Source organism: Miscanthus floridulus, chromosome 18, assembly GCF_019320115.1.
Source record: "Miscanthus floridulus cultivar M001 chromosome 18, ASM1932011v1, whole genome shotgun sequence".
NCBI lineage: Eukaryota > Viridiplantae > Streptophyta > Magnoliopsida > Poales > Poaceae > Miscanthus > Miscanthus floridulus.
Genome location: NC_089597.1, coordinates 110,915,752 through 110,987,840, shown reverse-complemented (window position 1 = coordinate 110,987,840; position 72,089 = coordinate 110,915,752). Strand labels below are relative to the sequence as shown.

Below are 72,089 nucleotides of genomic sequence, written 5' to 3'. Positions count from 1 at the left end.
GCGATGTCCGAGCACCGAGGAGCGAGGAGTCCCCAGCGTCATTGGAGATGACCGAGCACTAAGGAGCGAGGAGTCCACGGCGTCGCTGGCGATGACCGAGCACCGAGGAACGAGGAGTCCCTGGTGTCGCTGGCAATGTCGGAGCACCGAGGAGTGAGGAGTCCCCAGCGTCGCTGGCGATGACCGAGCACCGAGGAGCGAGGAGTCCACGGCATCGCTGGCGATGACCGAGCACCGAGGAGCGAGGAGTCCTCGGCGTCGCTGGCGATGTCCGAGCATCGAGGAGCGAGGAGTCCCCGGCGTCGCCGGCGATGACCGAGCACCGAGGAGTCCTCGGCGTCGCTGGCGATTTCCGAGCACCGAGGAGCGAGGAGTCCCCGGTGTAGGCAGCGATGTCCGAGCACCGAGGAGCAAGGAGTCCCCAGCATAGGCGGCGATGTCCGAGCACCGAAGAGCGAGGAGTCCCCGACGTTGCTGGCGATGACCGAGCACCGAGGAGCGAGGAGTCCCCGACATAGGTGGCAACGTCCGAGCACCAAGGAGTCCCCGGCGTAGGCGGCGATGTTCGAGCACCGAGGAGTCCCCAGCATAGGCGGCGATGTTCGAGCACCGACGAGCGAGGAGCGAGGAGTCCCTGGCGTCGCTGGCGATGACCGAGCACCGAGGAGCGAGGAGTCCCCGGCGTCGCTGGCGATGACCGAGCACCGAGGAGTCCCTACCGTAGGCGGTGATGTCTGAGCACCGAGGAGTCCCTGGCGTAGGTGGCGAGGTCCGAGCACCGACGTAGCTAACGACGTCCGTGCGGTGAAGTGTGCCCACTTAGTCCTCGAGCATTAAGAATCCGAGCACTGAGGAGTAACCGGCGTAGCTGGCGATGAAGCACGAGCGGCGAACAGTCCGATCAACTAGTCGGCGACGAAGTGAGCATTGAGTAGAAACAACCGGCGAACAGTCCGATCAACTGGTCAGCGATGGAGTCCATGAACCAAGTGGTCTGACCAGTTGATTGGTGGGGAAGCCCAAGCACCAGGTGATTCGATCACCTGGACGATGATCCTACAATGCAAACATGTAGAACGGGCAGTACAAGACGCACAAATAAATAAACTCTGGAGAAAAATCAGCAATGGTGATGAAATGGCATATGTAATTCGACGATCAGTTGGCGTGAAAATATATTTATGTTTAATATAAACTGCCTGAACAGTTAGTGTGTAGCTGAGTCTCCAGCCCTAGCTAGCCCGTTAACCATAACGCGGAGCGCGGAGCTCGTGCACGTGTAGGAGGAACATGCGTGACTAAGGAGCCACTGCCGACCACCCATAACGCAGAGCGTGGAGCCCGTAGCACGTGTTGGGAGGAGCCGGAGACAGGGCCGTCTCTGGAGGCATCCAAGCATCAACATTACTGTTCGAGGGTTCAGAAAATTGTTTGGAGAGCAAATATGGAGAAAACAGTTCGGAGAAACATTATGGCGATATACAGAGATTGGAGAATATTTAGAAGAATATTAAAGCGTGACTTAGCTTTAGACGGAGCGGCTGGTCGACGACGTATGGCGTTATCTGGTCGGTGTTGACGGCGAGCACCTGGCGGGCGGTGAGTTGTCGGTGAAGACGACCTTGGAGGTGGTTCCGAGATTGGATCTGCTATCGCGAGGGCTGGTGTAGCCAGCGATGAATCGTCGTCGTGGTCTGGCATGGATCTCCACGAGATTGATGATGAGAACGCACTGTTGATTTAAGGTTCATCTGACTCGCCATGGATCAAGCGCACACCCCTACCTGGTGCGCCAACTGTCGATAGAATATGCTCGGCAGTCCACCGAGGGGTATCCCACGATGGTAGATTTGTCGGTGGGGGTGCGCGTGATCAGGAACCGGATGGTGACACAAGGCGCAGAGACAGCGATTTAGATAGGTTTGGGCTGTCTGATCGACGTAATACCCTACATCCTGTGTCTTTGGTGTATTGTATTGATCTGTATGTAGATCCGATCTGATAGATCCTATCCGCTAGGGGACCCCTACCTCTCCTTATATACTCTGGAGGAGGTAGGGTTACAAGTAAAGTAGCCTATTTGGTACTATACAATGTCTTGCGGTGCATGCCGAGCAGCGTCGTGCATGCCTTAACCTTGTGGGCCGGGCCACCCCTAGAGGCACAGCCCATGTCTTGGGGGCCATACCCCCACAGGCATCTTGACCTTTTCAATTGGTATCAGAGCCTCGTGCTCATGTATTTAGGCTTAACCGCCTTGAGCAAGATGTCTCACGGGGATGGACCTCCTCCTATTTTTGAGGGAGATGACTTTCCTTATTGGAAAATTCGCATGGAGGCGTATCTAGAGGCTCTAGATGTTGGTATACTTAGAGCCTCCTCATAAGGCTTCCTAAAACCTCGGGATGCTACTAACCTATAAGGCGATGCGGTGAATTACGAGAAGTGGAATGCAAAGGCTCGAAACACCATCTTTAGAGGCCTTTGCAAAGATGTGTTCAATCGGGTGAGGAACCACAAAGAGGCCCATGCACTGTGGTCAGACGTGTGTGCGCTCCATGAGGGAACTAAGAGTGAGCGTGAGGAACACTATCATCTTGTCATGAAAAAGCTCAACTCTTTTGAAATGCTTCCTAAGGAATGTGCTAATGAAATGTATTCACGTTTGAATGTTCTTGTAGAGGAAGTCAATGGGCTTAGACTCACTCAAATGCAACCATCCGATGTTGTAAGGAAGATCTTGAGTGTCCTCCCTATTCATAAATATGGGCATATTGTGACCGTGCTACATCAAGGTGATCTTTCCACCGCTACACCGACACAAATCTTGAGAAAGATCAATGCTCATGAGATGTACATGCACATCACGCCACAAGATGGCTCATCCTCTACCAAGAATAAAGACAAGGACTTAGCATTCAAAGCTAGTCAAGAGAAGGGCAAGGCAAGACTTGAGTATGAGAGCTCAAGTGATGATGAAGTTGATGATGAAAGTCTTGCTCTCATGGTGAAGAAGACCGCCAAGATGCTAAAGAAGCTCAATAAGAGTGGCATCAAGTTTGATGGCAAGAAGAAGAAGTTCTTCACAAGCTCTAGAAGGAAGCCAATCTCCGAGATGGATTGCTACAATTGTGAAGAACTTGGTCATCTAGCTCATCAATGCACAAAGCCCAAGAAAGACAAGTTCAAGAACAAGAACAAGGGCAAGAAAGATGACTCAAGCAATGAAGATGAAGATGAGAAGAAAAAGAACAAGCCATACAAGAAGAAAGATGGCAAGAAGGACTTCCACAAGAAGAAGAGTGGAAAGGCTTACATCGTCGATGATTGGCTCACGGACATTGATTCATCTATTGGATCATCCGATGATGATAGTGATAACGAGAAGGTGGCTACCATTGCTATTGACTCATCACCTTCACCGCCACCACCGCCATCATCCTCTACACACCTATGCCTTATGGCTAAAGGTGAACAAAAGGTATCACATGATGATGATAGTAGTGGTGATGATCATGCTCATAATGATGATAGTGATAGTGATAGCGATGATGATGAATATGAGTCACCTACTTATGATGATCTTGCTAAATTGCTAAAGAAATACACTAAGATCATTATAAAGACTAGAGCTAAAAATGAAAAGCTTGAGATTAAGAATGATTCTCTTTTAGCTAAATGTGAAATAGCCGAAAAGGCTAGTGTTGAGCTTAGAGAAGCAAATGATGCTATGTCATCCAAACTCAAGGAGCTCAAATCTTCTAAGAAAGAGCTTAAAGATAAACATGATAAACTTGAGTGGGTGCACAAAGAGCTCATCACTAGCCATAACAAGCTAAAAGATGAATATACTACTCTCAAGATTAATCATGACAATCTTGTTATTGCCCAAGAATTTTTACCCAATGAGCCACATGATGCTACTAACGATGTTGTTAAGATTGATATAGCTACATCATGTGATGATTTAATTGATGAGAGCATTGAGCAAGGATCTAGTGGCAAAGGCAAGCAAGTGGTTGAGTGCAATGACTATAATGAGTATGTCAAGCTCAAGCATGACAATGAAAAGCTAAAGAAAGAGTTTGAAGAGTTCAAAATCCACAACACCATTGTGCTAGAAACTCTTGATCATGATGGTGACTTGGCTCTTGAGAATGAGAAGCTAAAAGAAGAAAACAAGAAACTCAAGAAAGAGAGAAACAATGTTGCACTCAAGGAAGATAAAAGTAGTGATGCTCTCAAGGAAGAAAACAAGAAGCTCAAGTTGGAAAAAGAGCATCTCAAGATTGGTTGAGCAAGTTCACTAGAGGCAAGTACCTTCAAAGTGAGCTTCTAATGAACACCGTCATGAAGATGGATAGAAGTGGCATTGGGTATATGACAAACAAAGAGAAGAAGGCTCAAGCTCAACAACAACAATCAAAGCCAAAGCCAAAGCCAAAGAGATGCTTTGAGTGTGGACAAGAAGGCCACTTTGCTCATGAGTGCCAAACTCCACCACTACAACCCTTGCCCAAGCATGCTAGATCCTTTGCCTTTAATGCTCACTACATCCTTAGAAAGGGTTCTAGTAGAAAGATGAAAGTGATGTTCTTAGGACCTCCAAATAAGAATAGGCCTAAGAAATTTTAGGTTGCAAAGTCACTTGTTGAGAAGGTGAAGGGCCCTCAACAAGTTTGGGTTCCTAAAGCTTGATCTCTTGTGTGTAGGTGAAATACAAGACCGGTGGAAGTCATTGGGTTATTGATAGTGGTTGCACACAACATATGACCGGTGATCCTCGTATGTTCACCTCACTAGATGAAGAAGTAGATGGACAATAAAGAATCACATTTGGAGATAATTCAAAGGGCAAAGTCAAAGGATTGGGCAAAGTGGCAATATCAAATGATCACTCCATCTCCAATGTGCTATATGTTAATTCAAAGGGACGACGAGGCGCCAGGGGAGCCGCGGCGTGGACGACATCGGGGAAGCCGGCAACCGGTGCGGGGGGAGCTGTCCCTGCCCCACGGCGAGTGATGCGAACGGGCTGTGGATCCGGTGAGGGCGAAGCGAGAGCCGAGAAGAGTGGCGGGAGTCGCGCCTGGCAGTTGACTGACCCTGGGCTTCCGGTGACAGTGACATGTTATGTGGGCCCCAGAGATCGTGGCCCATTACAGAATACAGAGTGGTGCAAGCCTGCAATTGTGTCGGTGTCGACGAGCCAAGCTGTGGCCTGTGAAGTCGTTTGGGCCGTCCAGTTTGGAGTCGGTCTAAAACAAGGGAACTTTTTAGACCCAATTTGAGGATTTCTAAATACCTCCAAGGCTCCAAACGATTATTGACCATGTTCTCCTAAAAAAAGATTATTGACCATGTTTTTATTCCCAAATCCAAATTAGAGAACATTCGCCATAATAAAAAACAGCAAACTAAGACAACCCCGTGACTTTCTTTTGTTTGGAAAAAATGTTTTCATAATTTTTCATTTTTAGAAAGTTACAAAGTTATAATATTCAAAATTGTTACACGTAATATTTTGTGGGGCATAACTTATCACAGCAACTTCTAATCATAATTATTTTCAATATTTTTTTATAAAAATTTGTAGACAACTTATCTTAATAATTTTCCTACATGACATTTCAAACCTAACTTTCTTACAACGATTTCGCAATCATGACGTGATATCCGATGCTACGCCCTATTATCTCACTCTCTTTTCTTCTTCTTAATATTAACCTATCTATTTTTCTTTTATATACTATGAACAAATTTTTTGGTTGAGAAAAGTTTGTCCATAACAAACTGTGTAAAAATGTGAAGTTGTATCTTTTTTTTGAAATATGCTGAACAACAAAAGCTTATGTGTATAAGTTACGTCATTTGTAATATTTATATTTATTATATGAAAGTATACCTACAAAATTGATGTTTAGAAATTGTTATAAGTTTGTCGGATTGTAGATGTCATGTTGAAAAGTTGTCTACGAGCCCTTTGAAATACAAAAAAAACGAATTATATATGAATTTCAAATGAAAATACGGAATTTATGAAAAAAATTACGTGTTCAAAAGACGATGTACATGTACTACATGATACATTGGCACATGGCCATCTTCTTTGTGATCCCGGGGTGAGCAGGAACAGAAAAATCATACTCCGCCGCCTATGAACTTGGGAAGCCGACGCCGTCTCCTGACATCCGGTCGTCGTCGCAGCTTCCTCGTGGCTCGTGCCGTGCGAATACGAGTTTGCTGTACTTTGTACCCAAGCATCAGATTGAGGCGCCATTGCTCGTCACTTTCCGTGCTGACGAGATCACGGCCTCATGAAAGTCACGACGCGTTGACGCTCCTCCGCCGCCTGTCGACGTCTATCTCCCAGCACGAGCACCGCCACCGTGCACCGGCCAAGCCACTCCCGCGCACCGGGATGAACCCGTGCTGTCTCCGCGAAGCAAGCACACTGGCCACACCCACACGACGCCGCGCGAAGAAAAAAAAAAACAGCAGGAGGAGAGCAATATCAAACGATCCGTCGGTTCAGACTTCAGACGTCGGTCCGGCTCACCACGCCGCACCGGCATCGCACCATCAGGCCCAGCCAGGTGCGCAGCTGAACGGAACCCGCCCCGGTACGCCGGGGCCCAGGCCTCCAGCCCCACCGCGCCCGTGCCGCCACCGCCAGGGTGGCGCTGGCGCCGCGCGCGCTGCGTACGACCGGGCGGCACCGGGAATTGGACTTTGTCTGCTCTCCATTTCTCCCCTTTCGCCTCCCAGACTTGTTTTTGAGTTGCCGGTTGCCGGTGGGCGCCTGGGCGGTGACCGACCTCTATGAATGGCTACGTGGACTATCCTAATCCTCGTCACCTTTCGGCGCAATCACATTTTTTCCCTGTAGGACTACATGGATTATGGATGGACCGATGGCTTCGAGCCGCCAGACAGCTCAACAGAAGTGCCAAAAGAGCAGCAGCTCACTCGACCTTTGTTTGCTTGCTTGGTACTTTTACTTTTGGTAAGAACATCTGTGTGGGCAGGCCGGCCAGCTAGCATGCGATCGAGTAAAAACTTTCTCTAATAATCTGATTGTAATTCTTCCTGGAATGAAACAACTAATGGTGTTCAGACGAGGGTAAATTAGGAACTGATGAAGATTCTCTTAGCAAGGTGGTGGGGTCGTACGAAATGCAATTTAAGTATGATTAATATTCAAATCCTGCTAATGAATGCATAGGTTTTGCACTTGTGTGACAGTCACCTCTTTGCCATTGCAAGCTGCTACCAATGTTGGTATCGTACATATGCCATGTTTGGAACGGCGACCGACCAAATTCGTGACCACGATAAGCCGAACGCGGCTCAAATCTTATGATTTGTGATTTCGGCCTACGTAGTTCATTTTCTTCGGCGTCTCGGGTATAAGCGCTGCAAACACAGAAACAACACGTGGCCATAGCATATTAGGGCGCGTTCGCTGGTCTGGATGGTCCAGACCAGTCGGCTGACTCCCCTCATAAACATTGTTCATCAACCAGCCGCTACAGTATTTCTTTCTCACAAAATCAGCCAGTTTCAGTCAAGTTTCAGACCAGCGAACGGGGCCTTAGCATCCTTGTCGCGTCGCAATTCCAAAGTATGCGGTATGCCCAAGTATGCTTCCATTAACCAATGCACGCGACGAGTATCCAATAGCCACCTAGTGTGCGTGTAATTTTGCTCAGTTTTAGTTTTTTTTTTCTTTCATACGTAGAGTCACAGCTAAACTTCCTTGTAAATTTGTATTTTTCCTAATAACCATTACTCTAACGATCAAAATAATTCAAACCACTTCACGGTGATTTTTTTTTTGTTTACAGTTCCTCTATTGTCAGTCCAACTCAGTTCTTTCGAGGTGTTTATAGGGGTAGGGTGTCCATGCATACGTTCATAGAGGTGAGTGCGCGCTCATGTTTGTGAGTGTCTGGGTTTGTAAAAAAAGAAGTGGAGTCCAAGCTTCCTCATAATTTTGTATTTTTCTCCACAACTCTGCTCCAGTACTTAGACTAACTCATATATATACCCGCTAATCTTTACGTACTCTATCTAAGTTGGCATTAAAACGCATAAGTTGAACCATTCTTGTGCCAAAGTTCAAATATGGCATCAATTTCAAACGGTGTGTGAATTTTCATTTCCATGAAGGCGACATTATCTATCATTTCCTGTTTTGTTTATCATATCAAGCAGGCTGCTGGAACCTTCAAAGTTTGACGAACATTTTGCTCCTGTCCTTTTCAACAACCTTTCAGTCTCTCGCTTTATCGAGCTCCCTTTCTCTCTCTTTCTTTTCCTCCCTGATTATGCAGATCTAGCTGTACCATGTCGTCCTCTACGCCGTTAGCATCATGCTAGTATATCCGCCTGTAGCTGTCGACGGCCGTTTCCCCAGCTCGGCAGCTCGGCAGAACGAGGAGCCACGACAGAATAACGGCGCAGTGAAGAATTTCATCCAAAATATAAATAGCGCAAACTCCCGAACACCTGCTTCACCTCCCGATTTTTTTTACATTTTAGCCTCTTTTTTTTTTAAGTTTCTCACACATAGACATCTGGCGAAAAGAATTCAGAAAATAGATCCTTAGCTCGGCGCCATTGATGCTGCCGCCGAGCTAACACGTCTCGGCGCCAGCGTCTCTGGCGCCGAGCTCCTGGGCACGGTAGATGACATGGCAGTGGTCTCGGCGCCAGTCACTCTGGCGTCGAGCTCGGCGCTAGAGTGACTGGCGCCGAGCCTTTAATACGTATGGGCCCCGAGCCTCTCTTCCTCTCTCTCGCCCTAGCAGAGCCGAGCTCCGCCGCCGCCGCCCACGCCCTTGCCTCCACCAGTCTCCCTCGCCCGTGCCGCGCTCGCGCCCCGAGCCCCGCGGCCGCCCCGAGGCCGCCCCGCGCCGCGCCCCAGCGGCCCTCCTCCGCCCTCCACCGCCGCCCTTGCCGCCCTCCACCGCTGTCCTCGGCCACGGTCACCCGTGCCTCTCGCGCCCGTCGAGCCGGACTCACCGCGCGGAGCCCCGGGCATCCCGCGCCCGCCGCGCGCCACCGCTGTCGTCGGCCGCGCCACCGCCGACCCCGCCACCTGCAGCGGGCAGCCGTGCCACCGCCGGCCCCGATCGTCGGCCTGACCCACGCCCATCGTCCGCTGTGACTCCGTCGACGTCCGCGGATCAATTGTTGGAAAGGTAAAAATTATGAATATGCAATGTACCTACTTAGTTGGCATTTGTTATTTACTAGTTAATGTGATGACTCAGGTAGTTGATATATATGTCGATCTAGTGAGATATATATGCCGATAGATAGAAACATAAATACATAGGTACATAGATATAGTTAGATAGCTACTTAGATATGTAGTTACATATTTAGTTAACTATATATGATCAAGCTATTTAGTGAGTACACTGTATATATATAGGTAGTTATTATCTTATTTACTTAGTTTGTAGTTAGAAAGTACTTGTTAGGTACTATCTATCGTCTAATTTGGACTAAATGATATGTGTGTTCGTTACGTGTTTGAATTAGATGGACAACCTAGTCACCATATATCATGGAGGCACCATTGAAAGCGATCGCTATGGATATGTTGAGTTTGTTGACATGCAAAACGTGCCTGTGCTATTTAATGATATGCCTTTATTTAGTGAGATGTGTATGAGCAGCTGCCAATTCTTTTCAATGCAATCAAAGCGGTGAATTCAGGCATGCATTATGAGTACATCTCAAAACCTAATGCATAGAAGGATGGGAGGCAGATATTCTTCCATGCCTTCTGGTGCTTCCCTCAGTGTGTCGATGCCTTTAGGCACTGTCGTTCTGTTTTCTCCATTGATGGTACGTTCTTGATTGGTAAATACCAGGGCACACTTCTTATAGCCATATCCTGTGACGCGAACAACAAGTTGGTTCTTTTGGCATTTGCTTTGGTTGAGAAGGAGAACAATAACAGTTGAGGATGGTTCTTGAGGCTAGTCCGGATACACGTGGTTGGGCCTGGCAGGGAGGTTGGCATCATATCTGATAGGCACCAGGGCATACTTAATATCGTGCGAGAGCAGATAGAGGGTATGCACATTTGCACCATCGTTGGTGTACTCGGCACCTTGCCAAGAATCTACTCCGGAAGGATGGTGTGAAGGGTAACTTTGATTTGTTTCAGAAGGCTGCTCGACAGCTTAAGGACAAGTACTTTCAGGAAAAATTAGAGCAGGTCAGAACCGCATCAACTGCAGAAGGTAGACAATGGATCACAGGTTTGTGAGAGATTTGGAGAAATGGATGAGAGCCTACCGCTTGAAGTGCTCACGTGGATGTCTCCCTCTAAACCAATCGTCGAAAAGAAGGTACCTAGGATCAAACTTGTCTGCACCGTCGATTCACTGAAAGAAAAAGCACATCTCATGGTCCTACACAACGAGATTCCAATAAAATATTAGTAGCATACTTACACAAATAAAAAAAGGATAGTGAAAATAATTTTTTACATTAAAACGACTGCATGTGTAGAAGCAACGCGTCACTATGTCCGGATGTTTCGACTGAAAAACATGGGCCAGAAAACCACAGTCACAGTTAGGGACAGGGAGGTCAGGAGGGACGGGGGCATATTTGCTAGACGCGTCGGGGTATAATTCTCGAGGACGACTCCGTTTTCACCAAAATTCCTCCTGAAATATTTCTTGCATCTAACAAAACGGACGTAATTTAACAAACATAAATCAAAACATCACAAATAAATGTCAATGAGAACCATAACTACAATACAACCAATTTCGTTATAAGAACCCAAAGCAGTTAACATTAAACTATAAACCTAGGGTTTCCCATTTGATGCACAACAATGAACCCATAACATAACTACATGCGCCTAGGTTTGCTAGCTTTTTTACGCCTTGGCATCATTCTACGGTTGTATAATACATATATTGATGGATACAATGAAACCCTAAGTGATGACGATTATTACGTTAAAAAATCCGACTAATACATACTAAATCGATGCAAAAAAAACTAGGAGGAGAGCGAGGATACCTTGCTCTCGAAGATCTACGGATCAAATCAAAGTTTCCAAGGTCCAATATGCCAATTCGTGAGGTAGGGTGAAGTGGGGAGAGAAAAAATCCGAGAGGAAAGGAGAAAGAAGAGCAAGAACGCTAGGGCAGGAACATTGGCTGGGGTTAAATGGCAGGGAGCTCGGCGCCAGTCACTCTGGCGCCGAGCTCGGTGCCAACATCTATGACATCGAACTCGGCGCCAAGATCTACGGCGCCGAGCTCACTGCCATGTTATTTACCGTGTCCAGACCAATGACGCCGAGCTAAGGGTCCATTTTCTGAATTCTTTCTGTCAAGGATTTATCTATGAGAAACTTTCAAAATAAAAAGGGTTAAAATGTAAAAAAATCGGCTCCACCTCCCCCTCGCCTGTCCTGTCTTCTGCCTCTCCATCCTCCTCGTCGTCCTCCTCCGCCATAGTGGCGAGCACGCCACCCGCCACGCCCACGCCTCGCCTCCAATCATTCGCCTCCCAAACCCAACCTCTCTCCGCTCCGTCCCGTTTAGCCGGGGATTAACGGATTATTAGTTAATTCGGAGGCTTCACCTCGTTTTCGCGGCCCTGTTCGTTCGCCCCGCAAAAGGCTAACGCCAGCCCGGGCGCGCGCTAACGGCAGCAGCGACAGCAACCCGCTGGCTAGCTAAGTCCTCCCCACGATTCGACTCCGCCACCGCCCCCCGGCCCAGGTGCGTGGCGACCGAATCCTCCATTTCAGCAATTTTTTTTAGGGAATGATGTGGGGAGGGAAGGGCCGGGGATTTGTTTAATGGTGCCCGCGGCGGGGGTGGTTAAGTTGGTCCTTTGATCGGGGCTTCGGCTTCTGGCGATCTGAGGTCTGACCATGGCCGCGCCGGGGTCAGCGATCAAGGTACGCGGGGGTCTCTGCTTGGCTGCCCGGCTTGGGTGCGTCGGATCTGGGCTGTGGGAATTCTGTGAGTTTTTGGGATTTGTTAGTGGGTCGTGGATGAATGATGGGGTTTAGCATGTTGTAGTGGTGGGGAAATTTTGCTCGGTTGATTTCTGGATGGCGGATTGGGATCTGGCCGTTTGGCATTTGGAATGGGAATGCCCATTTTGTACGATTTAGATTAGACGTTGGATCACTGTAATGGTTTAAGCCGCTGTCTGGAGACTAGTCTTATGAGAGGAGCGATTTTGTTTTTCTTTTTGGGCGTGAGGTGGATCTGGGTGGCCGGAATTTGGTCCGATTTATGCTTGTTCATCTGCCACTTGATGGCTCTGTTTGCTTATCCTGATGCTGATTCGTGCTCCAGAAGTCATTGGATTTGGCTGCCCAGTTGGATTGTTTTGGAAGCAAGGTTCGGTTAGTTTTGTGTGTTGGAGCATGAGTCATGCAAGTTCCCACACATCATTTTGTTTTGGATTGAGTGAGCTGGATATGGATGTTTTGTTGGACCTAGGATGTCATGTCTTCTCAATTGGACTTTGGCCGGGAGTTGCACAAAGAAACATCGCATTTCGTGGGTTAGCTTTCAACCTTCTGTTAAATGGGCTGATCAAATTCGGCAGCTGGTACTTCATTGGAATGGAAGGTGGGAGTTCACTGGAGCAGTTCCATAACATCCTGGAAACGTGTCAAGCACCTGTCTATTCTGTGGGTATAGGAGTTTGAGTCTGCAAATGATGTGATGTTCTATCTGGAATTTAGTGAATTAGCTGGTCTTTGCAAATCTTATGCTCAGTACTTTCTGCACCATAGTTGGATACAAGCAATTTCTGTCACATTGTTGAAGCCGGATGATACTGTGATCAGGATGTTAGTTTGCTCTATATCATGCCAACTCCTTAGTTTGTGGATGTTTCTCGGGTGTTGTTCGAGTTCCTAGCATTATACTGGAGCAGACAAGAGGTCTTGGGAACTGCTAGACATTCTAATGACATAGAAGGAAGTCCTCAGCCCTTATGAACGGCAAACTCACAAGCGGCATTGTGTTTCTATCAGTAGGCGTTTTGAATAGGAAACTTTTGCATGCAGTGTTGTCAAAAAATTCGCATGTATTTCATCTCATTTTGGATTTTCACTATCCACGTCTAAATATTATAAAGGATCTGTGTTTATGTTCTTGTTTAAGAATGCTTTTATACAGGCTTTGCTTTGAGGATTCATCTTTCCCCCCCCTGTTTCAGCACACCTTTTCTTCTCTCCTGAAGCAAAAACCACCAAAGACTAGTCCGACAAAATCTAGGGGTCCTATGGCTGTTTCAATGAGGGAGGTGGATCCTGTCTTTCAAGGTGCAGGTCAAAAAGAGTATCCTTCAGTTTCTAGTTTGCTACTGGTCACAATATCTATACTTATCCCTGCCTGTCGTTTCGTTCCAAGAATGTCACGTGCCATCATTTTTCTCATTACAGTTTTATTATTATTTCGAATTAGTCCCTGCTGCCATAGTATCCAGTAGAAAATCCTTAAAAAACTTGTAGGTCGACCACAAATTATATTTCATGAACCACGAGTCCACGGTAAACCTTTGTGATAATAACTGGGGACATTAGGTTAGCATGGTGCTGCAGTACTAACATTCAATTCTGTTTGTCTATGATTCTTATTAATTCATCTCTGTATTATTATCCTTAACAACGGTCAGTGGATTGGAAATATGGCGGATTGAAAAGTTACAGGCTGTTCCTGTTCCCAAGGAATCATATGGGAAATTTTTCACAGGAGATTCCTATATAGTACTGAAGGTACTCAGCTTTGCTCATATAGTAAATGCGTCAATTCCTATATTTAGTTCTATGGGAAAAAACGTTGTGAGCTGCCTGATGTCAGGAGCGCAATTGTTTCCATTGCTTACATCTTTACTCCAAAGATCACTAGTTCACTACATCTTTACTTCCCCAGTTCACATGCTTATCAAATCATGCATCCTTCATACTAGAAGGAATTAGTTGTTTCTGATGCTACTGATCATTTCAGTATATTCTTTATGCTACAATAAAATGTTTATATTGTGCAGATACTCAGATTACAGTTATATGCTCATATTCATATTGATCAGGAGTGAAATTTATTAATAGTTATTTTGTTCTTTGAACAGACAACTGCCCTTAAGAATGGTTCTTTTCGGCATGATATCCATTATTGGCTCGGCAAAGATACCAGTCAGGTTTGCTTTCACATTTTGAGTTCATTTCATTTGCTTGCAATGTAGCTAATGAACAAGAAGATTTATAAATTGCATTGTTATTAATGAATAGGATGAAGCTGGTACAGCTGCAATCAAGACTGTGGAACTCGATGCTGCTCTTGGTGGAAGAGCTGTCCAATACCGTGAAATACAGGGAAATGAGACTGAGAAATTTCTTTCGTACTTTAAGCCGTGTATTATACCAGAGGAAGGTGGTGTTGCATCTGGCTTCAGGCACGCTGAAGTAAATGAGCGGGAGCATAAAACACGATTATTTGTCTGCAGAGGAAAGCATACTGTTCATGTTAAAGAGGTGAATTTCGTTGTCAATTGGTCCTTGTACAGTCAGCTTCCTAGTACGGATACCACATTCCTTTTTTTTCTCTCCAACAGGTTCCTTTTGCACGAGCATCACTCAACCATGATGACATATTTATTTTAGATACAAAATCTAAGATATTCCAATTCAATGGATCAAATTCAAGTATTCAGGAGAGGGCTAAAGCACTTGAGGTTGTGCAACATCTTAAAGATACCAACCATGATGGGAAATGTGAAGTAGCGGCGGTTGGTAAGTTAATCTTGGCCAAAAGGGTCTATACAAGCTTAAATGGACAAGGTCCGATATTCTTTCAGAATTATAATTGAGTCTTTCAAACAGAGGATGGAAAGTTGATGGCAGACGCTGATGCTGGTGAATTCTGGGGTCTCTTTGGCGGATTTGCTCCTTTACCAAGAAAGACGTTTTCTGAACTCAACGGGAAAGATTCTACTTCCACTTCAAAATTGCTTTGGTAATATATCACAAGGGACAAAACATAGTAAATTTAATTCTTTTTGAATGAATTATATCTTTCATGGTTATGCTATAGCATGTCTATTTTCTCCTCTGCTGAAATGTTTTTTTTTCTATTTTTTACTACCAGTGTCAATAAGGGCCAATCAGCTCCTATTGATTGCGAAATTCTAAAAAGAGAGCTATTAGATTCATCAAAGTGTTACCTACTAGACTGTGGTTCTGAAATTTATGTCTGGATGGGTAGAGAAACAACTCTTGAAGAAAGGAAACGAGGAGGCTCGGCTGCTGAGGTAACATTGTCTTTCTTCTGCAATCTTGATTTAGTGGCTATGATAATGCTCCACTTTATGTGAACCAGCCACGGCAGATATAGGGAAAAAAGGAGGCGAATGAGAGGTCAACCACAGATGTAATAGAGCTAAGGTCCATCACCAATGTGGCAACCACAGATGTATATTTGCTAAGAAATTTTGCAGCCAATGTTGTTAAGCATGGGAAGCTTAGGCATCAAACTAGAAATTGCCTATAAAAGAGTTTGGGTTCACCTGCATCAATAAAAAAGAGTTCCTATGGCGAGTATTGACTATGTTATAGTAGTGCCATCTTTGACGTGAGTTAAAGTTTATGTGCAAGAGAAGGCCTTTTGACCAATTCAACTTTACTTGGCGGGTAGTTCAGCAAATCAGCATGATCCACAATATGGGTTTTCATCAAGTTTAAGATATCCCTGGTGTTGCGGACTACTAACCCCAATATATTAGTTAAATATCATTATCTGAGAAGATGCCCTCGCCCTGGCATTCCAGTTTTTCTCATTTTTCGATTTGCCACATATTTTAGACAATAGTTGGCCTATTTTTTTCTCTAAACATACAGAAACACATTCTTACTTCTTCAGGAATTACTACGTGAAGGAAACCGGCCAAAATCTCATATTATTCGGCTCATGGAAGGATTTGAGACTGTTACATTCAAATCAAAGTTTGATAAATGGCCTAAGAAAGCTGATGCAGTTGTCTCGGATGAAAGCAGAGGAAAAGTGGCAGGTTATCATCTGAGCCGCAAATCTTATTTTTTTTCATTTTATTTGCCACAACTGATTCTTTCTAACTAAATTTCCTACTGTAGCTCTTCTTAAGCGACAAGGATTTAATTTTAAGGGTCCAGCAAAAGCTGCTCCTGTAAAGCAAGAGCCTCAACCTCAGATTGATTGCACTGGCAATTTACAGGTCAGTGAACTTCCTTTCTTAGAAAAGATATTGCAACCAGACCACATTCAGTTGTAGCTATTGATTTATCATTTATTGAGCTTGTGACATAGTACCACTGATACTCTGGAATAAGATTGTCAGTTAGAGCAGTAGAACACAAATCTACTTGGAAGGGTTTAGTTTCAATAACAAGATGAAATAATGTTTTTTTGAACACCACTGCTAAAATAACCATGTTTTGATTGGCCAAGCGCCAAGTAGGATTGTACTGTTATATAATAGCCTGATACATTCGTGTTCTTTTTTGGTTGGGGGGGGGGGGGGGGGGGCAGTGTTGCTCTTACCATTCATGCACTCATTCACTTAAGACTTTCCTACCATAACACTAAATGTCATTTTGCTGCTCACCTTTGAGGAAATGTTTTACTGGACCTTAGCATGGGCCCGGTGTATTTCTTTCCTTCTTGCCCTAGGGCTGGCTGTGAACCAGTAGGTATTCTAATTCTGGTCGTGTTTGTTGTAAGAGAAGGGAAGATATGTAATCTCAGAAACAAGGGTGTGTGTTGTAAGGGTCTTGCCCCTTTTTCTTCTTAATATAAAGATATGCAGTTCTCCTGCGTGTTCAAGAAAAAAGAAACTAAAGTGTCATTTAGATGTACAAAATCTCAGGTAGCTGATATCTTACAGGTTTGGCGTGTGAATGGCAGTGATAAGACTTTCCTTTCGTTCTCTGAGCAATGCAAGTTTTACAGTGGAGACTGCTATATCTTTCAATACACGTATCCTGGAGACAATGGAGATGAATGCCTTATTGGTACCTGGTTTGGGAAGAAGAGTGTCCAGGTAATTGTTTAATGCATTTTCCATTTGCTGCATTGCACATATGATTGATACATTGCCATGAAACTTACGCAATGTCTCATTATTTAGTGCATGTCTGTACTTTATTAACAATGTGCTTTGTGTTATGTGAGAAAATGGAAATGCATATGCTGTTCTAAGCTGAATCATTAAAAGAAAGATCAAGCCTTATATATATTGATAATATACTTTGCATATTCTCAAAAATCAAAATTAGTGAGACCAACTTCTAGGAACTGATTCTGTGTTGCTTATACTACCAACATTTCTAGATTGTATATATATTAATCACTATTTCCGAGGAGCATTCAATTATGGCCATCTTAACACTTTTGTTTCTTTGTTAAATGCTATCGAGTTGGATTACTTAACCATGTTGTTGCTTTTTCCATATATAAACAGGAGGAAAGAAGTGCAGCCATTTCACTAGCTGACAAGATGATTGAGTCTTTAAAATTCCAGGCTGTTCTGGTTAATACTCTTCCAGTCCTGTCTTAAAAGATTTTTGTAAATCTTGGTTAACTATCCTAACCTCATTTTCTTTGGTCATCACAGGTTCGCGTTTATGAAGGAAAGGAACCCATTGAATTTTTCCCAATATTTCAAAACTTGGTTATATACAAGGTTGTTCTTTAATCAAATTCATGTGAATATAAGCTTCTGTGAATTCTTTCTCCTTACAGCGGTAATATGATTCATATGTGTATTTACGTTTTTCACTAAATACAGGGAGGTACAAGTACTGGGTATAAGAAATTTGTCTCAGAAAACGGCATTGAAGATGATACCTATTCAGAAAACGGGGTTGCACTTTTTCGAGTTCAGGGCTCAGGGCCAGAGAATATGCAAGCTATTCAAGTTGACACGGTACTTTATTTTTTATTGTCTTCTCCAAACAAGGCATTATGGTTGTGTTATGGCCTTGTTATCTTAGTGGGTTTTGTTTCTACCTCATTGCAAAAGTTATGACAATGCTATGATTCTTATTACCAGGCAGCATCGTCGCTGAACTCTTCTTATTGTTACATACTGCATGATGGAGATACAGTATTTACATGGATCGGTAATCTAAGCTCATCAATGGACCAAGAGCTCGCTGAGAGGCAGCTAGATGTGATCAAGGTTTGAGGAGTGTTTTTTAGTGATTATGTCATGTTGGTGTGGTTGACCATTCAAATGAACATTCTGCTATGTTGCCGCTGCACTTCAGTGAACTCATTATCCACATGATAATTTAGGCCTTAAGTTGTGTTTCTTTTTTCTGTTATTTCTAGATTGATGCAACCAGTGGGTAATGACTAGTCAACCATCTAAGCTAAAGATTTTCTGAAAACAGTTATATAGTAGATTTCTAGTTGCTGCATTTATGATGACTTAATGATTGTTAGATATATATGGTGTATAGCATATTTTCCTCTTTGTGTAAGGGCTTAGATGCATATATGCCCAACTCATGTACATGTTTGGGTTGTTGCCCCCAGGAATGTAGTGAGCTTCATTCCTTCAAACATGGTACCAGAGCCTAGGATTTAGGGCTTACCTCGCTTCTCTCGCGCGCTCTTCCCGTTGCGCTTGCCTGGAGTTCCGCCGCCCGCCAGGCTCTCTCCCTCGCGTGCTCTTCCCGTTGCACGCTCCGTAGCTGGGCGTGGCCCCGCCATCGCGCGCTCTCCGCGGCCGGGCGCGGTCCCGCCATCGCGCGCCCTCTGCGGCCGGCAGCGGCCCCGCCGTCGCGCGTCCTCCGTGGCCCCGTCGCTGGGCGCCCCGCCGCCGCGCGCCCTTCCTCCGCTGCTCTGCTGGGCGCGGCTCTGCTCTGCGGCTGTCCGTTTCGAGTGCTCTGTTTTTCTCTGTTCCCGCGCGCGCCCTTGCTCCGCTCTTCCCACGCGCGCGCTCGATTCTGCGTGCTCATCTCCCGCGCCCCTCTCACATCCTTTGCTGCTTGCTCTGTTTTAGATTAGGTAAAAAAAAAGTCAGATCCCGCTTTGCTGCTACTGTTTTTCTGCTTTTCTGGAGAAAGAAAGATGGCATCTCCTCCTGTTCCTCCCTCTGGAGGCGCTCAAATCCCGCGTTGTCCAGTGATTTTCGATGGCACCAATTATCATGACTGGGTTCCACATATGCGGTGGCATATGTGTGGTCTCCGACTCTGGGAGTTTCTTAGTGGTGAGCTACCTTGTCCAGCATTGCCTGATCAGTCCAGTGCAGCCGGTGATTCCTCCAGAAATATCTGAAGAGGAACAAAAGAAGTTGCGCGAAGCTTATGATGATGATATGGCCTCTTACATGTCTCATTTTCGGGCTTATCGGACTTGGTTGGATGAAGATGCTCGTGCTGGGGCTGTTCTTGTTGCTAGTATGGAAAAAGCATCTGGCAGGAGAGGTTATTCGGCTTGATCATGCTGCTCAGATGTGGGCTGTTCTTCGTCAGCGCTATGAGCCCTCTGGTCAGTCCACTTATATTGCCGCCCTACGTCAAGAACAACTGTTGCAGCAGGGTGACAGTTCGGTTGAGGATTTCTTTCGACAAGCTATCTGCAATATGGCGTGAACTGACACTCTTAGTCCTCAGTTGTCCCCGGACACTTGTGACTCCTGCAGGAAGCAACAGAGCCAGCCTCGAGCTTCGTCGCACCTATGACTTCCTGACTCGTCTGCGTGCTGAGTTTGAGCCCCTTCGTGCTCAATTACTTGCTCGTGAGCCGTGCGTGTCCTTGATGGAGGCTCTTGCTGCTGTTCGTAATGAGGAGACTCGCCTTCGTTCTGCTGGTCTACTTCAGTCGACGTCCTCCTCAGTTCTGGTTGCTCGGTCTGGAATTCTTGGTTCTCCTCCCAAAGTGCCTGCTTCAGCAGCCTATGGCGGCTCGGGGACTCGCAACTCAGGTGGCCTTCATTGTAAGCACTGTGGCAGAGATGGACATGATGAGGATCATTGTTACAAGAAGAAGAGGCAGGCTCAGTCTCAGTCTCGCCGAGGTGGGCGTTCCTCACATGCTCAGTCTCAGCATCCTGATGCACAGCAGGAGATACTCATGTTACTTCGTCGTCTTGCTGTTCCTCCACCTACTGGAGCTTCTGGTTCTGTCACTACTGGAGCTGCTGGTTCTGTCACTCCTGCCCCAGTACTCTCTGCTGCTACTTCTCAGTCTTTTATTGAGAGACCACCATCCACTTCAGGTATCTTGCCATGGATTCTTGATTCTGGTGCTTCTTTTCATATGACACCTGATAGTACCTCTCTTTCTTCTATTTGCTCTCCTTCCATTCCTCTCACTGTTCAAACTGCTGATGGCTCATCTCTTTCGGTTGTTGGTCGTGGCACTCTTTCTTCTTCATTTCATGTTCCTAATGTTTCTTATGTTCCTGATTTGACCATGCAACTTATTTCTGCTAGGCCAGCTCACTGATCATGGTTGTCGTGTTATTTTTGATTCTGACTCTTGCCGTGTTCAGGATCTCAGCACGGGTCTCCTAGTTGGTACTGGCCCTCGCCGCCGTGATTCTCCACATCTCTGGGAACTCGATTGGCTTCGTCTTCCTTCTGTTGCCTCTGCCTGTCTTGTGAGCTCTGCTTCTCCTGCATCGGCTTCTTCCTCTTTTGCTCAGTGGCATCATCGCCTGGTACATCTATGTGGTTCCCGCTTATCCGCTCTTGTCCATCGTGGTGTTTTAGGAAATGTCTCTGGTGATGTTTCTTTAGATCAGTGTCAGGGCTGTAAGCTTGGCAAACAGATCCAGCTTCCATATCCCTCTAGTGGGTCTGTGTCACAGCGTCCTTTTGATCTTGTTCATTCAGATGTATGGGGTCCTGCACCTTTTGTTTCAAAAGGGGGTCATCAATATTATGTCATATTTATCGATGATTTCTCTCGCTTCACATGGGTGTATTTCATGAAACATCGTAATGAGGTGTTATCCATTTATAAAACTTTTGCTCGGATGATTCGCACTCATTTTGATGCTCCTATTCGTGTTTTTCGGGCCTGACTCTGCCGGGGAATATCTTTCGGGTGCTCTTCGCCAATTTCTTTCTGAGCAAGGGACTCTCACAATTTTCTTGTCTTGGTGCGCACGCTCAGAATGGTGTTGCTGAGCGTAAACATCGTCACCTTCTTGAAACTGCTCGTGCTCTTATGATTGCTTCCTCGGTCCCACCTCATTTCTGGGCTGAAGCAATCTCCACTACCACCTATTTAACCGAACATTCAACCCTCATCTGCTCTTAAAGGTGGCATCCCATATGAGCGCCTTTTTGGACATCCACCTGATTACTCTAGTCTTCGCCTTTTTGGATGTCTGTGCTATGTTCTTCTTGCTCCTCGTGAACGCACTAAACTCACCCATCAATCTGTTGAGTGTGTTTTCTTAGGCTATAGTGCTGAGCACAAGGGCTATCGTTGTTGGGACCCGACTGCTCGTCGTATGCGGATCTCTCGGGACGTTACTTTTGATGAGTCTCGTTCCTTCTATCCTCGGCCCTCCTCTGATGTTTCTCCTCAGGCCGTTGTTGAGCCTCTGTCCTTCTTGACTTTTCCTGATACACCTATCTCCACTGTGCTTCTTCCTCCGTCACCATCTCCACCTCCTAAACCATCTTCACCTCCTCCACCTTCTCCTCCGCTGCCCTCCTGAGTCGTCTTCACATGCTCCTCGGTCCATTTATGATTCCAAACCTCCCGTGATTCACACCTACAGTCGTCGACTCCTGGATTCCTCGCCTCCTGTTGAGTTGCCTTCTGATGTCTCCTCTCCTGCTGAGCCATCTTCGGTTGACGATTCTTTATCTCAGCCCTCCTCTCATTATAATCTTCGCGATCGTAGCTTGCTGAAGCCTCTTGATAGGTATGGTTTTGCTGGCACTGTCTTTTCTGAGCCGGCCACATACCATGATGCCATTTGTCATTCTGAATGGCAACTAGCCATGGCTGAGGAGATTGCTGCTCTTGAGCGCACTGGCACTTGGGACCTTGTCCCTCTTCCTTCTCATGCTCGTCCCATCACGTGCAAGTGGGTTTATAAGATCAAGACTCGCTCTGATGGCTCTCTCGAGCGTTATAAGGCTCGTCTTGTTGCTCGTGGTTTTCAGCAAGAGTATGGTCGTGATTATGATGAGACATTTGCTCCTGTGGCTCACATGACCACTGTTCGCACTCTCCTTGCTGTGGCCTCTGTTCGTGCTTGGTCCATTTCTCAACTTGATGTCAAAAATGCCTTCCTTAATGGTGAACTCCGTGAGGAGGTCTACATGCGACCACCTCCTGGGTATCTTGTTCCTGATGGCATGGTTTGTCGTCTTCGTCGCTCTCTTTATGGTCTGAAACAAGCTCCTCGTGCTTGGTTTCAGTGCTTTGCCTCTGTGATCATTGCTGCTGGTTTTTCCCCAAGCAGTCATGACCCTGCCTTGTTTATTCACACATCCCCTCGTGGTCGCACTCTTCTTCTTCTTTATGTTGATGATATGATTATCACTGGTGATGATTCTGAGTATATTGCCTTTGTCAAGGCACGCCTCAGCGAGCAGTTTCTTATGTCTGATCTTGGTCCTCTTCGTTATTTCCTTGGGATTGAGGTCTCTTCCACCTCTGATGGCATTTACTTATCCCAAGAAAAATACATTCAGGATCTTCTTGCTCGCTCTTGCCTCACTGATCATCGCACTGTTGAGACTCCCATCGAGCTTAATCTTCAGCTCCGTGCTACTGATGGTAAACCTCTCACCGATCCCACTCGGTATCGTCATATTGTTGGGAGTCTTGTCTATCTAGCTGTGACCCGTCCTGATATCTCATATGCTGTGCACATTCTTAGTCAATTTGTTTCTTCTCCCACTCATGTCCATTATAGTCATCTTCTTCGTGTCTTGCGTTATCTTCGTGGGACCATTACTCGTCGTCTGTTCTTCCCGCGTTCTAGCTCTTTTCAACTCCAAGCCTACTCTGATGCTACTTGGGCTAGTGACTCTGATCGTCACTCTCTTTCTGCCTATTGTATTTTTCTTGGTGGCTCTCTCATTGCTTGGAAGATAAAGAAGCAGACAGCGGTCTCTCGTTCGAGTGCAGAGGCCGAGTTGCGAGCTATAGCTCTTGCGACAGCAGAGGTTACTTGGCTTCGATGGTTACTTGAGGATTTCGGTGTTTCAGTTTCTATGCCCACTCCTCTTCTGTCTGACAGTACCAGTGCTATCAATATAGCTCGTGATCCTGTGAAGCATGAGCTCACCAAGCATATTGGAGTTGATGCATATTACACTCGGGCTCAGGTGCAGGATGATGTCATTGCTCTTCGCTATGTGCCCTCCGAGCTCCAGGTGGCTGATTTCTTCACCAAGGCGCAGACGCGAGTTCAACATCGTTTCTTTCTCTCCAAACTCAGTGTTTGTAATTCACCCTGAGTTTGAGGGGGGGGGTGTTAGATATATATGGTGTATAGCATATTTTCATATTTTCCTCTTTGTGTAAGGGCTTAGATGCATATATGCCCAACTCATGTACATGTTTGGGTTGTTGCCCCCAGGAATGTAGTGAGCTTCATTCCTTCAAACAATGATCACTACAGCTATTTTTATAATTTCTACTAATATGTTGTACAATGTTATCTTCAGACTTATTTGCACACCATCAACATCATACAATATTATTTACTTATTCTAATTTCCTAGTAACTATTTTTACATCTGTTTCCTGTCATGTGTACATCATGTTATTACTAAATCAACATAGCCATTGTATGGCAGTAAATCCGTTCATTGCTTGTCTAGTTGTATTATGACAACATATATGCTTCCTGATCATATCTTCCCAACTTGCATATTAGCTTGTTGATTGCTTCTGTGTAACTTTATATTGATACATTACCTGAGCATGTTTCTGTCCTGGTTGCGCTGCTCACTGCTCTATCATATAAACTACTGCAACACTGAACCTTTCCATTCTTCTATCCACTATATATGCAGCCAAATTTGCAGTCCAGAATGCTCAAAGAAGGATCTGAATATGATCAGTTTTGGAAGTTACTTGGAGTCAAGTCTGAGTATGGCAGCCAGAAGATTGTGAGGGATCAAGAAAGTGACCCTCATTTATTTGCTTGTACTTTTATAAAGGGTAAGACAAATTTGAAAGTTCCCCACTGCATTTATTCATTATCTTAATATCTTAATTGGTCTTTATAATTCATTGTGCACCTTATCTGATTTCCTCTTTTTGATTTTTTTTTCCCGTGGTCATACTTTGGGGTGAGAAGGGGTGCTTAAGGTGCGTATGCTGAAGTTTATATATTGTTTGTCATGAAAATAGTGTGCTGATAATTAATGCTGGTAAACTGGTTCTGTAGGTCAGAGAAATATTCAACTTCACTCAAGATGATTTGATGACGGAGGATATATTTATTTTGGATTGTCACTCATGTGTCTTTGTATGGGTTGGACAACGTGTGGACACAAAAATACGATCACAAGCTTTGAACATTGGAGAGGTATATGATACATTCATATTTTCTTTGTATAGAGTGCTATAAATGAGAAGCCTTTTTTTTCAAAATTTAAAGTGGATTGTGAAACCATGCTTTGTGGCAGAAATTTCTAGAATTTGACATTCTAATGGAGAATGTATCACGAGAAACACCACTTTATGTCGTCACTGAAGGAAGTGAACCCCAATATTTCACCAGGTTCTTCAGTTGGGATTCAGCAAAATCAGCAGTAAGCACTCCCTTCTCGATTACAGTGGCTTTGGAGTTGAGCAAATATCACGTGCTAAACTCATGTTTTTCCCTTGTGAGTTGTTTCAGATGCATGGTAACTCATTTGAAAGGAGGCTATCTATAGTGAAGGATGGAGTAAAACCAAGAGCAGATGTAAGATTTCTGTATCCGATAATGACAATTACTACCTCCGTCCCAGGAAGGATGCAATTATAGGTTTTGTCCTAACTTAAATTTGATTGAGTTTATGGAACAATAGTAACAACATTTAAGATTCAAAATAGGTATATTATGAAAATATATTCCATGGCAAATCGAATGACGCCTATTTAGTATGATAAGCATTAATACCTTTTCATAAATTTCGTCAAACTTCACAGTTTGACTGAGCACTATTCTAGAATTGCATCCTTTTTGGGATGGAGGGAGTATCTTGTTAGACAGTTGGGACCATATGCAGTGGTTGACTGGATCAACATGCATTCACTGTGTTTAGCTCAGTTTCCTAATGTTGTTTTTCCTAGAATTAGGCTAATCCATGGTTATAATATTTGTAGAAACCAAAAAGAAGGCCAACAACATCGACAGCACACTGGAAGGTCTAGTGTACCTGATAAATCCCAACGTTCCAGAAGTATGTCATTCAGTCCTGATCGTGTTAGAGTCAGAGGAAGGTCGCCTGCTTTCAATGCATTGGCTGCTAACTTCGAGAACCCAAATGCTCGAAACCTATCAACTCCTCCACCAGTTGTTAGGAAACAACTTCCGAAGCCTGTATCTCCTGATTCTTCAAAGCCACCTCCAAGGACAGCTTCAATCGCTGCAATTTCTTCTACTTTTGAGCGGCCTAAAGCAACTCTAATACCAAAGTCAATAAAAGGTATGCTAGCATCCTTAAAAAGGATAGTGGTATTTTACATTTCTGGCATGGTTTCTCTTACCTTCTATCTTCTTTTGGTGTCAAGCGAGCCCTGATGCAAGCAAGCCCCAAATTGAAGCGAGCAAACCTAAACTAGAGACAAACGCCAAGGAAATTAACCCTACAAAGGATAGTCAAATTGCAGCTCCTACAGTAGAGGAAGATGTAAAAGAGAGTCATGCAGATGGTCAAGCAGGGCTTCCTATATACCCATATGACCTCTTGAGGACATCATCCACCAATCCCCCCACAGACATTGATGTTACCAAGCGAGAGGTAAATCTTTCTGCCCTTACGGCGCCATTGCCTAACTGACTCAAGCCCTAAAACTACTACACTGGCACATTGCAGACATATCTGTCTTCGTCGGAGTTCAGAGAAAAGTTTGGGATGACAAAGGAGGCATTTGGGAAGCTACCAAAGTGGAAGCAGAACAGGCTCAAGATTGCCCTTCAGCTGTTCTGAAAACCTGCTACTGTCAAACAGACTGCGCTTTTCTTTGCTAGGTCAGAGCACAGTGACACTGTTTTCAAAAGGTAAAACCATTTTTTCAGGCACAGGCACTCGCAATCTCTCGTAGTCAATTCAGAAGTGGTAAGAGTCATTGTAAGTGTAGCCTACCAGGGTCAAGGGACCCTCGGTGGGTTTTAGAGGAGCAAGTCCAGTGAGTTTTTAGCTGCTCATGCTCCTGAGTTGTGTTCTTCACTGACAATTTGCATGTGCGATGACTTGTGCCAGATCACTGCATTGGTGATCCGGTCACTCCAATTCTTTCCTACCCAAGGTCACAGGTTTGTTTGATAGCTTGCGAACCCTTTTTTCCCCTGTGAAGCCATATTTGTTCTATTTTTTTTAAAGTAGAGTCCCGAGATAATAAGGGGTATATATATGATGTAACTTAGACAACAGATCATGCTGTACAAAAGAGTTTGTAAAATGTTACTTCTGGGGGCTGTTGTTTTGTACTTCCTGTTTGTTTCCGTAATAACAGATCATGCTTGTAAATTTGTCCAGATACGTATTGTCTGGCATGATTACCTTGCTTATTTAGAGGTTCAAGTTGTACTTGGTTGTTGTGTTGGTTGCCGTTCTGGAGAGTTTAATTGGCATGCTGGAATTTCCAGGCTCAAAACCGAGGTTTCTCTAGCAAATGCCAGCGAACTCTCAGTTAATTGCACTACAATATGTCGCCAGGAACGCGTGCTCTGTCGAAGTTAGGACAGGATGAAAAGGTGACAGGTCTGAGGTCTCCATTTTAATGGTGCCTAAAGAGATGGCACTGCAGCTGCAGATTGGATGGTTACATGCATCGTGCATTTTCCGCTCCTCTTCTGATATCACATTGTAGTTTTCAGTGAGGCGCCGGAAGCTAGCTAGTATTTCGTTATTCGTTTACATACCCGGTGGCCAGCAGGCCGCAGCCGCCGCCGTAGGAGAAGGCATGGACACGTGGTTAACGACAGGAACAGCCGCAAGGGTCAGCAGGTCCCCATTCGTGCCTAATACACTTCTTTTATATTTCTGTTGCCTAATTTTTATTGTTATTTTTGTTTGACTATAGAAAAATATGATTATTGCTTATGAGCTATTCTTTTTAATTGTATCAGTTGGTTGTCTGAGAACCAAGGAAGCTAGGTATTTTTTTTAGAAAAACCAAGGAAGCTAGAGTTAAGAGTGAAGAATCAGAGAGCATACAGTATTTGTTGGAGATTTTTTTTTTTGAGCAAAGAGTATTTGTTGGAGGGCCATCTAACATCCAGAGGTCCGTGGGCTTCCGTCGCTCAGCTCGTCTCGCCGGCTTAAACAAGTGGACCTGCCCGGTGCACGCGCGTCGGCCCGTTCTCTTGCTCAGCCCAAATCGCGCGCCACGGCCCCACCACTCCAGCACTCCTCCCCGTCGACGCAGCGGCGCAGCGATCGGCGACTGAAACATCTGCCTTCCACCCGCCCGGCCGCCGCCGCAGCCCGTCCACCGTCTCCATCTCCACGCCGCTCATGCTCCACCGCCTCGCCCACACCCGCGTGTGCCACTGCTTCATCCTCCCCACATCCCGCGCGCTCTCCAACGCTCCCGCTCCCGCTCCCACTCCACCCACTGCGGCGCCGCTCTCGGCCGTGGACCTCGAGCAACTCCTCCGCCGCTGTCACTACTCTGCCTCCACCCACCGCTTCCACTCCCTCCTCCCCCTCCTCTCGCATCCCTCCGTCCTCCTCTCCTCCGCGCTCCACCTAAGCCGCCGCGAGCACCCATCCCTCCCCACCCCGCCCCAACCCCCACCAATCACCATTGCCGCCGCCGCCGGCGCGTTCTCATCTCCATCATCCCACCTCCGCCTCCTCCTCCCGTCCCGCCTCAAGGGCCAGCCGCTCCCCGTCCCCACGCTCCCGCTCCGCCTCGCTTTGCACTGCGCCGCCTCCGTCCTCGACGCCGTGTTCGCCCCGCGCGCGGCCCCGTTCGCTTACCGCGGCCGCCACGCAGCCGTCCGATACCTCAAGTCCATTCCCAGCGCGTCCTGGTTCTTCCGCGTCGCCATCCCGCGCCAGCCCTTCGCCCCCCGCCACGTTCGCCGTCTGCTCGGTGCCATCTCCAGTAAGGTCGATGATCCCGGGTTCCTGGAGTTCCTCAACGAGCTGTTCGTCTCTGATGCGGTCGCATTTGAGCTTGGTGGCTGCGAGCTCGGACGCGGGCTGCCACAGGAATCAGAGCTCACTGGCACGCTAGTGAACATATTCTTCAATCTTGTGGATGGAGAGATAATGGCCATCCGTGAGGAAGTGCACAAAAAGCATCCTTTTTTTTTTGGGCCTCTCATCTTAAGTACAGCTGTAGAATCTGTTCGGATACAGACACACACCACCACACACACGCACACCTCACACACACACGGTATACGAACAAACCTACAACTATAGAATGAAGGATGACAGCGTTCGGCATACACCTGTGAGAGTGTATGCGATTCGGTATCTAGATGATATTCTGGTTGTGACGTCTGGGTCGAAGATGCTCACAATTGAGATCAGGGACAGGATAATTGCAGCCTTGGAGAGGGATTTGGAGGTGAGGGTGGATAGATTGGGGAGCTCAATCCACAGTGCTGTATCAGAGAAGATTGAGTTTTGGGGATAGAATTCCAAGCTGTGCCACCGTCAGTCTTGCACCCACCCATGTCAGAGAAAGCAAAGAAGGGCAAGGAAGAAGTATCTGAAGATGAAGGCTGAAAAGGCACAGGAAGCTGAAAAGTGCACGGTAGACGAGGAGGAAGAAGCTCGGCTTGAAGATACTGAACCACTTGTTCAAGAGGATGAGGAGGGGCGAGGAGTTTGAATTCGATTTCCAGGATTGAGAAAGAGGTGCAGCAATTGTTCAGGGACTGGGCAGAGGAGACAGTGGCTGAATACTTCGAATCACGTGAGCATTGCCAATATTGGCACCGACTGCTTGCGTCAGGTGACTTCTTGTCATTGAATAGGGTGAGAGATCAATTGCCACCTGCCTTGGTGGACTCATATGATAAATTACAAGAGACAATTGACAAGTTTTTTATGCCCATGGGAGGTCATGACATGACAGAACAAGAGGAGAGGCTAGCTGAGGAGGAAGAAGAGAAGCAATATGAGAAGAGGACTGTTGAGGAATTGACAGAGCTTAAGATGAGGGCCAAGTGTGCCGATAGATCTTGTAAGGAAAACGGTAAAGCTTGCTGGATTCACAAATTCCATGGGCCGGCCACGGCCAATGAAGCTACTTCTCTGTTTGGATGATGCAGATATCATCAGATGGTATGCTGGCGTTGGGAGGAGGTGGCTAGATTTCTTCTGCTGTTGCCGTAACTTCAAGATGGTCAAGACTGTTGTCACTTACCACTTGAGGTTCTCCTGCTTCTTGACACTAGCAGAGATGCATGAGTGCACTAAGAGGCAAGCGAATTAGCCATTTTACAGAGGATTTAAAGGTAGCAAATGATGATGGAATGGCAGAAGTGCACTTCCAATCCAACAGAACGTGAGATCAAAATGACGGGTGATAAAAACTTGTCTGACCCAAAGCCTGTGGATGGTGCCTTGACGATGATATCAGGTGATATTAGCAGTTGATGGCACCTCCTATCCATGCCTAGCACACTTTTGTGCAAAAACAGAAACTGTGCTTTACAGAATACGTTTGCTGCAAAATCGCCTAAATATTGATCCGTTGAATGAAAAGAAATGGGTCCATGGATTAGGTGCTATTCATGAGAGTCTGAACAAGAAATGTCTCCCCTTGTGCTCTATGCATGCAAGTGATCTCTTTCTTGGCAAGATCACTCTTCAAGATATTGACTGTACTCAATTTGTTGATGTGGAATGAGAAAAAGGTGTATTCGCACAATATTTCTTGCAGATCATAGCTCCTGCAGTATTGCAGGTCGTGCCCTAGTGCATTGGATATTACTTCTTTTTACTTAATTCTTCATCAGTGCCTGTAGAAAAACACACATAGGGTTCTGAAAAGCCTTCTAGGCATCAGATCATTACTAATTGAAGACCGCATGCAGTGTGTGGGACTTCAAGCAAACTATGTACATATCATGATATCAATAATACTCAGCTCAGGTAATTCTTCCATTTGACTGCGTACATATATTCCAAATTGGTGACTTAAATTCCTCTGTTCGTGCTTAAATTATTTATATATGTTTCAAAAGAAAATGAAATTTAGTGATATGCCAAGTACCCTATTCTTCCTTTGTTGTTTCATCTTCGCTTCTAAATCATTTCGTTTACTATTAGTCAATTCTGTTGCTTATGAATCAAATACTTGTTAACTGTAAAAAAACCGGATGCCTTTTTTTTTCTCGAAAACGCAGGAGAACTGCGCTTCATTATATTTAGAAGAAAAAAGGGGGGGAAGAGTCCCCTGATACAACACACACCACACCACCCAAAAAATAAAAAATGCATACGAGCCTGCAGAAACCAAGAGGCGACCAAGCTATACTAGCTCCAGGCTACAGAAAAAGCTACTGGGGGAGGGGGCGGGGGAAGCCAAGAAAGATAGTCCCCGCGCCCCAGCCAAAGCCCACAGCCGACTCTCCTCCAAAGCAGAACCCAAAGCGCCAACCAAGCTGGGAGTAGCTCCATCAAAAACACATCTATTGCAGGTGATTCCACAAGGTCCAAGCTCCTAGGATCACATAAAAAACCGGATGCCTTCTGAATCTGTTTATGGGCTAAATGGTCTCATCTCCTCATTTGACGCTCTTTTTGTCAGAATGTAATTTACCTTAGTGCCACTACAACTGATTTCTCAAACTCTAAATCTTTCTGTACAGTGACTGTGCCGATACATTTATTTCAAGAAACAAAATTCTCAATTCTGTAATTTTTAAAAAGAAAACCAGCCACGTTTTGCTAATCAGGCAAGGGTAAGTTTTCCCCTGAAACAAGATTTTGGTCTCCGGATTTGAAATCTGCCTTTTGTTTCCTGTGTGACTATTTTTTTAAATCAGGAATATACTCTATAATAATACTACCTCCGTGCTAAAATGTAGGTCGTTTTAGTTTTGTCCTAAGTCAAACCTCTCTAACTTTGACCTATTGTGTAGGAAAATATATCAGCATCTACAATACAAAATAAATGCTCAATTTGTGTGTTGCTCTGTGAGCATCTTGTGCTGTAATGTGTGCTGGTAACACCAGCATTCTTGTAACACACTCTTACTAGCTTTCTATAAAGCTGGGACCATCTTTCTCTAAGAAAAATAAATGCACTGTCAAGACATATTCATGGTGGATTTGATGAGACTAATCTGATGTTATAGATTGTATTTTTCTATAAACTGGTCAATATTACAGAAGTTTGGCTTAGGACAGACTAAAGTCTAAAATGGCCTACATTTTGGAATGGATGGAGTAGTTGGTAAAGTCATGTTTCCTTAACCTTAATTGGTTTCCCATGAAGTTTTAAAATTCAGTTTTTAACCCTGCTTTGAGGAAACAGGTCAAAACTTCATTAGGCACTCTCCGTTGTTTTTTATTTGATGTTTCTTACTCCCTCAGTCTGCAAATGTAATGTGTAGTTTGTATTGTTAGGATAAGACTTTGATCAACAAGTACTCTACTACTACGGACTACCCCTGTCCGGATAAGGATGCAATTATACTTCTGTCTCTAGTTAAACTATCTAAAGTTTGGCCAGGTTTGTAGAAAAGATTATCAATATATATGACATCAAATAGGTGTATTATGAAAATATATTCCATGATGAATCTAATGGTGCTTATTTGATAATATAAATATTAATATCTTTTTGTATAAACTTGGTCAAACTCAAGATGGTTTGACTTAGTACTATGCTAGAATTGCGTTCTTTTCCGAACAGAGGGAGTAATCTATTACTCTTTTTATACAAAATTGTTGTCATTAGATTCGTATTCAGAAGTACTTATTTATGATTAAAAGTTTGTATTTTGAAAATGACATTATTGGAGTAATCGCCAATATCTTGTCCTAACAAGACAAAATGTGCCTTACATTTCACAGACAAAGGAAGTATTTCACAAGGTTGCAACAATGATTTTTTTACCATTTGTTTTGTAGCTTTGTTTTAATGTCTATTAGTAAAATTACAATAGGACTGATATGATGAAAGTGTTTTGAATATCAGAACTAGTAATGTAGTTTCCATTGTGCCAATCTATGTACTCTTGGGCATATTAATGGTCAAGCATTAGAAGGTTAGTTCTATACTTTATTAGTTTGTGTCTTAACTTTCCATTATTGGCTCTTGGCAGTACAGTCACTATAGGAAAAAGATTTACAGTAACATAGCTCGATGCAAGAATATTATAAAGGGACGTACCCAGTGCAGAGAGCTCCCGCTCTGTGCGGGGTCTGGGGAAGGGTGTTAGTGGCAAGCCTTACCCTCGCCTGTGCAATGCGAGGAGACCGCGACTCGAACCCGAGAAAAAAATGTTGTAGTACCATTTGGTGTCCCTCATGTTTGGCGACTCCCCGCCTTATAGAGGGTAATTTGAAATCAGAAATCCATTTAGTATTCTAAGAATTGTTTGTTCAGCTTTCCTATAATTTGGCAATATGCATTTTTTTCATTTTAATGAGATTGTTGATGCATTAAGTCGCAAAAAAAAAGAGATTGATGATGCATTTAAAATTCTGGTAACCTATATTATTGTAGATATTGCTTTTGCTTCTACTATTAGCAACAGGGCCCTCAAGTTTATTATTGCAATGGACTTGCTTCCCAGACAACTTCAATCATCTAGAAATATCTTATTCGCAACTACAGGGTCTATCTCTATCTGCCTGGTTGACTTACCAATTGCTAAGTATCATAGCAGCGAGTATGATGGGCAGGTAGGATACTTTTTGTTTCTGTTATCTGTATAATAGATCACCTTTAAAATTGATACCTACATCAGCACCAAGCAGTTTGATCTTAGCAGTATGAAGATCACACTAGTATGTAGGTCGAAAGAAACTTGCTATCTTCACTTTTGGATTGAATGTTCGCATTATCGACTTTTCAATCATGTTGAAATTATTCATGCAACACGGCCTGCCTGCTTGTCTCCTTGACTGATTATGTAGCCTAGAACTTCTTGACATTGTCATTTTCTAAATTCTGGATAAGCATTGAATGGAATTTTTCAATGGGAATACGGGATATAAAAGGCGTCCAAATTATGGTTGAATAGTGTATCTGGTATTCTGGATGGTGAGCAGGTTTTAGTTAGTGCATGAGATCGTCGTACAGCTCATGCATAGGATAAATATGAGCCAATAATCACTTGTGCACTTGTTAGTTTTGAACTTTTAATATCATAAGGAATCCTATGATACCAACTGAGCTTATTTTTGTAGTGAAGATGCGTCATCATGCCCAACTGCCGTAATCCATAGTCTAAGTGGCTCCTGCTTCTCTCACATGGCTGTGGGTTTGTATGCTGAACTGAAGTTATTGCGATGATTTCTCTTGTCTACACTATTATGTGCTCTTGTAGCTTTCCAAGTGCATTCCATTATCACGTGGCAGAAGTTGCTAACTGCCATATGCTGATATGCAATGTGCCGCGTCCTGCATGTGGCACCTAAACAGACTGTTTTTGGTTGTAGTGTTGCATCATCGATTAGCAACAGGACTTCTGATACTCCTCTTTTTAGACACATGAGAAAGATGATCGGGTCCATGGAATTCAGAACAGCATATTCATTTGTGCCTCTAGGCAGCAGCCAAGATTACATGATTGCTATCTTATGTGCAGGGCACCTTGGTGGTCCACCAGGGTGACAGTTCCCCATGCCGTCCACGAGGACAGCGAGGAAATCTGGTGGTTGCCATAGTGCGCGTCGTCACTTCAAATCCACAGCAACTCTGAGCCGCGGTATGTTTGCACGTTCTGACTGCAAGGTGGAGATCACTTCATCAGCAGCAAAGATTGCTAATTTGGACAATTAGCAGTTACCAATAATATGGGCAATAATTGATGGCCCCAATTCTGGCATGCCATCTTCACATCGGATACACTGGGGTAGGGATGAAAACGGTACGGATATTTTCCTTCGAAACCGAATCTGTTTAGAGGGGTTGAGATCTGTCCGTATCCGAGTCCGGATATCCAACATCCGATACCGTATCCGTATCCGAATACTCAAATCGCATATTTATGATGTCGATATCCAATCGTATCCTATCCGACATAGTTGACACTATCTGTATTCGAATCCGAATTCGGACAAAAATATGAAAACAAATGTAATATCAGTGATATCCGTCCATATCCGATCCGTTTTCATCCTACAGTGGGGTGAAGCTTTGTGGGCCGTCCGCGTCCGCCTGTGCATCCTGCCAGTGCCAGCATCGGTATGGGCATGAACAACAGCACTCCAGTTCCAGAAACCTATCCATTCTTCAAAGTCAACTGTTCACAGGCAGTGTGAAAAAAAGGGTACATTTGCATACTCTACCGCAATAGTTGAGTTCTAAATTTAAACATTTTCACAATGTCATTGGAGCACATATACTACGTGACATATCGAATCTTATCCTTGTCCGGTTTGCCATGTTCTTTCCACAGCCAGTTGCTGACTGTACACGCTGGTCTGTCTATCGGCCCTGCACGGCACGCACCTCGCAGTTTTGTTTTGATTTTCACTTCTGCTGCTGCTGAAAGGCTGAGAGAGGTCAGAGAAACTGTGGGGGCGCGCGACTGTAATGATCTGGATGAGTGGAAGGAAGATTGGGACCAACCGATGAGCTTTATTGCAAACTGGAAAACTGTATTTGCTTACAAGAGCGGATAACCGCTGAAGAATGATTACTACTTCTACGAATGTAGCAGCTAAATGGTTACAGTTTCTCCCCTTTCCTCCTAAGGTCCAACGGCTTATATAGCCAGCAGCCGTCGCTGTGAAGTAAGCTTCCTAGGTCCATACCAACCGTTGTTGACGGCCACGCCACCATCACATGAGGTACCTGCATCATGGGTCCACCTGTCGGTCATTACATTCCCTCCTCCTTAAGACTCAGACTGTCCTCAGTCTGTGGATTTCTGAACCTGCTCCGGGGTAATGTCAGCTTCATCCTCCCAAGTTGCCATATGTTCAGGCATCAAACTCCACTTCACCAACACCTGCTTCACTCGTTTGGCTCCACGCAATCTCTCTCTGGTTGCCACAATCTTCTCCGTCTGCTGTACAAGCATTGGATCTGTACTAACCGAAGTCAATTCCTCTAAGACTGTCTGGTCCTTGGGAACGTGCTTCTTCAGTTGAGATACATGCAGTACAAGATGGACTCTACTGCCTTCAGGGAGGTCCAGCTTGTAAGCCACCTTGCCAATTCTTTGTAACACCTTGTAAGGTTCATAGAATCGAAATGAAAGTTTCTTATTGGTCCGAGCCGCCACTGATGATTGCACATAAGGCTGCAATTTCATATACACCAAATCTCCCGGTTGGAACTCCCTTTCACTTATGTGTTTATCTGCCTAAGATTTCATTCTTTGCTGTGCTCTTTGAAGTTGCATCTGAATGATCCTTTTGAGCAATTCTCTTTCTTTCATCCACTGTTCCAATTCCGACACAGCACTTAGATTCAGATTAGTGATGCCTAACTACCTTGGACTTTGGCCATACAAGACCCGAAATGGTGAGTGGCCCAATACTGAATGATAGTTCGTATTGTACCAGAACTCAGCAACCGATAGCCATCTGCTCCACTGCTTTGGGCAAGAGTGAACTGTGCACCTGAGAAAACCTTCCAAACATTGATTGAGCCGCTCGGTTTGACCATCAGTCTGAGGATGGTAAGCCGAGCTCATAAGCAACTGAGTGTCTGTCAGTCTGAACAACTCCCTCCATAGCGTGCTGGTAGGATCTCTATCTGAAATGATAGCTCTAGGAAGTCCAAGCAATTTATAGATGTTATCTAGGAACAACTTTGCAATGTGTAAAGCAGTATATGGATGATGTATAGCAATGAAGTGACCATATTTAGAGAATTTGTCTATGACCACTAATATCGCATTGTATCTGTCAGATGTTGGCAATCCTTCCACAAAGTCCAGGCTTATTACCTCCCATGCTTGTGATGGCACTGGAAGTGGTTCCAGTAGGCCTGGAACCTTGGTGTGTTCCACCTTCGCTTGCTGACATATGTGACACTGCTGAACAAAGCGCTGTACTGACTGCTTCAAACTAGGCCAAGCAAATAGAGCTTTAATTCTCTTGTAAGTTGCTGAAATGCCTGAATGACCTCCAATTCCACTAGCATGTAAGGCTTGTAGGATGTGCTGTTGTGCTAACTTATTGTGTCCTACCCAAATCCTGCCCTGATATCTGATAATACCCTCTGCCAGGGCAAATCCCTTAGGATTATTGCCAGACATTGCTAATTCAGCCAACAGCTTCTTATCTTCCAAATGGTCCTCATAACCTTCTCTGAGCTGTTGCACCCAAGATGGAATGCACTCTGAAACAACCACTATCTCATGTCCAGCAGCACATCTGGATAAAGCATCAACAACAGCATTTGTGATCCCTTTCTTATACTGGATTTGATAATCCAAGTCCATGAGCTTGACCAAGGCCTTATGCTGAATTTTCGAAGTAATCCTTTGCTCTGTCAAGTGCAACAAGCTTTTATGATCAGTTCCGATAAGGAATTTCTTGTGTTGCAAATATGGTCTCCATTTGTCTATAGCCATCAAAATGGCTAAGCACTCCTTCTCATATACTGATAGAGCTTGACTTCTAGCACATAGATGTCTGCTCAAGTATGCCACCGGATGATTAGCTTGCATTAACATAGCTCCAATTCCATAGGCACTTGCATCAGTTTCCAGTACAAAAGGAATGTCAAAATTAGGCACTGCAAGAACAGGTGCTTGCACCATCTTCTGCTTGAGTAACTGAAATGCCTTTTCAGTCTTTGCTGTCCACTGAAACTGACAGCCTTTCTTCAGCAATTCAGTTAATGGTCTAGCCATCATCCCATAATGTTCTATGAATTTCCTATAATATCCTGTCAATCCTAGGAACCCCCTTAACTGTTTCACATTCGTTGGAGTCGGCCAACTGACCACAACTTATACTTTTGTTGGATCAGTTGCCACCCCTTGTGCTGAAATACCATGACCAAGATACTCCACAGCTGGTTGGGCAAATACACACTTAGATCTCTTTATGTAGAATTGGTACTTCTCTAGAATTGCAAACACCTCAGCCAACAACTTCACATGGTCTTCCAAAGTGGTACTGTAAATGAGTATGTCATCCATGAAAACCAAGACACCTCAACGTAACAATGTTGCAAATATAGTATTCATGAGGCTCTAAAATGTTGCTGGTGCATTCGTCAGGCCAAACGGCATAACCAGAAACTCATAGAGGCCTTGATGTGTTCTAAAAGCAGTCTTGTACTCATCTCCTACTGCCATTCTAATCTGATGATAACCTGCACTGAAATCCAGCTTGGTAAACCATTGAGCCCCACTTAGTTCATCCAACAATTCATCAACCACTAGCATAGGATGCTTGTGCTTCATGGTTATAGCATTTAGGTGACGGTAGTCAACACAAAATCTCCATGACCCGTCTTTCTTGCGTACCAATGGTACTGGAGAGGCAAAATCACTGTTGCTTGGCCTGACAACGCCCGTTTGCAGCATCTGCTGAACCTGAGTCTCAATCTCATTCTTTTGAATCGGAGAGTAATGATATGGCCTAATCTTGACCGGCTATGCCTCTGGTAAGAGCTTGATCTTGTGATCAGCTGCTCGTGAAGGAGGTAGCTGAGATGGTGTACTGAATAAGTGAGCATATTATTGTAATAGCCGCTGAATCTGTTGTGGCACCTGTGTAGTTTTAGTAGCCTGAATGGAGGTAATAGACTGATAGATGTCCGACACTAGAGGTTCCTACAGTTCAGAGCACATCTGCAAGCAGCAGGTCACACCCCCACACTGGATCAGACTAAGTAGCTTCTTGGGTCCAATGGCTGGACACATGTCCACTTTATCCTGAATACCACACAGTGCTACTCTCTTCCCATTCAATGTCACCCTCATGTGCTTTGTCTTGTAATCAACCCAGATTGGACTGACTGCCTCCAACCAGTCCTCACCAAGGATCATATCATAACACTGCTGTAACACCTCGGGTGTTTTAAATACTAAAACCTGCCATGTCATCATATGCATTGCAAAGCATTTGGCCTTAGTGAAAACTTTGATATGCATACACTAAAACAAGCTTATCTTTATGTGGTATGTGTTGAATTGTATTGTTTGAATCAAGTTCAAAGTTTTGTTTGAATTTGAATTTTTAAGAAAACCCTGATTTTCAGTATTTAAATCCTACCCTGAAAACCCATTTCAAAATCAAAGTACATTTTGGGGTTGAGCCTTAAAGCAAAAGTGTAGAGCTTGTCAAGTTATACAAAGTTTGTTTTTGGAATTTTCAAAGTTGTTATGAAAAATTTGAAGTAATTTGAAAAGGCGAAATTCTTTAAATGTCCCCTATTTGAATTCAAAATTTCATTTCAAAATGTAGACCGAATTAGGGGGTGGTTGTAAAAGCAAAGTTGTAGAACTTTGAATTTTGAACAACTTTTATTTTTGGAGATTTTTGTGTTGTTATACAAATTTGGGAGTAATTTGGAAATTTAGATGAATGGCAATTCTGTAAATTTGGTGAACAGTGCTCGCCGCTTAAGCTACACCGCCGGCGACCTTCTGCTAGGTACCAGGCGCGCCTGTGGCCGCCCTTGGCTTCACACTGGCGCGGAGAAGGCCCTGCGTGGCTTCTCTTTGCTTCCTGGCCGCCTTTAAAGCCCTGGTGCCGTCGCCGTTCGTCTCCTTTCTATTCCTCTGCTTTTCCCGTCGCCACCGCTCAACTCCGGCGAGCCCGCGCCATCGCCGTAGTGCTTCACCGTCGCAGCCAAGCCTGTCCCAGCTTCGTATTCTCCTTGCGAACCCAGTCCTCCAGCCATTGTTGCCTGATAGCACCAGGAAACGCCGCTCGTCTTCTTTCTTCTTCACGGCCGGCAGCGCCATCGTGGTGTGTGCGTCGCCGTGGCCAGCGCGCTACGGTCTGCCTCTGACCTTGCAAAGCCTTGCTTCAGCTTCGTCTCGATGCCATGGTGCTTAATACCTTGTTGCTTGATCATTTTGTCCACCGCAGTCACCGAAACACCGCCACCGACGACGTTTTGCTCCGCCGTGTTTGCTCAGATCGTCGAACCACCTTGCTGTTGCTCCTTCGGCTCGGTCTTTGACTCCAACGCGTTCGGGGTGAGCTACTGGTGCTTCCTGGACCCTTTGTTTAACTGCTACCGGTCTCCTGTCATTGGCGTAGTGCCGCCGTGCAGTCGCGTCCGCCATGGCTGGCGTCAGGCTTGAATCGTGTTGTAATTGAGTTAGCTAGTGTCTCCAATCGTTGCGCCGTGTTGTTGTGATCGTGTTGGTGACTTCGCTGTCGCCGGTGACCTCGTCGTCGGCGAGATTTTTCGCCGGTCAGAGCCGTCGCCGCCGCGGTCAACGCGGGAGGTAGGAGATGACAGGTGGGGTCGCGTGTCAGTGACCGTGAGTTCGAAATGAATTTTCTGTTTTTCAGATTTGAATGAATAGTATGAGTTTTTGCTATTTTTGTGTAGATTTATTTAGAGCTCCAAAAATTATGAAATTTTTTGTGTGACTTCTCTGTGATGTATATTATTTAGGAAAAATATGAAATGCTGATTTTCAGTACTTTTTGAATGTGATAAAAATTGCTCAATTAATTAATAAATGAGTTTTCATGATTTATCTAGGCTTATTTCTTTATCCAAAAATTATGAAACATGTTTTTCCACTTAGTTATCAGGAGATGAACATTTACAAAAATTTTGAGGTCAATTGGAACAAGTTGATTTATTTCATAATTTGTAATTAAATAATTAATTCATAAAAGTAAATAGTAACCTTTAATGATTTAAGTTTTGATTGAATTTGGATTGAGTGATGACCTTGGGTCATTAGTTGATAATGATTCTTGGCAATGGAATTAAGTGTTACGAAAAAGGTTTAATTAGTTCGACTTGTAACTGTCCCGCGAAGGAAAGTTGTATTCAAGTTGTTAATTTTTGCATCCATCATCGAGGATCATGTTTTATATTTCGCATCATGTTAAACATGGCATTGTTACTACGTGTAGTGAATGAAGGTGAACACGTGGTAGTTAATCAAGTTGCGGAAGAAGTTAATCCGTCTGTTGAGGTCGGATCTGATAATTGTGGAACGTCGTAGGAACCTGACTTTTCCGTGAACCAAGGCAAGCCCCGGATGCATTTAAACCTACCTTGTGTCTTACAAGTTTTTACTGCTTTTGCTTCTATATACTGCATTAAGTGAATAGGGGTCCGGTGGAACCTAATTGGTGCATTACCAACCTTGTTTTTCCATATCTACCTTGTTACCAGTTTTACTTCGTAAATGCCTAGTTATGCTTAGCCATGCTTAGACAGATAAAAGTCGGGTGATTACCTATCACCCGCGAGTTTTAAATGAATCTTTGGTTACGTTTGGTTACTTATGTTATCATGAGATACGGGCATGTGGAGTAATAAATCTAGACTGGGCGGACTCAGTGTGTGAGAGCCACAAGACATGGAGGTCTTGTGAGCGGGTTCCTTCCGCCTGTGTCGATTAAGAACCGTCCGTTGTTGAACTGTGTGAGGTGAGACTTTGTAGTACTAACCACATACTTCGGTAAGCCTTAACTTGGCTATTCTATTACGAGAATGGCTACTCGCGCACTGGGAGTGGAGAGATGGCGGGAATAGCATGTACCCACGTGGCCATGGGCTAGAATGGTGGAGTACTATATTCTCGGGTGGCGCGGACCCGTTCTTGTTTTAGAGGATCCGAGAGTAGGTTGATATATGTAAGTCAGGGACCTGCAGATGTCGTGTGGTCTGGAATCCCCAGCTGGGTTTTTAATCGGTTCGAATCGTCGTTGCTCCTCGGTTATGGAGACTCAACTCTCTGTTCATCATCGTAGTTAATAACTAGAACTCGAGTAAGGTTTGAGAAAGAGTTTGATATGAAGTTCATGATCTCATTACGGATCATGGCAGATTCATATGTGGTTCTTATAAAGTTTTATACGTTGAAGTAAAGAATTTTGTTAAAGAGCTTTTACGCAAAAGAACTTTGACTATTGCTAAAGCCATACCTTGAATCCCTGAGCCTGCATTCCTGAGTCTTCTCAGTTTTATTTCGGTTAAGTCTTGTTGAGTACTTTTGTACTCAGGGTTCGTTGACCCTTGTTGCATGTGAGCCTCATGAGCAGGTCTGTTGTGGACCGTGCTGCATGACTGTTGTTCAGGTCGATGACGATAAGTGAATGTGTGATCCTTGGGCAGGATACTTATATTGTGTGTTTGTATTATGTTATAATGCCACTCCACTACTATTATGGTTTGTATTAATTATCGAACTTAGTTTGTAAGATTTGAAACAACTAGTTTGTAAACTAAGTTATCATAAGACTTCCGCTAATTTACTCTGATGTAGATATTTGAATAAATATTGTAATACTGCAATGACTCTGTAATGGGATCCTGCTCAGAAATCGTGGATGATTCGGGGTTCCCCGAGGACACCCGACAACCTTCTTAAGTTACCAGGAACATATGCATAGTCGTCAGAGGTCGTTGGATAGTGACAGGTGCATGTGGGTCCTATAATTTAGGAGGTTCTGCCACAGAATGGTATCAGAGCGATCGTTACAAAGTCTTTGTTGTATTGTTTTACAAAAAACTTCAAAATGATTTGGTACAAATAGATATAACTTGTTAATTTGGTCCAAATTGCTTCTGGCTTATCTTATTTCATTCTCACCATTCCTTAATTGATTAAAAAGGCTTTGTGTGGTGGAGTAGTATTCTTATTATGCCCTATGTAATAACAACTGTTATTTATGTACCTTATAAGCTTTGATGTTTTTGTTCGTAAGAACGATTCATGCATCATGATTAATCCATTCGTTACTTACTTTCCCTCTGAGTCTGGGTTAGGTAGTGAGTCTGGGTTGAGTTGTGTAATCCATCCTGGCTGTTCTTTAGACTTGGATCAGATTATCTTACTTGGATTAATATTGCTTCCTATAGTATGGCTCGTACCAAGATAACACCCCGTAAGTCCGTTGGACCTAAAGGAGTTCCTCGTCACCAACTTGCTCCTAGGAATGACGGTGCTAGCAGTAGCAGCTCTAGGCCTAATCCCCAGGCAGAGATACAGAGGCTTACAGTAGAGTTAGCTCAGGCTACTAGAGATAGGGCTGTGGATGCCATCCATGTGGGCGAGTTACATGATAGATTGGGATGTCTTACCACCTCTCATAGGAACTGTGAATGTATGTTAGTTCGTATGGTGGAGGGAAGGAATGAAGCTTGGCATAGAGAAGATGTAGCTAGAGCTAGAACTCATGAGCTAGAATTCTATGTAGAAGACCTAGAAGAACATAATACTACCTTGCATGAAGAAGTCCATAGGCTGAGCAACCTTCTGGATCCAAATCATGAACCTCAAGCCGATGAAATGGACCATGGTGTCATCATTGCTGATAATGATGAACTTGAAGAGGAAGAAGAAGAAGATCTGGAAGAATTAGTAATGGTAGATGAAAGTGATAATGAAGGCGGAAATGTTTCCGGAATGGATACCGATCACGAAGTTTGATGTGGTCGAGGAGAAGAGTAGAGTTGTAAATAGTGAGATCTAGTTAAGTTTAGTAGTCTTGTGTGGGTGTGGACTTGTGTTTAAATAAGTGAAACAAGTGTAATGTGTTGTAGTAAGCTCTTTTATCTTTTAATAAAGGCTTGTGAGTTAAGTTTGGTTTGTATGAACAGATGCGTCATACGCGGGGTTCGCATATTCCTGGTACTTCACAAGATGAAGATGGTATTCCTGATCCGCCACCAGTTCCACCAAATTTAGCTGATGCTATCGCCGCCCTTGTCAATGTGACTGTTGAAAATGCTCGATTACTTCGCGAGATAGCTCAGAGTAATCAGAATATGGTGTAGGGAAACTGTGGCCGCAATCATAATCGGCATGAAGCTACATATGTTGATTTCACAGATACAAGACCACCAGTGTTCACCAAGGCCGATGAACCCCTAGAGGCTGATGATTGGCTTCGGACTATGGAGCAGAAATTTGATCTTATTCCATGCACGGAGATGCAGAAACCTGTGTTTGCCGCCCAGCAACTTAGAGGTGCAGCAGGTGCTTGGTAGGCAAATTTAGTGGCTATGCAACCAGCTAGCATTCCAATAACTTGGGCTGAGTTCCGTACTGCCTTTAGAGCTCATTATATTCCAGAAGGAGTGATGGCCATGAAGCTGGATGAGTTCCTTGCTTTGAAGCAAGGGGACCAAACGGTTATGCAGTATGTGGGTAGATTCAATCACCTATCATAGTATGCATCTAAACATGTCAACATAGATGCTAAGAAAAAGAAATGGTTTATGCGAGGTCTAAATACCAAGCTACAAACAATGATGACTACCTGTACCAATGTTACTTATCATGAGGCAGTAAATATTGCAATTGCTTCTGAGGAAAAGTATTGGCAACATAAGGAGATCAAGAAGAAAAAGAGTGGGTAGTCTGGATCCTTTGGTGGAAATCAAAAGAGGCAAAAGATAATCTATCACCCAGTCAACCATTATCGTCCTCCTTATCATCCGCCGCAGTTCCAAGCCGGGCAACAATCAAATGTCCGTCCTGCCACAACTTACCAGAATCCACAACAGACCAATGCTCCTGGTGTCAATGCTCCAATGTCCCAGGGTCACAATTATCCATGTTACAATTGTGGAAGGTCCGATCATTTCTCCAGGGAATGTCCGTATCCCAAACAGTATAATTCAAATTCTCAGAAGGCCCCTACCAATCAACAATAGTGTCAAGTACAGAACAAGAACAACAATCAGAATGCTTAAAAGGGCAAAGATGAAAGGAAGACAGGACGTGTGTTCTATATTCAAGCTGGGGAAATTCCAGAAGGGGAGCCAGTGATGATGGGTATGTTTCATGTCGCCAATCACCCTGCTATTATGCTTTTTGATTCTAGTGCATCTCATTCATTCATCAATAGAACCTTTGTCATAAAGCATGAAATTCCAATTGGGGAAACAAAGGAAAATTTCTTTATACAGTCGCCCGGGGAACGTCTGTGTACTAAGGAAATGGTATACCAGGTACCCATAAACCTGGGTGGGTATATTTTTCCTACTACCATGATTATTCTCAAGGATCAGGATATAGATGTGATCTTGGGAATGAATTGGATGTATCAGCATAAGGCTGTTATAGATGCTTTGAATAGAACAATAAGGGTGAGTTTGCCAGATAATAATTATCCACTTCTTATCCAACTTCCAACCTTAAGGAGAACAGTGGAAAGAGTTTGTGTAACTTTTGTCAAGGAGATTAGGGATATCCCGATAGTTTGTGAATTCCCTGATGTTTTTCCTGAGGATTTACCCGGTCTACCACCAGATAGGGATGTTCAGTTTAACATAGAGTTAAAACCTGGAACAGCTCCGATCTCTCGGAGAGCTTATAGGATGCCACCCAAGGAATTAGCCGAGTTGAAGACTCAGTTGCAAGAGTTGATTGGGAAAGGATTTATTCAACCTAGTTCATCACCTTGGGGATGTCCGGCAATTTTTGTGAAAAAGAAAGATGAGACACTAAGGTTATGTGTTGACTATCATCCGTTGAATGAAGTGACCATTAAGAATAAGTATCCCTTACCTCGGATAGACTTGGTTTTTGATCAACTGGCTGGAGCCAAAGTTTTCTCCAAGATTGATTTAAGGTCAGGCTATCACCAAATCAAGATTAAGCCTGAAGATATTCCCAAAATGGCATTTACCATAAGATATGGATTATATGAATACTTGGTAATGTCTTTTGGTTTGACAAATGCTCTGGCTCATTTCATGTATCTAATAAATTCAGTATTCATGCCCGAGCTAGACAAATTTGTAGTGGTGTTCATTGACGACATCCTAGTTTATTTCAAGAACAAGAAGGAACATGCGGAACATCTTAGAATTGTCCTGACCCGTTTGAGAGAACATCAACTATATGCCAAGTTCAGTAAGTGTGACTTTTGGCTTAAGGAAGTATAGTTTCTTGGACATGTCTTATCAGCTGAAGGAGTTGCAGTGGATCCAAGCAAAGTTAAGGATGTGCTTGATTAGAAACCACCCACCACTGTTCATCAAGTTCAGAGTTTTCTGGGACAGGCGGGGTATTACCATCGTTTTATTCTAGATTTCTCTAGAGTATCCAAGTCCATCACTGAGTTGTTGAAGAACTAGGTCAAGTTTGTCTGGTCATCTGATTATGAAGAGGCTTTCTAGACTTTAAAGAGACTGTTAACCACTACACCAGTATTAGCCCAACCTGATATCGAGAAGTCATTTGACGTTTATTGTGATGCTTCGGGTATTGGTATTGGATGTGTATTGATGCAAGAAGGCCGAGTCATTGCCTATGCTTCCAGACAACTTAAGCAACATGAAGAGCACTATCCTACTCATGATCTAGAGTTAGCAGCAGTTGTCCATGCTTTGAAGATTTGGCGGCATTACCTGCTTGGTAATACGTGCCATATTTATATAGACCACAAGAGTTTAAAGTATATCTTTACTCAATCCAATTTGAACATGCGACAAAGAAGATGGTTAGAATTGATTAAAGATTATGACTTGGAGGTACATTATCACCCTGGTAAAGCAAATGTGGTTGCAGATGCCCTCAGTCGAAAGAGTCATTGCAATTGTCTGACAGTAAGAACAATGGGTTTGACTTTATGTCAAGAGATGGAGAAGTTGAATATAGAGGTAATTCAACAAGGTAGTTTGACCAACATAATTGTTGAAGCCACTATTCGAGACCAGATTATTGCTGCTCAGAAAGAAAACAAGGGTATAGCCCATATCAAAGAAAGAATCAAGAATGGGAAAGCAGAATGCTTCAAAGTAGATGATGAAGGTGTGTTATGGTTCAAGAATCGCTTAGTGGTACCAAAGGTTCCAGAGTTGCGACAGTCAATTCTTGAAGAAGCACATGCTACTAGGTTATCTATTCATCTGGGAAGTAATAAGATGTACCATGACTTGAAACAAAGATTTTGGTGGACCAAAATGAAGATAGAAATTGCCCGGTATATAGCCAAGTGTGATACTTGTCAAAAGGTGAAAGCTATACATTTGAGGTCTGCTGGAGAGTTACAGCCATTACCTATTCTAGCTTGGAAGTGGGAGGATATTAGTATGGACTTTATTGTTGGTCTACCCAAGACATCAAAGGGCTTTGACTCAGTATGGGTTATTGTAGATCGACTAACCAAGTCAGCACATTTTCTTCTGGTCCAAAGTACATATCCCACTATCCGATATGCCAAGATGTATCTAGACAGAATTGTGAGTTTACATGGGGTACCAAAGACCATAGTGTCAGATCGGGGTACACAGTTTGTCTCCAGCTTTTGGAAACACTTGCATGCTTCGTTGGGTACCAAACTCCTATATAGTACAGCTTATCATCCCCAGACTGATGGTCAGACTAAAAGGATCAATCAAGTACTTGAAGATATATTAAGGTGTTGTGTCCTTAACTATTCCAAGAAGTGGGATGAATGTCTACCTTTGGCTGAGTTCTCATACAATAATAGTTATCAAGAGAGCATTAGAATGGCTCCGTTTGAAGCACTTTATGGTCGTAGATGCAGAACATCACTGAGTTGGTCTGAACCCGGGGAAAGAATATTCTTTGGAGTTGACCTTGTGAAAGAAATAGAAGACAAGGTTAGACAGATACAAAGTAATTTGAAGATAGCTCAGTCCCGACAAAAGAGTTATGCAGATAAACGACGTAGATCATTGGTGTTTAACAAGGGAGGTTTTGTATATATGAAGGTATCACCAATGAAGGGAGTTACCCGTTTTGGTGTTAAAGGCAAGTTGACACCTCGATATATTGAGCCATTTCAAATTTTAGAGAGGTATGGAAAAGAAGCATATCATTTGAAATTACTAGAACATCTCTCAGCTGTACATGATGTGTTCCATATTTCTCAATTGAAGAAGTGTCTCCGAGTGCCTGAGCAGAATGTTGAGGTTGAAGGAGTGGAACTTGAACCGGATTTGACCTATTCCGAATATCCTATCAGAGTTCTGGATCAGAAAGATCATGTCACACAAAGGAGGACAATCAAGTTCTACAAGATACAATGGAATCAACATTCCGAAGAAGAAGCTACTTGGGAATCCGAAGATTACTTGTTAAAAAAATTTCCAGAGTTTCTTGCGTCGATATAGAATAATGTTAGTCTGCTTTATTGATAAGAATCATGTTTGTAAAGGGACCTCAGCTGTTTTATGGACAAGTTTTGGATGATTTTGGACTGACACATTTCCTTTTCCATTACTTACCCTATGACTTTGAATCTCGGGGCGAGATTTCTTTTAGGGGGAAGGATTGTATCACCTCGGGTGTTTTAAATACTAAAACCTGCCATGTCATCATATGCATTGCAAAGCATTTGGCCTTAGTGAAAACTTTGATATGCATACACTAAAACAAGCTTATCTTTATGTGGTATGTGTTGAATTGTATTGTTTGAATCAAGTTCAAAGTTTTGTTTGAATTTGAATTTTTAAGAAAACCCTGATTTTCAGTATTTAAATCCTACCCTGAAAACCCATTTCAAAATCGAAGTACATTTTGGGGTTGAGCCTTAAAGCAAAAGTGTAGAGCTTGTCAAGTTATACAAAGTTTGTTTTTGGAATTTTCAAAGTTGTTATGAAAAATTTGAAGTAATTTGAAAAGGCGAAATTCTTTAAATGTCCCCTATTTGAATTCAAAATTTCATTTCAAAATGTAGACCGAATTAGGGGGTGGTTGTAAAAGCAAAGTTGTAGAACTTTGAATTTTGAACAACTTTTATTTTTGGAGATTTTTGTGTTGTTATACAAATTTGGGAGTAATTTGGAAATTTAGATGAATGGCAATTCTGTAAATTTGGTGAACAGTACTCACCGCTTAAGCTACACCGCCGGCGACCTTCTGCTAGGTTCCAGGCGCGCTTGTGGCCGCCCTTGGCTTCGCGCTGGCGCGGAGAAGGCCCTGCGTGGCTTCTCTTTGCTTCCTGACGGCCTTTAAAGCCCTGGTGCCGTCGCCGTTCGTCTCCATTCTATTCCTCTGCTTTTCCCGTCGCCACCGCTCAACTCCGGCGAGCCCGCGCCGTCGCCGTAGTGCTTCACCGTCGCAGCCAAGCCTGTCCCAGCTTCGTATTCTCCTTGCAAACCCAGTCCTCCAGCCGTTGTTGCCTGATTGCGCCAGGAAACGCCGCTCGTCTTCTTTCTTCTTCACAGCCGGCAGCGCCATCGTGGTGTGTGCGTCGCCGTGGCCAGCGCGCTACGGTCTGCCTTTGACCTTGCAAAGCCTTGCTTCAGCTTCATCTCGATGCTGTGGTGCTTAATACCTTGTTGCTTGATCGTTTTGTCCACCGCAGTCGCTAGAACACCGCCACCGACGACGTTTTGCTCTGCCGTGTTTGCTCAGATCGTCGAACCACCTTGCTGTTGCTCCTTCGGCTCGGTCTTTGACTCCAACGCGTTCGGGGTGAGCTACTAGTGCTTCTTGGACCCTTTGTTTAACTGCTATCGGTCTCCTATCGCCGGCATAGCGCCACCGTGCAGTCGCGTCCGCCATGGCCGGCGTCAGGCTTGAATCGTGTTGTAATTGAGTTAGCTAGTGTCTCCAATCGTTGCACCGTGTTGTTGTGATCGTGTTGGTGACTTCGCTGTCGCCGGTGACCTCGTCGTCGGCGAGATTTCGCCGGTCAGAGCCGTCGCCGCCGCGGTCAACGCGGGAGGTAGGAGATGACAGGTGGGGTCGCGTGTCAGTGACCGTGAGTTCGAAATGAATTTTCTGTTTTTCAGATTTGAATGAATAGTATGAGTTTTTGCTATTTTTGTGTAGATTTATTTAGAGCTCCAAAAATTATGAAATGTTTTGTGTGACTTCTCTGTGATGTATATTATTTAGGAAAAATATGAAATGTTGATTTTCAGTACATTTTGAATGTGATAAAAATTGCTCAATTAATTAATAAATGAGTTTTCATGATTTTTCTAGGCTTATTTCTTTATCCAAAAATTATGAAACTTGTTTTGCCACTTAGTTATCAGGAGATCAACATTTATAAAAATTTTAAGGTCAATTGGAACAAGTTGATTTATTTCATAATTTGTAATTAAATAATTAATTCATAAAAGTAAATAGTAACCTTTAATGATTTAAGTTTTGATTGAATTTGGATTGAGTGATGACCTTAATATGTCGGTTGATATATATAAGTCGGAGACCTGCATATGTCGTGTGGTCTGGAATCCCCAGCTGGGTTTTTAATCGGTTCGAATCGTCGTTGCTCCTCGGTTATGGAGACTCAACTCTCTGTTCATCATCGTAGTTAATAACTGGAACTCGAGTAAGGTTTGAGAAAGAGTTTGATATGAAGTTCATGATCTCATTACGGATCATGTCAGATTCATATGTGGTTCTTATAAAGTTTTATACGTTGAAGTAAAGAATTTTGTTAAAGAGCTTTTACGCAAAAGAACTTTGACTATTGCTAAAGCCATACCTTGAATCCCTGAGCCTGCATTCCTGAGTCTTCTCAGTTTTATTTCGGTTAAGTCTTGTTAAGTACTTTTGTACTCAGGGTTCGTTGACCCTTGTTGCAGGTGAGCCTCATGAGCAGGTCTGTTGTGGACCGTGCTGCATGACTGTTGTTCAGGTCGATGACGATAAGTGAATGTGTGATCCTTGGGCAGGATACTTATATTATGTGTTTGTATTATGTTATAATGCCACTCCACTACTATTGTGGTTTGTATTAATTATCGAACTTAGTTTGTAAGGTTTGAAACAACTAGTTTGTAAACTAAGTTATCGTAAGACTTCCGCTAATTTACTCTGATGTAGATATTTGAATAAATGTTGTAATACTGCAATGACTCTGTAATGGGGTCCTGCTCGGAAATCGTGGATGATTCGGGGTTCCCCGAGGACACCCGACAACCTTCTTAAGTTACCAGGAACATATGCATAGTCGTCAGAGGTCGTTGGACAGTGACAGGTGCATGTGGGTCCTATAATTTAGGAGGTTCTGCCACAACTGCAGGTTCAATACTCTAGCATCAGATTTGAACTTGTGGCCCTGAACACACCATTGCAAGGCTGGCACTCTTTCAGAAAACTGCATTTGGCCCCCATCAGCAGCTTTGAAGGTGGCTGGTTGACAGAGTTCAGTGGATAAGCCCAATGCGCTGACCAACTTGTTACTGACAAAAGTTCCCACACTTCCCGAATCAACTAATACCAGGACTTGATGTTTTCCAATTCGAGCAAGCAATTTCAGATTATGTCTCTTAACAGCCCTCTCAAAGTTCGGCCACTGTAATGCACATACAGATTCTTCAGCTGTTAAGTCTTCAGACTGGACATCTACCGATTTGTCAGATGCAGCCAAATCCAAGGCATCCCACAACTCTTCCAACACATGTAATGGAACATGCTCAGGACAAGAATGAGTAGGACCCCATTTACCTCCACATTTGAAACAGAGACCGTTCTTGCGGCGATATTGCTTGAGCGAAGCCAGCTTATCATCAATATCCATTTTCTGAACTTTGACTGCTGACCTTTCCATACCACCCATTCCCACTTTGTCAAGCATCTTATCAGCTCCTTTTGGGAAGGGCCACCAAAAGGGTTTGTTCCTTGCAGCACTCAGCTCCTCCTCTTGCAATAGTGCCAAGGCACTCGCCATATCCACATCACGTGGTCTGTGCAATGCAATCGGTGCTCTGATCTCCTCCTTGAGGCCTGAGAGAAATCTCGTGATGAAATACACGCAATCATAAGATGGGTTGTATAACAGAATACCATGTGCTAGCTTCTCAAACTTAGCCTAATACTCTGCAACCGATCCGGTTTGCCTCAGAGTTTCCAATGCATGTAACTGACGCTGATATTGATCCTTGTCGTACTTGGCGAAGACCAGTTCACAGAGATGATCCCAATCCGTGATCCGACCATGCCGTTCCATCGTCTGTAGCCATGTCGCAGCCGAACCCGTGAAATTGAGAGCTGCAAATCTCGTCCTCATCGCCGGGTGAACTCCATAGACCTCGAAAAAGAGAACATAATGATCACGCCACAATCGTGGGTTGTCCCCATCGAATTTGGGGAAATCGAATTTGGGCACCGGAGGGGATCGAATCGACTGCAGATGCTCGAATTTAGGCGATGGAAAAGCGTGAGGGATGAGGTCGGTAGGCATACCCGTGACCGGGTGCGGCAGCAAGGCGCTCGGGGCCCCGCCGCCAACAACCCGGTGCTCGTGTCGCTGGCCGTGCCCATTGGGCGATTGCGATGTCGAAGCCGCTGTCGGTGCCACGTTCAGATCGAACCACCCTGCTGCGTGATGCATCGACAGAGTCGTGAGCGGGTTGGGCACCTAAGACATCGGCAACTACTGGAGTGGAGGTGGGCGCGACATCTGAATCGGCGGAGGTTGAAGAAGCTACGCCGACACGATCGGTGGTTGAGGCGGAGGCGGAGGCGGTTGAGGGGGACGCGCCTCCAACTGCTGCACCTGGGTTGAGGTATCCTTGGACTGCTGAATCATCGACCCCATGTTCGTCTCCGCAATCGTCCGCCATGCCTCCAAGTCGTTGAGCTTGTCGAGCGTAGTCGCCATGAGCTGCTGGAATCCCGCGAACTGCTTGGCCATATCCTGGACCCCGACGAGCTGCTGCGCCATGGAATCCATGGTTGACTTGAGGTCCTCAATCGAAGCTGCCATCTCAATCTGGATTTTGGTGGGTTTCCGCTTCGGCGCCAGAACGGAATGGATCGATTGAGGAAAAAAATTCCCTCAAATCGACAGGCTCTGAATACCAATTGTAATGACCTGGATGAGTGGAAGGAAGATTGGGACCAACTGATGAGCTTTATTGCAAACTGGAAAACTGTATTTGCTTACAAGAGCGGATAACCGCTAAAGAATGATTACTACTTCTACGAATGTAGCAGCTAAATGGTTACAGTTTCTCCCCTTTCCTCCTAAGGTCCAGCGGCTTATATAGCCAGCAGCCGTCGCTGTGAAGTAAGCTTCCCAGGTCCATACCAACCGTTGTTGACGGCCACGCCACCATCACATGAAGTACCTGCATTGTGGGTCCACCTGTCGGTCATTACAGCGACGTTTCACACCGTGGGCATCGGAAGACGAATAAAAGAAAGCCCCCACTTGCCAAAGGCGGCTTCGAATGAAGGGCATCATGACGCTCGGTCTCGAAGCCGTATTTTTTCAGTCAACGAACAATATTTTTCTTTCATAACAAATGAGCCAACAGTACTTTCGGTCATAAGCTCAGTCAACGAATAATATTTTTCTCTCAAAACAAATCGATCAACGGTACTTTCGGTCATGGGCTAAGAACCGGACAGATCAGGGTCCCGGGACGATTCGGGTGGAGCACGTGAAGCTCGTCGCTTGCCGCCACGCGCGGTACAGCCTGACTGCCTCAGCCTGAGCCCATCCATCCATCTATCCGAAGCCCCCGGAGGACCTCCCAACAACCAAGAAACATGTCACGCCTTTCCAGTTGCCAAATCACAACTGGAGCTACGAAATGGCAGGACAAAAACGTCGCTGTTGCCGCGGTTTCTTATCGGTTGAGTGTTGTAGACGGGCCTTTCTTTTTTGAACTGGATGTGAAACTGAATCCACTGTCCTATAGTCCTTGCATGGACACATGGTTTTGACGTTTCGTTTACACGCTTAGAGCACTTTTGCGACATTTTACGCCAAAAAAGAGTGGGCTTCGATTTGTGCTATATCTTGGTTTGGCAGCTACAGGTCACGTGGAAACTAGCCGTAGTCGTAACGCCTGTCAGCCACGTAGAGGATCCTTGCCAGAATGAAATACGAAACTTTTTACCACCCAATAACAAAAATACAGTGTGAACATAAAAATACAGGGAGTCAAGAAAACTTGCAGATTGCTTTGGAAAGAGTCATGTGAAACACACTCTGCTACAAAAAAGTGTAGGTCAAGTTATACACTCAACAATGTGCCACAAATGGTTAGAGCAAACTTGTAAATTCCAGGCCATATAAAACGCTCTACTGGCAGGCGGGGCAAGGGAGTACTCTCTCTCTCTCTCTCTCTCCGAGATCGGCTGCAGTCGGAGATAGGCAGCAAAGGCAGCGGCAGGCTCCTCTCGAGCCTGCGGCGGCGGGCCTCAACCACGGCGAGGCTGGGCGGTCGGCCCCGGCGGCCAGCCGAGCCGTGCGCCGGCGGCTCCGGTGACGCGCGGCAGCCGGCGGGCAGGCGGCGCCAGCAACAGCAGCTGATCGGGACGCGCGTCATGGCGTGGTGGAGCGCGAGGGTGGTCGCGCCCGTGCGCAGCGCCTGGCTCGCCGTCGCCGCCGCGCGCGCCCGCGTCCGCAAGGGCGGTAAGTAAGCTGACCGTGCTCTCTAATTCTAGCTTCTCCTCAGCACCTCTGCTCTGCACGGCAGCGTAATCATGTTCGTTCGAGAGCAAAAGCTTAGAACAGGGTCAGCAATCGAGGAGTAGTTCATGGCATGAATCTCTTGCGCGAACGCAAGCCACTAGCTACATTTAGGATTTGCACAATGCCATCAAAAGTTGGAGCTCTTTTCGTCGAATTGCTGTGACGATTCTTTTTGACGAGGAACACAAAACTGTTTGCAATGTCGGCAGATCTAGGCATATTGCTAGGAGCATTGTTTCACTGCAGTAGAACACACAGTTTGAGCTTTACCTCCTTTCTTGAAACGACAAAGGAGAAAAGGAAAAGATCACAAGAAACAAACAAATTATTTAGCAATGGGTAATGGTCCTTGCGCACCAAGATTCATGACACGCTATCTTTCTTGCCTCCAACCGCCCGTTTGCAGTGTATGCAGACAATTAGGCCTTGGACCACCCAATCCCCTTTGCGATTCTTGTGGTTCATTATTTGATCTTTTATCTTCACTCACCGGAATCTCCTGCTTTAACTGAAATTTTGATTTAGTAGTAAAAAAGTGCAGTGAGCACTAAGCAGTAATTAATCATTTCCCCTCATGTTTCTGAACTGGACCAATGCAGAGTGTGGCATCCTGAGCCTTCACCAGGACGTGCAGACCTGCGGGTACCAGGACGTGCAGGTGATGTGGAACATGCTGAGCTCGGAGAAGGAGGCAGTTGCCGCCGGCGGTGGCAGCGCGCTGCCGAAGCCGCCGCGAAAGCGGCCGTTCTGGAGGCTGCCGCTCTGGCCCGTCCGATCGCCCCGGGCCGCCGCCGCACGGTGAGACGGCAGCAGCAGCATCGCAAGGAATATTGTTACCAGAGCCTGGTTTCTCCGATCCCATGAGCGAGTAGGACATCGTTCTCGTCATCATGGCACGTCGTCATCCACCTCCCCAGCGAGGCCTACCAAGGTTGTGAGACTCCCAAGCCTGAAAGGGTCGCGTGTAGTATAAGGGCCTGCCTGTTGTACAGTTGGGGACAACGCGTTCTTGCAAGCTATTGCTATATCCTATAAGTATATCTGGCTTGTGCCATCTGGTGCTTGATTCTAATATGAAGTTCTGAACTTGAGATTGCAAGAGCCATGGTGCGCTGCTTAACAGTCTGAATTATTCATCTTTCGTGTGCCTTTGTTCTTGGCATGAAGGGCTGGTGCATCCGTAGCTCTTCCCGGTAGGAGCTGTGGCGTTATTTGGATGCATTGCTTTCTGAAGAGCGATCAGATTGCGTCAGTGATCTGAATTATGTGCTGAGCTCCATCTCCAAACATGGCTTTCTTTTGAGAATATCTCCAAACATGGTTGAGTGTGGAAGTGGTCAGTGCCCACGGCCTGATTACGAATTTACGGGCTCACCATCACCGGTGTCCGCGAAGCCCACAAAAACCCAGGCACAAGCCGCGGCCCAGAAAAAACTGGCCTCCAGTCTGCACTACATCGGCTCGGGAGTCAGTTTGTGATGTTTGTGCAGAGTGTGTGGGTCATGCATGTGCTTAAGTTGTACCCCCATCCCAAAATAGATGTCATTGTCACTTCTCGATAAGTTAACTTTATTTAACTTTGACTAATTATATATTAAATAATATTAATATTTATGATACATAGTTAGTATCATTAGATAGATTGTTTAATACACTTTCATAATAAACTTATTTGGAGATATAAATGTTGTACACATTTTCTATAAACCTAATCAAAGTTAAGAAAGTTTGACCTGCATCCCATAGCGACTTCTATTTTGGGACGGAGGGTGTACTCTCTAAAAAAGATCAGACGGTCCTATCGGTAACGGGTTAATGGGGTTTCCACGCTTTTGGTGGAAGAGATTCCTAATAAAGAGAGCCTATTACCATTTCCGCAATTTTTCGCAACGGCGCCCTATCTGTGACGCTCCCTGCCCGTGCTTGCGTGACCTCGGAGAGCAATCGGCAGAGAGCGATCGGCGGCGATGATCTCAGTGGCCCTATGTCGCATCAAGACCATATTCCCCGACAGTCGGCTTGCCCCACGCCTCCTCCGCGTGGCGCTTGCCTCGTCGTTCACGCGTGAAGTAATTAACCTTTGGGGTTTGCTATGCCTGGGTTTTTTTCGAGGTTTCACGCCTTCTTTGTGGTGTGACGCTAAGTTGGCGAGGCTTCTCAAGGCTCAGCGCCGGCAGGTCGGTGGCGCGTGTGGGACTGTCGGACGCCCGAACAAGGCCGTCGATCATGACCATGGTGTCGGGCCCAAGGGTGGACAACACGGTAGCGGCGACAGGGGCCACGATGGGGACCACGACGAGGGCGGCGACGGGGACCACTTCGGCGGCTGCGGTGGGGACCATGGTAGAACATGCCGAGCTCGGAGAAGGAGGCCGTTGCCACCAGCGGCGGCGACACGCTGCTGTTGGTATTTCTTACGTTCACAGATAAATCCGCAAGCGCACGGATACCGTTGTAGCTTTTCACCCGGAGTATTGCAAGTATCGTATCCATTAAGAAACGTGTGAGATTAACTAGAACTAACTTAACCAGAGATAGCAACAAGGTTAAGATAAATAGGAGTATAGAGAGGACTTCTAAGGCTTTTAACTTCTAACTTAAGTTAGCGTTTGTATTCTAGTGTTCAACTGGGGACATTAATAAAGAAGAATTATAATTCTTTGATTGTAACTAAGGTGTTGCTGGACCTACAGACAAGATGTGAAATACAGAGGATCAACGAGGCTGTCACTTCCGACGATCTACCACATCTGGAATGAAAGGTGCATCCCCGAATAATAGAAAGTCTAAGCACCACACTTACACCAACGATTAACACTTTAACCTCGTATCCTAGGTTTAAAGCACTCAAACGAGTCATGATCCTGATAAACACTAAAGCACAAAACTACTTTAAATCAGAAATCAGCTACTAGAGTTATCTCGAATGCAAGCTCAGAGAACCTGAATCCGCCAAGGTAAAGCCCTAAAGATAGCACCGACAAACCTGGTACTTCCTCCAAACTCTTCCCTCACTCTCTAACTCACTATTTTCTATGTACAAAGAACTAATCCTACTTTAGTGGACTATTCTTCTCTTTAATTGCGATGCCTTCTGGAGGAGGGTCTGGGGTCCTTTTATAGGGGGTGCTAGGCTCCCTGTGGGCCCATGAATCCGTGGCACAGCTTAATCTCGACTCTTCATCCGAACCGACTTTAATAAAAGGTGGAGATTCAACCTTAGAGGCGGTGGAAATCGACTGGAGCTGACAAGTGGGCTAGGTGGGGTCGGTCGACCCCCCACCAAGTGCCCCATCCACATGAATTTCCTTCTTTATCTCATGTACGGTGTATTAGAGCCTAGTGGAGTCAATTTCGTTATAGATGGATATGATTTCCTATGATAGCAAGGCCCACTTGGCCTGTTTTCTAGATAAACCCTCCTGCATTCACATAATTACTAAAACTTGTGGAAATACTTAGTTTAAACCACTAGACCTATGTTGGTGATTGATTTTAAAGATAAATGTAAGGCATATTGACGGTTTATAATTAACGTTAACGACCAGCCATTCTGGAGGTTGTCGCTCTGGCCCGTCCGGTCACCCCGTGCCGCCATCGCGCGGTGAGATGGCATACGGCAGCAGCATTGCACGTAATGTTACTACCAGAGCCTGGTTTTCGATCCTATGAGCGAGTAGGACATCGTCCTCGTCATCATGGCATGTCATCGCCCACCTCACCAGCGAGGCCTACCAAGGCTGTGACTCCCAAGCCTTAACTAAAAGGGTCGTGTGCAGTATAAGGGCCTGCCTGTTGTAGAGTTGGGGACAACGCGTTCATGCAAGCTACTTGTCGGGTTCATAAACCTGGGGTCCCTCATGGACTAGCTTCCCAGCAAAAGCTTGGCCTAGCAGACGACGTTGCGAACGACGCGCAAACTCCTGGGCTGGCCCAAACACCTAAACGAAAGGCCAGAAGGGCGATCCAATCCGACCGAAAGGCCTCGCTAAGGAGGAACAACGCTTGCTTTTGACTCTGGTCCACCTCTCCGACCGGAACACCTAGCCAAGGAGGAACAATGCTCGCTTCCAACTCTGGCCCACCTCTCCGACCGGAAGGCCTGACCGAACACCGCTTCCGAACTCTGACCCGCGTCTCCGACTAGGGACGCACCAAACCCCTGCTTGTAGCTCTTCACCGACTAGTGCAGTCGAAGCCAACTGGGACCAACCGACCGGAGACACCCCGCTCGGTGAGGACCAGGAAAAGGACGGAGCAAGTAGGGCAGGGCACTCAAGTCAACCGCAATACCAAGGACCGTACCCTGTACACCTATAGGACAGTACCGACAGGACATGTCAGAAGAGTGCCCTGTAACCTTCCAGGCATGTCAGAACCCAATAAGTGTTGTGGGTATCGACATTTGCCCTACAGTGTTGTGGGCGCCCGCAAACTCCCATACCAGATGAACATGGTAAAACCCCTTGCATGTCTCTAGGCATCAACAGTATGGCAGGCATCGACGTCTGTCATACCAGAAGAAGATGACACAACCTCCCACATGCATCTGCCATTAATAGTGTTATGGGTGCCTACAAACATCTTATCCCCGACGGCGTGGGCAACAAAACTTAGCATACACTCTCTCTCTCTCTTGTAAGGCCACCCCCTTCATCTATAAAAGGGGGTGCGCTCTCTCCCAAAGGGGAGGGTGAGTTCACTCACACACCACAACAGAACCACTAGGTTCAAACCTCGAGCACACGCCTGAACACTTAGCACATAGCAGAGCTCCCATCACTCTCAGCCCTTCAGATCAGAGTCCGACCGGACCTCTTGCACCCCTATCTTTCTCCCTTCTGTTTGTAACCCTACAACAAACTTCGAGCACCTAGGCTCAGGAATAAAGTCACCGACCGACTCAAACTAGACGTAGGGCACGTTGCCTGAACTAGTATAAACTCTATGTCATTGAGTGCTAGACCACATCCGATCACAACGTACAGCAAAACTACAAATATTTACGTGTTGGTCACTTTCTGCATCGACAGTTGGTGCCGTCCGTGGGGAAGACGCTGTATGTTCACACTTTTGGTCATCGGATGGCCCACTTTTTTGCCACCTTCACCATGGCGGGCTCTAGCGATATGACTCGCTTTGGCTCACTAGGGTTCCCCACACTCCCACCTGTTGGGATGTGGGGGCCTCCCATCTTCGAGCCGTCCTAGGTCTTCCTCTTCGGAAGCCTGGACTTCATCGCCGACCAGCTCGGCGTACTACACCTCCGCGAAGAGACACTTGTTCCGGCACCCGTCGGACGGGCGCCCTCCATCGGCTCTAGGACACCCGACGACTTCAACGACGAGGTGCCTGCGCTTCATTCTGAGCAAACGCTCTGCTCAAACCCCGCTATGAGTAATGTACATGTTGTTATTTAATCGCTATTTACTATATTCTGCAGATTCTCTAGAGGGACCCTACTGTCCCTACCGCAACCGCCATTTGACTGGTCCCCCTACGGCCTCACATCCCTCATAGACGCGTACACCCATGGGCTCCAAAAGATGCTGACGCCGCCTCCTCTCACATCCGAATTCGTGGGGATGGCGAGCTACGTTCACACATGTTTCTACGAACTCGTAGATGACGAGGTTGAGAGCAACGGCTCCAGCATCGGTGACGTGATACCTAGCCACCGTCTGTCCCGGGAGTGCGCTATGGCGGACGCTACAGGACAGCTGTCGGCGGTAGCGGAGTCCCTGCAGACTCACACCACTCCAGACCCTCGCGCTTGCATAAAAGCATGGCGAGGAGCTACGACAATGGTGACAGAACTAGCCACCACCTGCGCCGGCGCGCTCGGCACACCACGCTACGCCCCGTGCGCGTAACTTGGCGAGCGGCACCCGGGGTCGCGCCCGCTAGGTCTAGCGCAACATCATGGACGGGGAAACGATCCCCCATAGTTCGCTCGGGCTGGCTAGAACATCACCACCGCGACAATGCTTCTGCGTGGCCTTCCCGAGCCGAACGACCTCCAGGAATAGGCGATCCATCGGAACCTTCGGGCACTAGTGGAAACCGCCACCGTTCAACAGGCGGAGAGCTTCGCATCGCGACACCGACTCGTGGCCTCTCTCCCCACCAGGGGAGTGGGGACGCACCAGATGAATCGCTCCACCCGCTCACCGCTATAGCCACCGAGCACAGCATAGGAGGCCGCATCTGCTACCCGGCATGACCTGTCGCCCGCTCCATACCGACCGCCTGTGCGTGAGCGGCTCGAGCTGAACCAAGACGCTTGCAACGTCATAAGCACCGGCGTCGGTCCGGGCAAGATGATGACGTCCATCAAGCGGCAGTGAGGGCAGGCAACGCAGACCCCGTGCGGACCATCACGGGGAGTGGTGAAACGCACCCCTGGCACGGTCGTCGGCGGGACGACCAGAGTCCCAGCCCGGATGGCCCGACACATCTAGAGAGCATCGTTCCCACCATGTGTGGCAGAACCGCCCCAAATAGCACACTTACGGAGGCGCTCGTTGTAACAACCCAAAAATCCACACACCAAAAATCACAACCACAAAATTTTTGCTGTTACCCCATGCAATGTTGAGTGACATCTGTAGGAGCCAACCCTAGATGTTGCATTAGAAGTAACCCAACTAGACAAATTCATTAGCATGGCATGTCAATTGTTAACTACGTTTATTCAAATACTAACAAGTAAAATATGGCATGCATTGTTAACTCAAATGGTGATTTGGATTTCCATCTGCTTTATGTAATGCTTAACAACTTCTTTAAAGTAATAAACCATAAAGTAATTATTAAGAGAAAACAAATTCTATTTTTGTATAACAAAACTACACCTATTTTTGTTATACAAAATAGCTAAATAAATTCCTAATATATATAAAAGAATGTTGTGGGCCTCATACCTAAAACTCCAATGAATAAGGTACACCAATTTTGAATTCAAATTCCAAAATCAAATTTGAATTTAAACAAAAAGAGAAGAAAAATAAAAACAGAAAAGGAAAAGAAAAGCAGAAGGCCCGCAGCTGGCTCGGCCTGCTCGGCCCGCTAGCGCGCAGCAGCAGCCAGCTAGCCAGCTTGCGCGCGCAGCAGCAGGCCAGCCCAACTCACGTGGCCAGCCCAGCAAGCCAGTCAGCGCGCTGCTCACGCCCGCGCGCCTCCCCGCTTCGCTGCTGCTGCCACCGGACCCCACGCGCCAGGACGCCATCACCCGATGGAAGCCGCTGCCAAGCAGGGCCCAGGTGTCATCACCCACCTCGGTCCCCCCTGCTTTTCCCGATCGCAGAACAGAGACAGGGACGGGAGCTCCACGCAACCGCCTCAGCCGCATGATCGCGCCATCAACCGATCGGACACGCTCAAGGACACCAGCCGGACCGACCAAGTCTGACAGAAGTCACGCCCGCAGCATGACCCTACCCCCCCCCCCCTCACGCGCGCCTGCCATGGCCATGGCCGAGCCGTGACCTTGTCGCCTCCCTGTCCCCCGCCTTGCTGACCAAGGAACACAAAAACGGTTTTGCCATCGCACCCGCGGCCGCGTCGCGACCCCGTAGCCCTGGCCTCGACGCGATCATAGCCCTCCGCGTGCCCCTTGGCCATCCCCAGCCGCTCGCTCCATGCCTGGCCAAGCTTCGGCTATAAAAGCCCCGACCCCGGCTGCCCAAACGCGTCCCCATGCCCCGCAGCCACCTTGTGGCCATCCACTGCACAACCGAGCCAAGAGAGAGAGGGGATAGAGGAAGAAGAAGGAGCGTCGACGCCGCCCGATGTCGCCGGAGTCGCCGCAGCGGAGGACGATGCCTCGATCCACCATGACGATGCTGCACGGCACTACATCGGCTCTTCACTACACTCGCCTCACCACTGCGTCACCATCCTATCTTCCACGACACCAACGGTGAGCCTCGGTCTTTCCCTGCTCGCCGCTAGACCTCGCTGTTTTAGCCATGGCGCTCCACACTGGGAGCGCGTAGGCCAAGGCCGTCTCCGGCCTCTGGGTACACACAAACGCACACTGGCTAAGGAACGAACGTGCCACGCGTTCATTCATGAGAAAAGGGGACCGCTGCTACGCCACCTAGCCCGCGCCGTTCACCACCGGACCGCCGCCATGGCCGAATCAAGCCGCCACCGTGGCCAAAGCCACTGGAGACTTTAGAAGCCCCCTCGACCTGCCCGACGAGCCTGCTGGAACACCGTGATGCTCATGCGCACCACATGTCTGACTTTTGTCGCTGCCACCACGCCATCCCCGTACGCCGTCGTGCTTGAGCAGCCGACGCCGTGGCTAGACCACTGGGAAACCTTGGCCACCGCGATAGCGCCACCGTTGAAGTCACCGTACCTTGGAGAAGTCATAGCACCACACTACCGCACCCCTACACCTCCGGTGAGGCTCGCCGGTGAGGTACGCCACCGGCGGGAACCCACCACGAGGAGGAAGGGGGGGGATTTCTTCCCTGGACTGCCCACTCGTACACCCGGTACACATAGACCACAGAGAGAAGAGGAGAAGGGTGGACGCGGTTCACCGGAAGGAGACGTGGTCCACCGTAGACCGGCCCATGCATCCACCGTGGACCGTGCCTGTGAACCAAACCCAGTGGGGGGCCCTTGGCTACGACGTGGCAGCGCCACAGCATGCCACATGTCCGGGCCAGCTCGGCCCAAATCCAGCCCGTCCAGGCCCACCAAAGCCCAGTCGAGGCCCAATCTGGCTGACCGTTGACCAGTCAACATTGACGGTTGACCTGGCCCCACATGTCAGCGACACAGAGACTCCAGACCCACTTGTTAGCAAGTGACGTCATGCTGACGTCGTGACGACGTCACGTGGGTCCCACCTGTCAGTAACATCACAGCCGAGGTGACATCATGCTGACGTCACGATGACGTCAGCTGCCGACGTCAGCAGCCCTGGCCCCACACGTCAGTGACTATGAATCGTTGACCGTTGACTCGTCCATTGACCTGACGTTGACTTTGACTGGACCCACAAGTCAGTGACACCAGGGACCTTGGCCCCACCTGTCGGAACCAATGACGTTGATGACGTCATGCTGACGTCAGCAGGACCCCCCACTTGTCAGTTCAGAGCCGAGCCGATGACGTCATGCTGACGTCAGCATGCCACGTGGACCGGTCACAGCGTAACACGTGTCAGCCCAGGATTAATTCAGCCTTTTCCATTTTCAGAGATGAATTAAACTACGGAAAATTCATAACTAATTCATACGACCTCAGAAAATTACGAAACTAGGACCAAAATTCATCTAAAATCGAGCTTTACGCAATGAACCCATGTTTGAGTGCATTTGGCTCTTTTGAATTTTCATTGCTTCTTTGTGCTATTCTATAGACGTCGCTAACGTGACTATAATTCGATCGCATGCAGACTCGGAGGAGAACCAGACGGACAAGGATCGTGAGTACCATGAGGAGTACGGGGACGACTACACTGAAGGTGCCATATCCCACCCAATCTCGTAGCACCTATTACGCATGGCTAATATAGAACTGTTATTGCTTTACTTTACTGTTATAATCATACTATGATAGGACTTGCATGGTAGTATGCTTACTTAATGGCCTTTACCTTGATGCAACCTTACCCCTGCATACCCTGCTATTAGGCTAGACACACGCTTACTGCTATATTTCATTGCTTATACTTCTACTACGCTTATACTACATTAATGCGTGGTGGGAACTGGTGTTATCTGGACTATGGGGAGAGTGCTGCGTGTGTGACTTGGGTGTGTGGAGGGTGAGGGTTGTGTCAACCAAGTTGGAGTATATGACGAGCCTGGGGCAAGTCTTGCCATGGGGTGCTACCTGGGTACCCCTGGAATGGATACCTGTGGTGGGTAAATGGTATATGAGGTGGTCCTAGGTGTGAACCTGTGATGGGAGGAGCCCGGGATGGAGGTGCTGTGGTGGCACGGTAAATGGAAAACCCTGACAGAGACATTTTGGCTTGGTCATCCCTAAGGACTTACTAGTACTCAGATTCACCGGGAAGCCTTACGTACCACTCGCCCTATATTGTGCGGGATGATCGGACTACTTGGTAGGATATTGCCACTACTGCTAGGTTGATAGCGGATAGTGTAAGGAGGTACGGGGCGCGGAGGATTTCCCCCACACCCTTCCGAGACTTCATGGAGACCTTGTGGACCCGGCTCATGACTCACAGTTTCAGCCACCCTAGACTGGACTTGGGGTGTACCAGGGCTAAATGGTAGAGTGGCATTATCCTAGGCTAGCAAGCGGCCGGAATCAGCCCAGTTGACGACGGTCAGCGAAGAAGGTAGATCTTGTGGTTATGTAAAACCTCTGCAGAGTGTATGGTTGATCGATCGATACATGTGCCAACTTGTCGGCTATGGACCTTTCCTGGGTTTCGCTTAAACTAGATAGAGAGATGAGTCCTTCTCTTCTTTCCCCGTGAGAGAGTGTCGGTCGTAGCCAGGGGCTATGGGCCTTGAGACAGTGCCAAGAGGGAGTCAGCCTGTCGACTAAGCGATGGTATGGTGATGGTGTGGATAGTGGTATATCGATCCTAGGATTGAAACCTGGCTCTAGAAAGGAAATGGGGTGGAATGTGTATGGGAATGGTGTTAAAACTTGACCAACTATTAATATATACTTGACACGCTAAAAACATAGGAAACCCCAGCCTTATAGGTTCCTTTTGATTATATCCAACTTGCATCCATTTTCCACAAAGCAATGCTCATAGGGTGGGAGTGGCAAGTACAAATCGTACTAATAAATTTTGGCACACAGGTTCTGCTGAGGAGTATAGTTCCGAGGAGTTTGATGGTTGAGGGGTTCGTGCCTACGCTCGAGTTTGGCGATCTTATCTTCAAGCTATTCTGAATGAATGCTACTTTTGATTCCGCCAATGCGGCGAAGTAATAAATTATGTAATTCTGCACTATTTGTACTCTGATATTATCGTTGTATGGATGTGGTATTCGACTGAAATTTGGGTAATATGATCTACAACGGTCTTATTACACTTCGACTCTGTGGATTTCCCTTCGCGGAAATCAGGTCGCTTCACTCGTCTTCCACCAGACACTAAGCACCCCGAAAGCAAGCTATAGCGGGCGGTATCCATCGGGCACACCCTAAGGGAGAACCCAAAAGATCCACATTTTTTCCAAGGATCCAATAATAAGAACGAGTTACAATACTTATCCATTTCATACATCAGACTTTCTTAAAAGTACATTATTACAATACCAAATATCAGAGTGCGGAATGATAAACAGCAGAATTTAAAAATAAACATCTAGCGATAGGGACGAGGATCCGTCTGAGCCCACCAGAAGAATCCTCCACACAAGGTACTTCTCATGCATCACCTGCAACAGGGGTAAATAAACCCTAAGTACACAATGTACTCGCAAGACTTATCCGACTAGTGGGAATAATTTCCCGACTCCAAGGAATATGATAAGCTTTATGGTTTGCTGGTTTTCTTTAGCAGAAAGCAATACTAATAGTGTGTTCTTATTTATGTATTATTATTATCAGCCGTATTAAGTTATCATCTAGCCAGTCTATATAAGCACCTATTCTACTTTCAAGCAAGAGTTGAGCAATCAGTTCCATTTCTTCTCCTTTCAACTTTCAGTTCTTACTACGGTGCTAAACCACAGACAAGCCGTACCGGATTTCCCGGCGATTCGTGAATCAATGTGCCCAGCTGGGTGCCCCGAAGACACACGTCCCGCTTGTACCCAGGCACAAGCAGGACTAACCCATCACTCTCCTGTCCTAGGTGTCCAGGTCCCCGTCCAAACTTGGACTCCAAGCCCCCACATCCTGAGTCCCGGACTTAGTGTGGTGCAAGGACCTCCACCACCTCCTCTTCCCATCAGTCGGTCCGGAAAGAGCCAGATCCGCAACAAGAGAGCAATAAGTCTTCCCTGCGCCCATACCCAAGTATGCGCTCGGGACAATAAATCTGTGACTTGCCTAGAGCCATATGCAACGACCGGTCCTTAATTGACACAGACAGGGAAAAAGTGTAACCGAGCTATGCCCTGTTGGCCACAGGACACAACCATTTACACCCACCAGAACCCAACCATATCCCTACCCGGTCACCATTTACCTTTACCATTTTATCATGCGTGATCATATTTTATCACCTATTTGCGAGTAACGGCAGGTTACTCACGCTACCGATATCCTGAGCATAGTAGCTACTCGACCTGTACTAGTAGGACTCATAGGTTATGCATGTAGTTTTCATAAAATACCTAGAACATAAATGCACATCATATACATATTCAGTGATTAGTAAAAAAATAGGGGTTATGCACCGGGGCTTGCCTTGGGCAGGCACGGTGTCAGCAAAGTCAGTGACGGGCGGCTCCGGAACGTCCTCCTGCATGAGGATCTCCTCGTACTCTTCGACGACTTCGTCGTACTCCTGCTCGCCGAAGGTCACGATCTCCAGTGGCGCGTTCTCTATATGCATGCAGTGATGATGATGCAATGCTTAGTAATACAACAACAGTAACTCTTAAAATAAGAATACATCTACCAAGCTACTAAGCTAACTCTAATGACTAATACGCAAAGTTACCTATTATTCCCACTAAACAGGTATGAACATTTCATGTATTATCTTAGCAACTAATGGCATCCTTATTGTTAATATCAATTTACTATATAATAAAACAAGGTGCACTAGCTACCATGCATCACAAAAATTCATTCTCTAAATAACCATAATAATAATAAGCATTTCAAAATAATAAAGTAACCCTAAAGGTATCACTGAACTATACGAACTAATTACACTAACAGATAGATCATGAATTTAAGAATCTAACAAAATTTATTTCACAATAAATAAATAAATTCAAATGAGCTCTAGAGTTGAAGAAAATGATATTATTGGAGAAAGCTAATCACGTAATTGAACTTGTTGACTTGCACATGACTGTGGGTCTAGAAATACTAGATGAGACCGCGGGTCAAGAAAATAATAGAGGAGGATGAAGGAATTCTTGTAGGCTAGCTACCCCAGAATTGAATGAAGTGCCGCCTACGGTGATCGATGTGCGGAGGCAATGCAAGAGGAGAGACACTAGGGAGCTTAGCAATTGCTTGCCCTACGTGGAGCGGAGCAGAACCATATATAGCACTGGTTGTGGGTCGTCATGACAAGCTAGGTAGTCTGGAAGCACGAAATGAGTTGGCAGGGTTGTCCTCTGGCTCCGTGCCGTGTGCGGTGGTGTGGTCTTTGGTCATGAGAGAATTAATTCAATGATGGACTTTGAGTGGTCTTGGACTTACGAGCACATCAGGACTGGAGTGGGCTTTGGGCTGAACGTGCTTGGCGGTAGGGTGCTGGTTCATTCATGCAGGTCAAGGAATTAAATGGGGGGGAGATCACAGGTCAAGGAAACATTAGAGAATGAGAAGATCAATTGTAGACTAGCTACCTCAGCTGATTATTGCTCGGGGAGAAATCGATAGACATAGCTCTCTCGGGCAAGAACAGAAGAACTTGATTTGAGAGGAAGAAACAAGTGAGCAGCAGAGCGGGATGGCTCGGCGGCTCGGCGTGTCCTTTTAAAGACAGAAGACGCAGGAATGGAGAAGCAAAGGCGCGATAGCGATGCGTCGTAAGGTTAGTGGCTAACTAGCTTGCTTAAAGGTAATAAAGCGCTGCGGGGAAGGCGTGTTGCTGTGGATGAACCGCGTTTTCTGCAGAGCTACAGTGTTGCCGTGAGGAAAGGGTGCGTGCACTGCGTTTGTAGAGCAGTGAGCGAGCGGCGTGCTCAGCGGCCGAACTTGTAAGTGAGATTAATGCGTAGCGTGTGCGACACACTATGGCAGTGGCAGCGCGTCGTGCACTGATAATTTTGCAAGGTGATTAGCAAGCGAAGTAAAGGCGGGGTAATTAGAACAACGAGAGATGACAGTGGCGCGTCGCGAGATTGATGGAGATATAAATCTTGCCAAGTGGTATGCTAATAATTAGTGAATGACAATAATTTATCATTTGACTTTGTGGCTATGGAGCTCTCACGTGGAGAGAGATGACGTGCAGGAAGGACAATTTGGACAAGGAATAAATTAGAGCTCAATTTGAGAATTAGTGCAATAAAATTTAATTTCTCGTTTACCACATGCAATAATACATAAACATGATGCTCATGACATGGTTTAGTATTTTGATTAAGGCGTAACACCGAGGATGTTACACCATGCTTCTGACCGCCTATCAACATCACTAAGTATACCGGGGACACGAACCCCGGTATATGGCTTGAAGACTTCCGGCTCGCCTGCCGAGCCAGTGGAGCGGATGATGACCACTTCATCATTCAGTACCTCCCTATCTACATAGGGGAACATGTTCGAACTTGGCTCGAATTCCTCCCACGCGACAACATCCGTAACTGGGCGGACCTTAGGAGGGTCTTCGTCGGGAACTTCCAGGGGACGTATGTCAGCCCTGGGAACTCCTGGGACCTCAAGAGCTGCCAGCAGGAGCCCAACGAGTCCCTACAGGATTACATCCGCAGGTTCTCGAAGCGGTGCAACTCCCTTCCTGATGTCGTCGATGCGGACGTCATCAACGCTGTTAACACCCAAATTTGGTAATTTTATTGCCTATCGAGTCTACGGAAGTAGGCCGATATTTGTGAAGAGACTTTTGGCTCGTTTGTCTGGACTGCCCAGTAAGCCATGTTGACATATCAAGCTGACAGGAAATGTTATTCAATAATATTCCAAATACTTGGCAAGGAATGGCGAGATGTGCTTCTCGTGAGCAGAAGAAGGAAAGCAAATTTGTGCATGCACACGATTAATTGAAGGAGAGGCATGAAGTCCAGATGTTGCTTGGTCCTCACGTGGAAATAAAGGAAAAGTAAGAGAAGCTAGTTTATTCCTATTTGCTTCAGTTGGTATACGAATATATGCTGCTAATGCCTGGTACGTGCACAAAGGAAACAAGAAAGGATCAGGAAGGAGAGAGTTTGGCTTTAATACTTGAGGAAGGAAATACTTTAATATTATTTGGCTGGGCTACACAAGGAAATTAAAATATATTTGAATGGACACGTAAAGTTTCTTAAACCTCGATGGTGTACGTGCACGAAGAAAGGGGAAGCTAGCAGGATCGGGAGTTGGCTTGTATGTATGTGAAGACTAGCCGCCACATATAACATGCTGATTTCCACGTGATCGGGAAAGATTTGGGCCAAGGACCCCTGGCCGTATTAGTGCTGGACTTACCATGCATAGCCGAATCAGTTAGGGAATATAGATTTGTTTTTATATTCGGCTTGTATGTAAAGAAACCACCCGTGCATGTATGTACGAGAGTCCTGCTCTGTATCGCCGAAGATCAGACATCCCTATAAATATAAAGGGTTACGGCAAATTATAAGACACACAATCAATTCAATATAAGTTACTTACCTTTTTTTTTTTTTTTGGCTCTGGCCACCCCTTAGGAGTAGTAGTAGAGTAGATCTCGACGAGTTCTTCAGCAAGCAGGGCTGCATCGGTCTGGCCGACCTCTGGCTTGTCTGTAAGTACCGTCATGGCTTATATTTCTGTTCAAGTACAGCTGCATCGATCCGGTCGACCTCCACTGCTCAAACTAGATTAAGGTCAAGTTATCGGCTCTATTTAAGGGTGGCGTCCTTCGGATAGATTCATTAAGTTACCAATATTACTTATTGCTTTCATTATTTATTTAATTACAACAATATCACTTCGCCTGAGTGGGATTGATCTAGATCGGCCTTATATCCTGTTTACCCATCGTTTATTAATCTAAATTGATCTAATCTGCACTTTAAACGATGCGTTATGTTTTATCGGTTGTTTTACGTCAATCTTGATCGTATATAGTGTGCGGTTAAGGCATGTCTGGTCTTGAATATATCTATTAGCTAACGAGAACCGTTACATGGCATGTTATCACAGCCTGTGTGATTCTGCCTTACACTTCACTGTTAGCCCGTGGAGTGGGGATCGTTATTTGGTACATCTGTTCCTGATAGGGCATGACTTTAACTGTGCGCTATGCCTGAATCGGCTGTTTTAGCTGATATCAAGTGTTTTCACATATGCAGTTCACGTCATGAGACCGTTGAAGTAAAGATAGGTTGAAAGATGTGTTAGCCCCATGATCTTATTATTGTATTATGGACTGCATGATTCTGCTTCATGCCCCACTGATATTAGTAATAAGTTAGGGTCGTCGAATTTATCGCTGTTTCTACGGCCTGCATGGTTCTGCCTCATGCCCTACTGGTCACGACGATAGATGAGATCTAATATGTTCATTAGATTTATCTCTATTATATGGTTAAATGATGATGATCTGTTCCTTTTATATAAAAAGGGATTCAGTTACTTGCAGTCATTGGCTTAGCATAAACTGATTATTGTTGACATCCTATTGACATTGACTAATATTTGTCTAAATAATGATATTCATCCTGAATGATAACCGATTTTTTCTTCCTCAACCCCATGAGGTTTAACTGATTCATTTTTATGAGTATGCTGGAATCGACTATTTAGTCGATTTCCTTCCACATCGGCTCTCAGAGCCGCACATTCGGGACTGTCTGGTAACACCAGCATGTTCCGCCTTAAATTACTGATTAGCTTTCTCTCCTTGTCAATTGAAGGGTCAAAATGACTGGCACATCTCGGGAGGAGTGCGTAGGATAGAGAATCCCTGCGTCGAAGCTAGGTGGATCTCTAGGTCCATCGAACGGACCCTTCCGGCTTGCTCGTGTGCCTCGGCACGGGACGAAATTTCGTGCCGACACACGTTTGGCACGCCCGGTGGGACCACAATCATTTGATTAGAATTCTGACCAATTAATCACTTTTCCTTGCTGGGATCGATTAATCAATTCGGTTAATTGTTTGAGCTATCGGAACTATTTTAGGAACATTGATCTATATTGCTAAGATTTGCCACCGCCCCAAGTTTGCAGGATAATTCTTCTATACGTGTCATCTGCATGGGGCTGGTTGTAGCGTATGGTGACACATTGACACCCCAATTAATAAGCTCAAGAAGATCAAAAGCGACAGTAACTCCTTCACCTTCATCGGCTGCTCACATAGTTGGCTGCTCATATCTATCGGATGTTCACGTCCGCCGGCTTCAAGAAAGTTTGGGTTATCAATGTTGCCAGCTAAAATAGAATGCTTTGCTTGCATACCCACATACAGCAAGATGATACTATTTTGGACCCAAGGAATTAATATGGCCACAGAAGCCGATGACACACAACTAAAACAGAAGGTGATTGCAAAAGCCGACGAGAACATGCCCACAAAAGCCGATCACACAAATATGCATTAGCGCCAAGACCAAATATACAGAGATCAAGCTAAGAAGAAATAGCAGCCATATCTCCATGGTTAGGAAGGACTTTATACTAATTAATTATTCGGCTAGCACTTCTATCAGTTTCAAGACCGGAAAGAGGCAAGTCGCAACCCAAAAATTGGAATATGTTATTAAAACAATGTTGATGATCCGGTGATTAAAGTAGAAGTTGTTGGGACATCTGGAAATAGCCGATGCAGTCAACTACGTGGGAAATAAACTGCACTAGTGGGAAAACAGAAATAGTTACCAGAAGACGCTGCGAAAAGGAATATGCTATTGGCTTAGTTTCATCAGTTACTGTTGATGAAACGCACCCTAAGAACAAATAGCAGGGGGCAAGGACAAGTCCTGCAAACAGCAGAGGGGTAAGGTCAAGATCAAGTGACAGGGGGGCAACCAGTACCATAGCTGCAGTCACCAGGTGCCCCTGTCACGCAGGCAACTCAGCTTCCTACTCTACAAAACCCAGATGTATTTAGTCCAGCAGCCAACCTCATCAGCTACCCAACATGATTGTGCAATGGCCGGCTCAGGTGAGATTCAATGCTTCCTACTAGATGCCTCAGTCGAAATTTTTTTTTGTTCAGCCTGTTCGCTTGCTCGTAAACGATCGTAAATTTCCAGTCGGGAACAGTGTTTTTCTCTCACACCAAACCAGCCAGCAGTAAATAATCCACGATACGATACGGCCTTCCGAACAGGCTGTTAGTGGTCGGCACATCAACCAGACTTGGGTTCGTTCAGGCGGCATTAATTTGCTACTGCTAAGGTAGTGTTTAGTTCCCT

The 72,089-nt window shown here is 45.6% G+C and overlaps 1 protein-coding gene and 2 pseudogenes across 1 annotated transcript; all 3 read left to right on the top strand.

Annotated features, from left to right (window-relative positions):
- Positions 1-11,794: 11,794 nt before the first annotated feature.
- Positions 11,795-26,787, top strand: LOC136519695 (villin-3-like; annotated as a pseudogene).
- A 676-nt stretch (positions 26,788-27,463) lies between these two features.
- LOC136519696 (nuclear intron maturase 3, mitochondrial-like) lies at positions 27,464-30,150 on the top strand (annotated as a pseudogene).
- Positions 30,151-53,491: 23,341 nt separating this feature from the next.
- LOC136522871 (uncharacterized) lies at positions 53,492-54,996 on the top strand. The gene is made up of 2 exons (XM_066516667.1): positions 53,492-53,815; positions 54,475-54,996. Exons 1-2 carry the CDS (start codon positions 53,728-53,730, stop codon positions 54,675-54,677), a joined length of 291 nt encoding a protein of 96 aa, XP_066372764.1. The 5' UTR covers positions 53,492-53,727; the 3' UTR covers positions 54,678-54,996.
- Positions 54,997-72,089: the final 17,093 nt, after the last annotated feature.

Bases quoted from the DNA above. Each gene is read 5' to 3' on its own strand.
- LOC136522871 (XM_066516667.1), top strand. From the start codon at position 53,728: ATGGCGTGGTGGAGCGCGAGGGTGGTCGCGCCCGTGCGCAGCGCCTGG. The intron at 53,816-54,474 runs GTAAGTAAGCTG...GGACCAATGCAG, and splicing joins CGCCCGCGTCCGCAAGGGCG to AGTGTGGCATCCTGAGCCTT.